This window comes from Vipera berus (assembly GCF_964194415.1).
Source record: "Vipera berus genome assembly, chromosome: 3".
Taxonomy (NCBI): Eukaryota; Metazoa; Chordata; class Lepidosauria; order Squamata; family Viperidae; genus Vipera; species Vipera berus.
Window position 1 is genome coordinate 146,163,835 of NC_138204.1, and position 72,089 is coordinate 146,235,923.

General features: G+C 40.5%; 1 protein-coding gene across 1 annotated transcript; it reads left to right on the forward strand.

Moving 5' to 3' along the window:
* The first annotated feature begins 494 nt into the window (after positions 1-494).
* On the forward strand, positions 495-27,193 carry RIOK1 (RIO kinase 1). The gene is made up of 18 exons (XM_081324399.1): positions 495-610; positions 2,754-2,902; positions 7,099-7,294; positions 8,540-8,630; positions 9,848-9,917; positions 10,422-10,464; positions 12,048-12,140; positions 13,441-13,553; positions 13,658-13,738; positions 16,117-16,203; positions 18,223-18,360; positions 20,583-20,686; positions 20,997-21,103; positions 22,911-22,976; positions 23,768-23,887; positions 24,657-24,710; positions 26,474-26,629; positions 26,798-27,193. The coding sequence occupies exons 2-18, from the start codon at positions 2,832-2,834 to the stop codon at positions 26,906-26,908; spliced, it is 1,701 nt and encodes a 566-aa protein (XP_081180525.1). The 5' UTR covers positions 495-610; positions 2,754-2,831; the 3' UTR covers positions 26,909-27,193.
* Positions 27,194-72,089: the final 44,896 nt, after the last annotated feature.

Here is a 72,089-nt window from a genome sequence, read left to right on the forward strand (position 1 = left end):
CTACAAGCCACCTTGCCAACCCTACAAGGTTCCATCCAAAAAAGGTGCCGGAACTCCGTTCTGAGTGTTCTATGAGAAAAAAAGCCCTGTATACACACACACACACACACACACACACACACACACACACATACACACATGATTACAAAGTGTCACTACTAATATCAATATTACTAATATCAACCTTAAGCATAATAAAATCCCTTCATAATTATTTACCACCCACACTCTTCATCTGAATTACGTCGAACTGCAAAGCCCCAGATGACCACGAGATGGCAAGAAATAACTCTTTAGTTTAGTTTAGTCCATTTTGCGCTCCTTCGGGTATTTGCAGTCCAAATTCGGGGGGAAGCTCCCGAATTTTAAGGATTCAGAATGAAGCGTCTTTCCAAGCTCTCGCCAAAAACAGGGAACTTGTCACCCGCAAATCCAACGAAATCATTGGGTATTTCTCAGCAAGCGGTTAGGGAAACGCGTTCTCAAAACGACCTCGCATGAGCCTCTGGAGGAGCCGTAGGTCGCAGCTTGTGACGCTTCGAGCCCGAAAGGCGTCTGGGTTCCGACCTCGTGGGTCGGAATCTCTCCTGGCGAGCCGGTCCCGAGGCTGGTGAGTAAAATGCGCTTTAGTGCCTGGATTAAAATGTTGGGCAAGTTGCCGCCTTGCCTCCAGTGTGAGAAGCGCAGAAAGTCCAGCAGCGAGCCTGCTTTCAGAGTAAAGCTGCACTGGCTTTGGCACTTTGTAAATTCCTCTTTATTTAAAGTATTTTGGGTCGCTATTAGGGTTTTCCATTAACTCGAAATGAATGCTACTCTGTAGTTGAATTTCCTATTTGAACTTCCTTGGAAAGCTGTTTTTTCCCCCCGTCTTGAAAAGAGGAATACACACGATACTGCAGGGGTCTTCAAACTTGGCCCTTTTGTGACTTGTGGACTTCAACTCCCAGAATTCCTCAGCCAGCATGGCTGGCTGAGGAATTCTGGGAGTTGAAGTCCACAAGTCACAAAAGGGCCAAGTTTGAAGACCCCTGCGATACTGTGTTGATCAAACCGGTCTCTTGGGGACAGTGTTATTGGCGGAAGTGATCTTCCAGAATGTTTTTTTTCTGCTTCCCAATTTAGCTTCAGCCCTGAGATTCCTTGATAGCTTTCCTTCCAAGCACGATAGATGCTGAAGTTATCCACACACCAGTGAGAGATAGGACCGTCCAGTCTTTGTTATGATGCTAAGAAGTCTGGCTAAATTATATGTCATAGCAGCAATGGCCCGTAAATCACTAGGGCAGATAACCTCAATCACCAAACATTGTATGCGGGTTAACACTGTTCCACACATATGCTGTGAAATGCATTTTATTGGAATTTAGGTACAAACAGCAGTATGAATATAGGTTTTATGATACAAGTCTCCATTGTACACTGCTGGGAAATATTAAGCATTGGCTTGAATTAGGAATGACAAGGAATGATAATAGTGCCTTTGGGACATAATGCCAATTCTCTGAAGACCCACACTGAGTATTTGGAGCAGAGGCAAAAACTGATCAGTGCAAGCTGATCGGCTTGAACTAGGAATGAAGTATGAGTAGGTTTGGAAAGGAAATAGAATATTGTAGGCCAAAGAAAAAGAAAATATTTTTTTTGAAAAGGTAGTTTTTGTTGCTTCTCCTTCTAGTTTACTTAAAAATAGTTCTTGCGCTTGCTTTAGTATGATTTCAGTATGTTCCAGCATTGAGACAGAAACACTTATTCTTCCCGAAAAAAAGACCATAATGATAAATATTTCCAAAGCTAGAATAAGGTTGGTGAAATGTAAAGGGGAAAAAAGATCATCTCTATACCTCTTGCTTGGCAGCAGATTATTATTACTACTATTATCTTACCCAAATACAATGGACATTGACAAACTGGAAGTCTTGAGCTTCTTGATTGTCATATCCTGTCCACCAATCTCTGCTATGCTTTCTTTGGGAGTGGCTTCCAGAATCAGAGGTACCTGACCAAAACAGGTTAGCAGCAAGGGAGAGGGGAATTTCATGTTGGGATTTTTTCCCCCCCTTGAAAAGTGAAACTATATCTGACAAAGTTTAAACGTAGCCATGGTAAATGATTTTATGAGCCTGCAAAAATGCCTGGGTTTTGCTTATATATTATCCTCTTTAGTGCAAATTAAAATGCATACATATCAATCTTCGTGCATAACAGACAGCTTATATAGCAAGTTACATTCTACAGGTTATCCACAGATAGTGTGTTATAGTTACACATAACTCAGAACATGCAGAATTAGGGTGTGCTATGTAAGGCATCGGGGGGGGACGCGGTGGCTCAGTGGGTTAGGACGCTGAGCTTGTTGATCAGAAGGTCAGCAGCTTGGCAGGTCGAATCCCGAGTGCCGCGTAACAGAGTGAGCGCCTGTTACTCGTCCCAGCTTCTGCCAATCTAGCAGTTTGAAAGCATGTAAAAAATGCAAGTAGAAAAATAGGGACCACTACAGTAGGAAGGTAACAGCGTTCCGTGCGCCTTTGGCATCTAGTCATGCCGGCCACATGACCATGGAGATGTCCTTGGACAAGCGCTGGCTCTTCGGCTTTGAAACGGAGATGAGCACTGGCCCCTAGAGTTGGAAACGACTAGCACGCATATGCGGGGGAACCTTTACCTTTACCTTATGTAAGGCATCACTTGCAATGCCTATGTAATGAAGTATACCATATATCCATTATAATGTACAATATACTGTCTCTTTATAGCATCTATATATAAAAACATTTTATAGAAGACTGGGAGTACAGCACAGGAGGGCATCAAGAGATCCTGTAACAACAGTAATGAATTACAGAGAAGAAATTATGAGCTTGGTAGTCCCAGGACAATTTGATGATGCTGATACTTCCGACAGGTAATAATAATAATAATAATAATAATAATAATAATAATAATAATAATAATAATAATAATAATAATAATAATAATAATAATAATAATAATAATAATAATAATAATAATAGAGTTGGAAGGGTAATGCAGAAATGAGCAGTTTAGATGCTTTTCAGGTTATACAAGGCAACTGAGCTTTGCTAGATAAACCTTGCCCACTTTCTATTCATTATTCTGGTCCTTTATTATCAGAGACTGGTCCCAGTGGTTTTGTGCACATCTAAGAAAATAATTACTTGATTTGCCATGTTTGCAAAGAGTTATTACAGTGGTTTTAGATAAAAAACAATACTATGATTGAAACATTAAAGATCTAATAATAAAAAATGTTTGCACTTGTCATCTTGGTGTTCATGCTATTTCCCTCTTTCGTTCTTTATGTGAGGAAGTTAATTATTACTCTGCTCTTTATTAAATTGATGTTCTGTTTTTCATAACCAGAGACAATGCGTATACAAATAAAATCCCCTAAATCAGTGTTTCTCAAACTTAGCCCCTGTAAGATAAGTGGACATCAAGTCCTAGATTCCCAGCCTGCAGGTTTCAGGAGTTGAAATCCACACCTCTTATAAACCAAATCAGATTTGAGCTATACATGGAATGAACTATATAAATGGAATGCTATAAAGCTATACATCAAATGGAAGATATAAAAGGAATGAACTTGAAAACAAAGGATAAAAAACTCCCTTTCCATTAGAAGGACCCAGAAACCTACATGAAGAGGATGTGTTAAATGGTCACCTGAACTGAATTTTAATGTCTGATACACCACCAAAGCTAAGGAATTATGTAAAGAGGATGTCATTAGATCTTGGAGTATCAATCAACAGTGCCTCCATCTTGTCAGAATTCAATCTTAGGTTATTGACTGTCATCCAAATACTAGTCCAGTCCATGTACCCACCTGATTCAGGTGGAATGGAAAAAAAGAGAGAAATGGATATTATAACATACAAATGATCTCTTGTTCCAAATCTTGAAATGAGTACCTGCAACAGTTTCTTATAGATGCAACAGTGCACAACGTGATCTCTAGTTCCTGAAAATCTTGGATATACCCATTAGCATTTATAAAAGTTGCCAGTAAAATATGGGTGGCTATATTAAATTAAATGAAAAAATGCTATTTGTATTATTATGTACCTTAGAATTTGTCAGATCCCAACTCCCATCAGCCCTAGCCAATATGGTTAAAGGTTGGGGAATGGGAGCTAGTGTCTAGGTAGTCTGGAGAATTCTGTTATACTGTTGGCCTCCTGATATATCCTCGCACCTTCAGACCCATCCCTTGGTGTCCTCTAGGCACCATGAGTTACCTGCCCTTTTAAATATGTTTTTAGCTAAAACAAAGTAAAAAATAGAGTAGTATACTGTAATTCAATGCATAATTCAATGAAGCTATGAGCTATGCCATGCAGGGTCACCCAAGACGGAAAGGTCATAGCAGAGAGTTCTGACAAAACGTGATCCACTGGAGAAGGAAATGGCAACCCACTCCAGTATCTCTGCCATGAAAACCCTATGGACAGTTCCAAAAGGCAAAACGATATGACGCTGGAAGATGAGCCCCTCAGGTTGGAAGGCGTCCAATATGCTACTGGGGAAGAGCAGAGGGCTAGTACTAGTAGCGCCAGAAAGAATGAAGCGACTAGGCCAAAGCTGAAAGGACGCTCAGCTGTGGATGTGTCTGGTGGAATGATTGACAGAAATCAGATTGACTATATGCTCTGCAGCCAAAGATGGAGAAGCTCTATACAGTCAGTAAAAACAAGACCAGGAGCTGACTGTGGCTCAGACCATGAGCTTCTCATTGCAAAGTTTAGACTTAAACTGAAGAAAGTAGGGAAAAGCACTAGGCCACTCAGGTATGAATTAAATCATATCCCTGTTGAATATACAGTAGAGGTGACAAATAAATTTAAGGAATTAGATCTGATAGAGTGCCTGAAGAACTATGGACAGAGGTTCGCAACATTGTAGAACAGGTAGCAACCAAAACCATCCCAAAGAAAAAGAAATGCAAGAAAGCAAAATGGCTGTCTGAGGAAGCTTTGCAAATAGCTGAGGAAAGGAGGGAAGCGAAAGGCAAGGGAGAAAAAGAAAGATACACCCAATTGAATACAGAATTCCAGAGAATAGCTAGAAGAGATAAGAATGCCTTCTTTAATGAACAGTGCAAAGAAATAGAAGAAAACAATAGAATAGGGAGGACCAGAGATCTTTTCAAGAAAATTGGAGAGATGAAGGGAACGTTTAATGCAAAAATGGGCATGATAAAGGACCAAAATGGCAGGGACCTAACAGAGGCAGAAGAGATTAAGAAGAGGTGGCAAAATTACACAGAAGAACTATACAAGAATGAGCTTAACGTCCCTGATAATTACAATGAGGTGGTCACTGACCTCGAGCCAGACATCCTAGAATGTGAAGTGAAGTGGGCCTTAGAAAAGCTGAGCTACAACAAAGCTAGTGGAGGTGACAGTATTCCAGCTGAGCTATTCAAAATCTTAAAAGACGATGCAGTAAAAGTGCTACCCTCAATTTGCCAGCAAATTTGGAAAACTCAACAGTGGCCACAGGATTGGAAAAGATCAGTTTACATTCCAATTCCAAAGAAAGGCAGTGCCAAAGAATGTTCAAACTATCGCACCATTGCACTCATTTCTCATGCTAGTAAAGTTATGCTTAAAATCCTACAAGCTAGACTCCAGCAGTATGTGGATCAAGAACTACCAGAAGTACAGGCAGGATTTCGAAGAGGCAGAGGAACTAGAGATCAAATTGCCAACATACGCTGGATCATGGAGAAAGCTAGAGAGTTCCAGAAAAACATCTATTTCTGCTTCATTGACTATGCTAAAGCCTTTGATTGTGTGGATCATAACAAACTGTGGCAAGTTCTTAAAGAGATGGGCGTACGAGACCATCTTATTTGTCTCTTGAGAAACCTATATGTGGGCCAAGAAGCAACAGTGAGAACTGGACACAGAACCACTGATTGGTTCAAAATTGGGAAAGGAGTCCGGCAAGGCTGTATACTGTCACCCTGCCTATTTAACTTATATGCAGAGCACATCATGAGAAAGGCAGGGCTAGATGAATCAAAAGTTGGAATTAAGATTGCCGGAAGAAATATTAACAACCTTAGATATGCAGATGATACCACTCTAATGGCAGAAAGTGAAGAAGAACTAAAGAGCCTCTTGTTGCGGGTGAAGAAGGAGAGTGCAAAACTTGGGTTGAAACTTAACATTAAGAAAACCAAGATCATGGCATCCGGCCCTCTCAATTCCTGGCAAATAGATGGGGAAGAAATGGAGGTAGTGACAGATTTTATTTTCCTGGGCTCCAAGATCACTGCAGATGGGGACTGTAGCCAAGAAATTAAAAGACGCTTGCTCCTTGGGAGGAAAGCCATGGCAAATCTAGACAGCACACTAAAAAGCAGAGACATCACCCTGTCAACAAAAGTGCGTATAGTCAAGGCTATGGTCTTCCCAGTTGCAATGTATGGCAGTGAAAGTTGGACCATAAGAAAGGCCGAGCGCCAAAGAATTGAGGCCTTTGAGCTGTGGTGCTGGAGAAGACTCCTGCGAGTCCCTTGGACTGCAAGGCGATCAAACCGGTCAGTCCTAGAGGAGATCAACCCTGACTTCTCTTTAGAAGGCCAGATCCTGAAGCTAAAACTCAAATAATATGGCGACCTAATGAGAAGGAAGGACTCACTGGAGAAGAGCCTAATGCTGGGAAAGATTGAGGGCAAGAGAAGAAGGGGATGACAGAGAATGAGGTGGCTGGATGGAGTCACTGAAGCAGTAGGCGTGAGCTTAAATGGACTCCAGAAGATGGTAGAGGACAGGAAGGCCTGGAGGAACTTTGTCCATAGGGTCGCGATGGGTCGGACATGACCTCGCAGCTAACAACAATACTGTAAATGCCAATATCACTCTATACATTTGCATCAGTACTTATGAGTTTAGTAAATTTCCTCCTGGGATTGTAAAAAGTATCCCAGGAGAGTTAGTGTCTTCTGGTAAATGGGTGTTTTGTGACTAGTTGTGCTTTGTGTCCATTGCATGCTGTCTCCATTGTTTTGAAACCACTATAGAATCAGCTTATTAAGAGTTTATTAAATATTCTTCTTTTAAAAAATAGTGAACCCTCACAGGTTGTTCAAGTATCTCAGGAGGAGAAAATGGTTGTTAAAATGCAACAGTCTTATCTGAATGAGGAAGCAGATGTGGATGAATCCGATGACAGCTCTGAGTACGAGGAAGAGGGATGGGATTGGGATGATGATATGGGAAAGCTGACAAAGCGAAATCCAATGGCTGGAGGAAGAAACCTACAGGTGTGTCATAAGTGGATTTTTGTATCTGTTATCTTTAGATGAATTTGCACTGATTCATATTGAATTATATGTCTGTGGGTATTGCTTGTTTTGACCTACTAGCAAATTGTAGCATAATATGACTATAAAACCAGGCCATTATCCTGGGTTACCGGAATTTGTGGATTTAGTCTTTATGTGACAATGTGTTCGGCTGTAAGCTACACTTGTGGGCATTTTAATTTGAACCTTTAAAATTATTTTATAGGAAAGTAGTCACAATGCACTGGAAAAATCAATAGTCCGAATGCTTAAGTATTCCATTTTGTCTTGAACAACAAAAAATGTCCTAGCGTCTTACAGAGACTAGCTGATAGTTTCAGGAGTTTTTGTAACTAATAATATGTAAGGCTAATTATTGTCTTAATGTGTGATGGTGAGCCACAGCTTAGTGCTATTTGTATAAATGGCAAGCATGTAAAACATGAGGCTTGAGCACTTCCTTTTCTTTCCCATTCATACAGCCCAGAGGAAGAGTAAACCAGAATTCTGTGTCATTTTAGCTAATACAGCTTGTTATGTGCAAATCAAGTTGTATTTTAAAATAAACTCCAGCCAGCTAAACAATCTAGGAATTTTGGTGGTTTAGTGTATGTGCCTAGATTTTATTTTAAACCCCAGTTCTTTGAGGTGCATGCGTTGCTAAGCCACCAACTAATTAAAATGGAATTCTGATCTATTTTTTTCTGGCCACACCAGGACTAAAAAGGGGAAAGGAGGTGCATCTGTCAAAATCTTTGGGTACCTTTTCATTGGGTGCATTCTGTTATGCTGTGGCTCAGCACTAAGTTCGGTGCAAAACTCCCACGTTCTTTAGCCTTCTAAAAGTCAAGTTACATGTCTTACTATACTTCCTGCATTTGATAAAATGTGTTTCTTAAGCTAGCTGGTATATATGCTTTTGCTCCTGTGGCGTTAATCGTGACTGATGCATTTGGAATGGGCCACAGGATTCTGCAATTCCCTCCTTCTCTAGTGAGATTCTCCCCCCCCAACCCCCCCCCCCCTTATACATGGCTAAGGTATAACAGCATTTGACTATATATGCTAGCTAGGATTTGCAGGCCTGGGGAATTTGCACATAATAGGGGATATAATCATGCAATTGCCTTTTTTATCATTTCACAAATTAAGAGTCTGTGAATGTGATCTGTACCTTTAGAATGGTTTTTAAATGGAATTTTAGTTACATATCGTTTTTTTTAGGCAAATAAACAGATTCCCAGCAGCAATGCAGCCAAAATGTCTACACCTACAGATAAAGCATTAAGAAAGTATGAGAATAAAATCAGTCTAGGTAAGTGGACCATTTAGGGTTCCAGAGGTTCTGAATTAGGTGATAGTTTTTAAAAGATGAAATTCAATGGATTAATGTGTTAATCTGTCCTAGAAATCTATTAAAATGTCTCTGGAAGATGTACAAAAAGTCTGGGTTTTTTGTGTTTCTTTGATAGAATAAAAATAGACTTATAGTCTACTGTTTCACACTTCAAATCATATTTTTACTAACGATATAGCAGGATTATAAGATTATGAAATGGCGATGGTCATCCTGCATAAGTGCCTTTCAGGGTAGGCCCATCTACATGTGTGTCAGCTTCTCTTTTTTCTGTTAACCATATCTTTCCCTAAAGAGGAAGAAGGGATTGGAAAACACTGTGGTTTGCAAGTTGTACATGAAAAACAAACCACACCTGGATTTCTTGGATTCCACCACCATTACCAAGCTGTCCTCACTGTCATCTAGATCTGTTCTCAAAAAACATTCCACCACCAACTCATTAAGCAGATCCCTCTTTCAGGTTCTGCCTGCTCTTGCTGGGTCTTCAACTACAGATTTCTCTTCCTTGGTAGATCCAGTATCACCACCCCATACAAAAACAATTCCAGAATATGCAACAAACCTACTCCTCCATTACACAATGCTTCTTTTATAGGTTTACAGCTAGAAAACAGAGGTTTTATTAAGCCATCAAGTTTCTTGAAGTCTATATGACATTAATTTTGATTTGGGCCCACAAAAAAAAACCTTTGGTACCACTGCATAATCCCAAATTCACTGGGACAATTCAACCTTCCACAATTCCGCCCCCCCCCCCAGATTTCAAGCAGCTCCAACTCTCTTAAATAAGTCTTGAAGACCTGACTTTCCCTTAACTTTGGGCCAAGGTAGGATGAGGACTTCCTTTGAGATGGTGTTATATCTGTTCCATCAGGATGACTCTCTGCCCATCTGTCTGTCTGTCTCTCTCTTGTATGTTCTTTTATATTTTGTGGTTTTTAATTGTGCACATTTCCTAGAGACATTGAGAAGTTGAGTGGCTTCAGAAATGTAAGGAAAAAACAGTTGACAGACATATATATATAAATTGAAAACAGTGCTTACTTTAAACGTTGTAAATGTATGGCTTGTTTTCTAGAGGTATGTTTGCAATGAAATTATGCACATTATTTTTTGACAGTGGTGATGAAGCTCTTTTTAAAGAGTGGGATGTGTGTATGTGTGTTTTCCAGACAAGCTGCATTTTGCTGATTCTGTTATAAATAAAGTTACAGAGAAGTCTAGGCAAAGAGAAGCAGATATGTAAGTAATATGGATGTGCAGAAATAAATGTTGTAGAGAATATAGCTGTTACTTGATTAGCATGGGTTTGTAGTACAATTAATATATTAATACATTATGTTTTGAGATATAATATTACAGAAAGAGATCTGCAAAATTAACATCACAGTCCTGCAGATGGCTACTTAGAATCTTTTGCCTGATCATTTAGAACTAGGCATGCATTCCTAAAAAATGAGGTTAAGATTGGTTTGGTAAATTAAGTTATTTCCAACTTTGTTTTGGCATGTTCATATTTAATGGTGATACTATTTCATGTTCCTGAAAACCACCCTAATATTGCTTGACTGAAGCCTGTGTGAGTTGCATGATGAAGACCCTGATTTTAAGTCATGGGGAATGTTTAGTTTTTCTGTCCTGTTTTTCTGCCTGGAATATTTTCATGTTGCTGACATATTGCTTAAGTGTTGAGATAATTATATTTTGTTCTGGTACAATGGATTATACAATGTTTGTTTCTGCTAGGTACCGGGTAAAAGATAAATCAGACAGGGCAACAGTAGAACAAGTAAGTGATGTGAATTATCAATTGTAAAAAATGTATTGTCAGATTTCAAAGTATTTATCCTTTAAAAGGAAACTATTCAGCCAGCTATGTTCTTTATTAGCAGTGCATAATATTGCAATATCAGTGTGAAGTCCCCCTTTTACATTATACAGTTATGCTGTATCTAGATTTTTCTCCGTTTTTATCAGGCGATTCCAAAATCCTATCTAAGAATGCTTAAAATTTTTTACTGCACTACTGGTTTGATGTTGGGAGGGCAAAATATAGGTGGAGAGACATTTGCTTCCAACATTGATTAATGCTTTTGGACTATATTCTGTCCAAATTATTATTATTTGAGTAGAATAATAAAATAATAATAATAATAATAATAATAATAATAATAATAATAATAATAATAATAATAATAATGATAATAATAGTAATAATAATAATAGAAGCTTTCTCAGAAAGGATGTTTCATTCTCCAGTTTCATGATTTATCTCTACCTTCAGAGAAAAAAATTCAGTAAGACTTCAAATGCTCTATTAAAGGTCAGAGATTTGTAGACTTCCAGTAATATAAACCATGATTAATTGGCTTCTTTAAAGAATTGCTTCAGCTGAAATAATGTAGTCTTTAAGGCCAACACATTTATATGTGTATTTGTACAAGTGGCCTTCATTCACTTGGGACTGGAATTATAGTCACTAAGTGATGTGGTCTTAAAGCACAGTATCACATGACTGTGTTGCTTCATGATGGCAGTTATGGCACTTCCTCTTGTCATATGATGTCATAAGCAAATCACCACATGTTGTTAAGCAAAGACATGATATGGTTGCCATTTGTAGCTTCCTGCCAGCTTCTCCATTGACTTTGCTTGTTGTGAAGGTTGCAGATTGTGACCATGTTACTGCAAGGTCACTGCAGTAACCACAACTAGGAGAACAGTTCATAAGTAGTACCCTTTCAGTGTCGTTGTAAGCTTGAATGGTCGCTGAATGAGTGGTCATTGAGGACTACCTGTATTTATCTGTAATCTCTTAATCGAACAATAATGGATAGAAACACATATTCATTCATAAAGTTGATATTATTTCTCAGCATGCTTCATGAATCCAGCAGTGTTGGCCCCATTCCATAAAGGGTTACGATGTGGTCAAAGTGTATAAGGTTTTGCTCATACATTTTAGTGAATTGTTATTTAAACTTTAAAGCATTTACAGGCTAAAATTTTGCAAAAGAAAACAAGTTGGAAAAAGAATTGGTATAAACTTTGTAGGGTGGGAAAAATCTTGGCTATAGACAAATAGGACTTTCTTAGACTTCTGAACTTGAAAATTATTTATCCACATCTTTGTGAGTAATGGATTTGATGGTGTTTTGTCTTAGACTTCTAAACTTGAAAATTATTTATCCACATCTTTGTGAGTAATGGATTTGATGGTGTTTTGTTTTAGACTTCTAAACTTGAAAATTATTTATCCACATCTTTGTGAGTAATGGATTTGATGGTGTTTTGTCTTACACTTCTAAACTTGAAAATTATTTATCCACATCTTTGTGAGTAATGGATTTGATGGTGCTTTGTCTTTCTAAGGTCCTGGACCCGAGAACACGAATGATTCTATTCAAGATGCTTAGTAGAGGTGTGATATCAGAGATCAACGGTTGTGTCAGCACGGGAAAAGAGGTTTGGCTGAACCTATAGCTTGCTAAAAGTCATCTTGCAATGCATCTTAAAAAGTCTGTGATTTGTATTATAAACATTCTATAATTCCTCTGAAATGTCGTTTTGGAACAAAGAGGCTCGGTTCTTCTGCATCAGGATTGGCAAGGATTTATAGATACCTAAGGTTTAGCTTTGAAAAGCTCAGATGCAATAAGGCTTGGACTTGAACGCACTGAGTTTTAGTTTTAGTTGTCAGGTGTAATGGCATGTAGGAATGTCCTTGGGTGGTAGGGCAAAGAGACACAGCCAAGAGAACAGTCAGGTAAAAGGCAGCTTACCCTAGAGCAGAAGTATGGTTGAGTCAAAAGGCTCAGAAGAGACCTTCCTTAGTTTCTTAGGGCGTAAAGGGGATAGGGTGGGGTGGGGTGGGGGAGATACACTTTCACACTTGAAAGAGTCTGTTAATATAAAGAAATATAATAAAATAGTATAATAAAGTGTAATTAGCCCATCTGACCGTTTCCTGTCTGCTTTCCTTTTACAAGACTGACATGTAGAGCAAAGTTTCCACCTCCATACTTTAATTCTAAATTAATTCTAAACTTCTAAATTTCTGTTACCGGTAGTAGTGGCTACGGAGGAGCAGGCAGCAAGCACGTTTTGCTATAATTCTTTTTTCTTAACGCTGAACTATATTTTCGCGAGCTGAGTCTTAGTTTGAGTCCTCATAACCCAGAGCTTAATGTAATCGGGTTGTGCATCCTAGGCCTTTTAAAATCAGAAATACTGCTTTTGATGTCCGATTAGACTTGAGGGCTATCTAGGCAGGCTATCCCTTTCAAAAATAGGTATTGAAATAATGCTTTAGAACACGGGTGTCAAACTCGCCACGTCACGTGACGTGTCACAACGATTTAAAATATTGACAAAGTGTGGTTTGTACCTCTGGGATCTATAGATTTAGCCTGGACGGTTATTGATTGATGGGTCATGTATTTTAGCCCTTGGCAGTCCTCCTGTTTTTGCACCAGAGTACCTTTGACTTGAACTCTTTATGATACACAGTAGATCTTAAAATTAATACTAAACCTAATAACAATTCATGTTTAATAAACTATAGTGGCTAGGTTCATTAAATTCAGATCTACCACAATATGAACACAGCCAGTGATCCAGAATAATTCTGTATTATATTAATCTCTGTGCCATGTAGTAATTAATTAAAACAAAATAACTTTAAAACTGTTGTTTGACTTCTCAAATAATATATTTTAATCTATGTATTGATACATTTTTGTTGTATTTCTTTGCATTTTTCCAGGCTAATGTGTACCACGCCAGCACTGCAAAAGGCGAAAATAGAGCAATAAAGATTTATAAAACTTCTATTTTGATGTTTAAAGATCGGGATAAATATGTGAGTGGAGAATTCAGGTGAGTCTGTATTGCGTACTTGCTTCTAAATTTCACTTTTCTTCTTCTTCTTCTTCTTTTTTTTACAAAAAATAAATATTCAATTTCCCTCTTGCCATTCCAAGGTTTCGTCATGGATACTGTAAAGGAAACCCAAGAAAGATGGTCAGGACATGGGCAGAAAAAGAAATGAGGAATTTAACCAGGTGAGAATTGACATTCTTCCATTTTCATCTTGAATTTCATTTTTGTACAGGATTGGGAAATGATTTTAATACTCTGGAAGTTAAAATAATAGCATTGCAAGTTTTTAAGAAGCAAAATGTTCAGGAGATGCAGTTCTTGCAATCACTCGTTCATGACCAACATTGTTCGAGGATTCCTGCTTAACTCCAGAACAAATTTGTTCTTTTAAAAGCAAAAAGAATTTAAATATTTGTGTTTCTGTGTTTAGAACGTTTTTTTAAAAAGAAAACTGATTTTTTTTGTAGCTTGTACAAATGATCCACATTCAGAAAGTATAGCAATGAAAACAGGAAAATATACATACCGAATGTGATCACTTCAATATCATGTTTCTCCCAAAATAAGACCCAACTGGAAAATAAGCCCTAGCATGATTTTTCAGGATGCTCATAATATAAGCCTCACCCCAAAAATGAGCAGTTAAGTTCATCAGCCAGATGGACATGTTTAGTTCCGTATTCCCCCCCCAAAATAAGACCTAACCAGAAAATAAGCCCTAATGCGTCTTTTGGAGCAAAAATTAATATAAGACCTAGTCCAGGGGTAGGCAACCTTGGCTCTTTTACGACTCGTGGACTTCAACTCCCAGAATTCCTGAGTGCTGACTCAGGAATTCTGGGAGTTGAAGTCCACGAGTCATAAAAGAGCCAAGGTTGCCTACCCCTGGACTAGTCTTATTTTAGGTATTGAGTGATCAGGAACTGCTGACTCCAGGCAAATGAATTTTTCACTCATCTCTCTCTTTCCCAGAGTAAGGAGACCTTTTGATCTTTGTCTCAACAGTCTCAAAGAGTAGAGGAAGGGAAGAAGAATATTCCCTCCTTTTTCAAAATCTAAGCTAAAAGGGGCACACAAACAAAACATGAGCAATATATTCATTGGCTGGGGAACCACATTGATGCTTTTTCTCATGATATGGCAAATGATGGATATTTGGCCATGGAATCCAAAAACTCAAATCTAGCTCTAGAGTAGGCCCTTCTTAGGAACTGAGTAAAACTTAATGATGGGCATTTTTTGCTTTATTTCTTAGCCAGTCAGTTTAAAGATCTTTTTTTGTGTGCCAATAACTGCTTGGGCACTGACAATTAAGATCCTATGTTTAAAAGTTTCTTTTGCCTGGGAGGCAGTTGAGAACAAATATTGAACAGACATGCTATGAAATAATTTTGGTAAGTCGGTTTACCCAGGAAGTAGATTGAGCCATATGTATTTGTTCAGTTAAACATAGCCTATCAGACTATTTATCGAATGGATCCTCTGCCATTAGGTCAGTGGATTTATATGGAGTGGATACTTTTCTGTTCTCACAGGGGAGGTTGACACATTCTTATCCATTCCCAATATGTTTCTTAAAAAATAGGGGTGAACAAGTGAAGTAGCTTTTGTAAGGCCCCAGAGTTCTCTGCCATAGGTCGGACTATTTTTGCTCTAAATACTTTCAATATGGGGCGGGGATCAAGGTACCTGTTAATTATAATTAAATAATTTACATAGTTTTTTGGTACTTGCCTCAACCCTTACCTCAGCTTCTTTTAAAATGATTTACCCACGATCCTGCGTTGGCAAAGGCCACTCCTAAACAGATGAAATAATTTAGTTGTTCAATAGTTTCTTCATCCAACTGCCAGTTATATGCCACACTTTTTTTTTGCCAAATACCACTTTAGATTTGGTTTTATTGATATTTAGAGAATTGACAATGCAGAGAATGTTGTGTATTCTTCTTTCACAACCGTCTTCTTAGGCCTATTTGGGGTATGCACCATTATAACCGTATTGTCAACATATAAAAGAATATCAATAAATATATCGTAGATCTTTGTGTAGGAATGTCTGAAGCAGACAGGAATCCTGGAATTTCATTGACATAGAGGTTAAAAAGCATTGGGGCTAGAATACAACCCTGTCTAACACCCTTATGTGTTGGTATAAGGGCATTAGAGAATCATTTACATCTGTACACATTTTCAAGTGGATGTCTGAGTAAAGGGCCTTAATTTGGAGTAAGTATCTGAGTTCCAAATTTAAATTGGCCAGTTTTCTTTCACAGAATATTTCTGCTCAATCAATTCATGTCAATATGAAAATGAAAGGTGTTAGCAAGATTGGGAGAGCTTGTGAGGCTTTCTTTATATAGTTTCTTGCTTTATGTAGAATATTTTCTGACTAAATAATTATGAAGCTACAATCAATATTATTGGACTAAATGATCTTCTGAATTTCTGAAGCTCTTTTCTGCACATAGGTCTTTTTTAATACGGTACTATCAGATATATTAAATATATATAGATATATATCAAATAACAGCACTTTTGTCTTTTTGGTTTCTTGGTAGGTTACATACCGCACAAATACCATGTCCAGAACCCATTATGCTAAGAAGCCATGTTCTTGTGATGGGCTTTATTGGCAAAAATGATATGTAAGTATATTCAAGTGCTGTGTGGCTGGGTTCAAATTTTGTGTTAAGCCAGGATTTATTTTAATTAGGATTTACTATGCAAACCATAGTGGCCAGAGTCACATAGAATAGTAAGCTAAACATTCATGATTTACAGATTCACACACTTAGTAAACACATTCTTATACACTTCTATACGAGTTATTTAAGAAGTATAGCATGGGAAAGGGCTATGCAGGAATTAAAGTACTAATTTATTAGTGTCTTCCATTGCATTGGTCAACTTTTTTCAACCTCAACAGCTTTAAATGTGCGGATTTCAACTCCCAACATGCTGACTAGAGGAATTTGGAGAGTTGAAGTCCACACATTTTAAAATTACTGCAGTTCAGAAACACTGGCACAGATTTGTAGAATCAAAGCTTCAGAAGAATTATTCGCTCCCAACCTTTTCTATACCCCGCACCCCTAGCACACTTCTGATTTATTCTTGCACCCCTTACAAAAGTTTGAAATAAAGGCATTGAATTACGCACATACCCTATAATTTTGAAAACCCAAGTTTTTGCACCCCCTGGAATATCATCTTGCACTCCCACGGGGTGAGAGCTCCCCTGGTTGGGAACCTCTGCTTTAGTACATTTCTCAATTCTAGCAAAACTAGTTAGATGGCTGATCAATACAGTACAGTCTGTGCGGCTAATTGGTAGACAGTGCAGAACTTTCCAAAGGATGTGTAATAAATTATGTGGAATCAGATTGAATTGAGTAACCTAGTTGCAGTATTCAGCACAAGCTGCAGTCTCCAAACTGCTCTGAAATTGGGGGAGGGGATCCAATTAGAGTATATTAAAGTAGTCCCATTTTGAAAGTATCACTGTGAAAGCAGTAGCAGTGTGCAAAATGTTTTGAGACTGAATTGTCTCAAATTGAAAAGTTCCTGCTTCAGATTTAAGAGTGTTATTTTCAAAAGTGGATTTAGGCAGATTCAGTCAGCCTGAAGCACTTCTGAAATTATTAAATTTCCAGTGGGAAAGAGCTGCTTTTTACTTGCATTTTTTTCCCCAAACTTGAAACCAGATGTTTTGAGTTTGAAACATTTTGCACTTAACTGGAGGATTATTATTGTAATGCTATCCATGTCATGGAAAGCTTGAAGCTGATTATTGTTATCTGGGCAACAGAATATACTTGAACCTCCAGTGACGAAGCTGGAATTAATTTGAGCACCCCCAAATTAAGCATTTTTCTCTGCAGGAAGATCACAACCCTTTCCACAACAGGTTAATTATTCCATTCCTGAAGCCTAAGAAAACAAATTAAGGATACTGAGTTGCTAAAGTGCATTTTTGTCCTAGAAACTTGATTGACCTCAACAGCTGAGCATCTTTAATTTGTCTTTTAGGCTACCTAACACTCAATTAAATAGTGCTGATGCTTACTTTTGAATTAAAATACTAGTTGAAATATCAGTTTAACAGGTCCTTGGGAGGAGGGGGGAATTCATCCTTGATGTCCCTTTAATAAATTGCTTTCTTCATTTTGTTGTACTTTGTGTAATATCTTCACACACATGAAATAAATTGTGGCATACAAGCAGGTTTTTTTAAAGTGCATGTCTGGATTACTTTGATCTAAGATAATTAACTGGGTGTCCATGTTATCTGTTGCCTCTGAAGTCCACTAAAAGTGTAACTGTTAAATTGAGACTTCACTGTGCATAAGATCACTAAGGTATTGTAAGGCTCTAATTGTGACCTTTGTGAAGTTTGATCAGAAGGCAGACACCTTGTACAATTTGCAGAGCAGGTAAACTGATGCACCAGGCTTAGATGTAGGGACATAAAAATTGGGAAAAATAAGCGAGTTTTTCACTTTTCCTCCTAAATTTTTCATTTTTCCTTTGAGATTCATATTTCTGCTTATGTGGGAATTTGTTTCGGCTGTATATAGTTCTCCCTACTGAAAGACAGTGATTGCAGTATTTAAGGAGAAGGACTGTTGGAAAGATATATAAACACTGTATTTTTTTCCTCCAAGGCCTGCTCCTTTGTTGAAAAATGCCCAATTATCAGAGTCAAAAGCCCGGGAGTTATACCTGCAAGTCATACACTTTATGAGAAGAATGTACCAGGATGCCAAGCTTGTTCATGCAGATCTCAGTGAATTTAATATGCTGTATGTTTTATTTTTATTTTTGTTTTTCAACTTTTAACTTTGGAACTTACTTGCATAATGACTATGGGGTGGGGTTTAGAATCCTCTCCTCAAGGTAAGGTAAGTCTTGTTTAGCAGAAAGTATATTGTCCAGTGAGTATCTCTCTGGGGGCCAGTTATGGCTACTCTCTAGGACTCTTGCTGGATTCCCAATGTAATATAAGCCATCTGCTGCTGTGTTGTGGATTCCCTGGATGCATTCTGACTGAGGGATGGCATATTTTCCTCTGCCCAGACAGAACTACACAAAATTAGTTCTTGCGTTGCACAGGTGAAGAACAGTTGATAACTGAACTGTTGCATGAATGAAGAAGCTTTTGTTAGTTATCTAGCCCAAGCCCACCATCAAATTAGCCAGAATTGCACACCATCTCACTTTACAAAGATTCCAATTTAAAGAGTTGTAACTTTCAGGAAATTTTGGAAGTCACTCCAAATCTAGCTAGCCTTAGGTTTCAAAAATCATATACCGGATATTATTCCTTCATTATCTACCTTCCAGCATTTCTTTTACATACAGAATGCAGTGGCACAACAGAGTGACAGGGAAATAAGAGGTGAAACTATGCAAGTTGGTCAAACATATTTGCCTGTCTGTCCACCTCTGCTTTTGAACTGACTTGCCAGTTTGGCATTATTTGGTCGCGCTGGCGAATGATCTCTGGCGGGCTCGGGACAGAGGTTGCTCCTCTGTCCTAGTCCTTTTAGACCTCTCAGCGGCTTTTGATACCATCGACCATGGTATCCTGCTGCGACGTCTCAGAGGGTTAGGAGTGGGAGGCACAGTTCTCCAGTGGTTCTCCTCTTACCTTCTGGGACGTTCGCAGTCGGTGTTGGCAGGGGGGCAGAGATCGACCTTGAGACCTCTCATTTGTGGAGTTCCTCAGGGATCGGTTCTCTCGCCTCTCCTGTTCAACATCTATATGAAGCCGCTGGGTGAGATCATTCGTGGTTTTGGAGTTGGGTATCACCAATATGCTGATGATACCCAACTTTTTATTTCTACCCCAAACCACCCCAGCGATGCCCTCGACGTGATGTCCCGTTGCCTGGAGGCGGTCCGGGTCTGGTTGGGGAGGAACAGGCTTCGACTCAACCCTGACAAGACTGAGTGGCTGTTCGTGCCGGCATCCCGGGAAATTCCGATTATCCCATCATTGGCCATGGGGGGTGAGCTATTACCCCCCGTAGATAGGGCCCACAACTTGGGGGTCCTTCTAGATTCACAGCTCTCTTTGGAAGAGCATATTGGAGCTGTGACTAGGGGGGCCTTTGCCCAGGTTCGCCTGGTGCGCCAGTTGCGGCCCTATCTAGACCGGGATGCCTTGCGCACAGTCACTCATGCGCTCGTGACCTCTCGTCTAGACTACTGTAATGCTCTCTACATGGGGGCTGCCCTTGAGGTCCACCCGGAGACTTCAGCTGGTGCAGAATGCAGCCGCGCGAGTTGTCTTGGGAGTTTCCCGATACTCCCATGTTACACCTTTGCTCCGCAAGCTGCATTGGCTACCGGTTGCTCTCCGGGTGAGGTTCAAGGTGTTAGTGATGACTTACAAAGCCCTTCATGGCATGGGTCCGGATTACCTACGGCAACACCTGCGGTCGGCGTCAACTTCCCTCCGTCCAGTGCGCTCCCACAGAGAGGGCCTCCTCAGGGTGCCGCCGATCAAAGAATGCCGATTGGTGACCCCCAGGGGGAGAGCGTTCTCTGTGGGCGCGCCAGACCTTTGGAACAGCTTACCGGTTGAGCTCCGGACGGCCCCCGACCTTCGCTCCTTCCGGCGCGATCTCAAAACTTTCTTTTTCGAACAAGCTGGTCTGGTCTGACGGGATGGGGTTGGGTTTTTATAAATAGTTTTAATTGTAATATGTATTAATTTTAAGGGCATAATGTTTAATGGCTTTTTAATTTTTGTATAATATTTTTATTGTGTATTGCCCTGTTCACCGCCCTGAGTCCTTCGGGAGAAGGGCGGTATAGAAATCAAATTATTAAATTAAATTAAATTATTAAATTTGATTAGAATGACAACTTCATTACTTCATTAGAGCAATTAAAATTCTATGGCATTCATTCTTCCAGATGCCTTCCAAATATTCTGATGCTTTCTGGAAATGCCATAATAAATACCAGATATTTGGAAATAAATGTATTGTTGTTCTGATATTTTCCCTTTTTCCAGGTATCACAGTGGTCAAGTATATATTATAGATGTGTCCCAGTCTGTGGAGCACGATCATCCACATGCTTTAGAATTCTTGAGGAAAGACTGTGCCAATATCAATGGTGAGGAGATAATATTCTTCATGTGATTTAGCTATTAAATAGAGCTGATCATATTTAAACTGCGTAATTGGATAGTTCAATCTTAAAAATAATCCTGATGATTACAACTAAAATTGTAATTCTGATGTGCTTGGAGAAGGGGTGGTTAAAGCTGGATTGTCCAGGAAAGATTTTTGTAGCACCAGCCAAAGCTCCTGCTACATAAATGAACTTTTAAATCTTGTAGGACAAAGTTTGGAAGCTGAATTGGAGCCATAAAAGTTTTTGTAAGTAATAGTAACTTTAATATCATCTTTGTCCTTTCTGGCAGATTTCTTTCATAAGTACAACGTTGCGGTGATGACAGTGAGAGAGCTCTTTGAGTTTGTCACGGATCCATCTATTACGAATGAGAATATGGATGCCTATCTTGAAAAGGTAATGGTTGAAGATTTATCTTCTGTGAAAATATTCATATTGAAGGTTCATACAGGTAGCCCTCAAATAGCGACCCCAGTTGGGACCAACAACTTAGTCGTTAAGTGAAGGATCACTAAGTGAAACTGCTTATGATCTTACCTCAGTGTTCCTTTGGTTTACAGGCCTGTAAGTCGTAATTAAAAGGATTGGATATAAAGTTACTTTTTCATCACTGTCATAACTGAATCATTACTAACAGTTACTAAACAAGGACTATATGTTTGCTACCTTGAGTTATTTGTAAAAATAATACAGGAAGGATGCAAATAGATAAAACTATCTGTATTGATGTTGCCCCTAAAACAGTATTTGTGAGGGAAAAGTATTTGTTTATTGCAGATAAGAGGAACTGGCTCCTTTGAGACTTTCTATAGCATACTATAAAAATCTAGCTGATTTTTCCATCTTGTTTATCAGATCTGAAGGAAGTGGATCTTTTAAAAATGTCCTTTTTCACTTGCAAGCAAAGCCGCTGTGTGCGGAACAGTAGTGAAACATGACACTAGCTGCTTTTACTACTATGGTCATGTCAGGAGCACTGAAGCGCTTTGGAGCTCAAAGGTTTGAATGGTGACACTGCCACTGCCCAGATGGGGGCTCCTTTCATGTCCCACCAAAGTCGTACCAATCTGTCTACTCTATCTGTAGCTGGTGACTTTTTCAAAAGCTTGTGGGGTTATCTGGAATCCAGGGACGTTCTTGGAGATAAAGATGATTTTGGAGGCTGAGGATCTACAGCCTGCCAGCTTCTAGTTCTGCTTAAAATTAAGTGAAATTAAGTTAACAACAGTAGCTCAGGCAGTCTGGCAGACTTAAGGAAGCTGTGCAGTGGTTCATTGATGCCCAGCAGTTTTAAAAATTAAAAGTGGCATTATATATTAAACAAAAGCCACTTGGGCAAGATCCAGTGAATCTGGTATAGAATTTAAATTGTGCGTCCTGATCGGCAGCTTTCAGAAAAAAGATTTAACTTTCACATTTTAGGCTAGTTGAAATTCAGACTGCTTTTACTGGAACTGCAGCATTTTAGTCTAGAAACGACAAGCATGGTTGGCTGATGTCCTTTCTATCTCCTTCAGAAAAGACACAGTTGGCAGGTCAGCTCAAATTAATACAATACAGTTCCAGTCATGTAAGAATACTAGACTCTCCAGTAATGGCAAGCCAGCTCCTCCCCCAATCTGTCCTTTCTGCACACATAAGATCCATGTACCTTTGCTTCAGACTGAGCAATTGATTTCCATTTGCCAGTTTTGGCTTTTGTATCCTGAGCATTCTGATACGGCACAACCCCATAAATGAGGCAGCAAATTCCTTCAAATACCCTTCAAAGGTCCTGTTTCTCTAGGTCGGTTATGGAGCCAATGATGACCTAGCAGCAGTGAGCTATACAACATCAGAGCTTTATTAAAAGAGGCATTAACACTTGGATGGAAGATTACGCGTCATTCTGTAAGAATTGGTTCCCAGGCCAGTTGCAAATTTCATTATTATTGGAAAAAAATGGTTTCCTTGCAGAAGGCAGTTAGAGAAGCAGAGTATCTCCATCCCAGTGGGCATGGAGACATATTGCTTCCAAATTAAACACAATTAGTTGTCAGGAGTTCTTCTAATCCATCCATCTCAATAAATCTTCCTAAAAAGAACTTGGTAAAAATTGTGCTCAGAAAAGAATCGCTTTGGTAAAGGCAACTGTCAAAGAACCTAACTAGCTCTTTTGAATGAGTTTTCTGATGTTAGGAATTTATTTCTCAATATTTTATAGGTAATGAAAATTACATCTGAGAGAACAGTGGAAGAAAGATCCAATCAGAATAATGTAGATGAAGAGGTAAGCCAGTGGAGTAAATAAATACATCGTGTCTCTTCTGAAAGAACCTAAAACTATTCTTCAGTATTTTGATAATACTCAGGAATATGTTTATTTTCAAATAATTCATCAAATGTTTTAGCAGAGTCTGTATTTTTATAGTCTTCAAATAATTTTTATAGTCTTCAAATAAGGACCCAGATTGTTGGGGGCAATTAAGCTGACTTTGTAATAATGCCGCTTGGGGTGTGTGTGAAAGCCCTAATAAGCAGGCATATACATAGAATGAAGGCTACTGCTAAGCTTGTAAGCCGCCCTGAGTCTTCGGAGAAGGGCGGGATATAAATGGAATTTAAAAAAAAATAAAATAAAAAATTGCAAATAATTATTCCACCATTATAAATTTTATGTTTAAACAATTAATAAAGTGCAATAAAGACTCCATCATGGAAGTATATTTTACTTAAATCTCTCCCTGAATGCCTTAATTTTTGTGCTCCTGTTTGGCTGTGAGAAACTATCTTTAATTTGTAATAGAGTTAATATTCTTAAATGAACGAGTATAATACAATTTATACATAATGTGTATCAGAATGGTTCCAACTACACTTAGAAAATGATTTCAGAAAAATGCCACTTAAATGTCTTTCTCCTTTTTCACAAATGAATCTGATTTACACTTTAGTCCATTCTCACAAGCATGTAAGTGAAAGACCTATGATCACCTCTTCTCTTAGCTGATCAGTAATAACCAGAGACAATATAACAAGTGATTTATAGTTTATCAGATTATGCCTAATTCGCCTTGCTAGGTGTTCAGGAAAGCCTATATCCCTAGGACTCTGACAGAAGTTAAGAACTATGAGAGAGATGTGGACATAATGATAAAGCTGAAGGAAGAAGATTCAGCCCTCAGTGTGCAACAAGATAATGTAAGCAATACTGGATTGACTGGACATCTAAAGAAATATGCTTATTCATGTATGTGGAATTGATTAGTGTATCACATTGCATATTGGGTTGGATTCAGACTGGCCTGAACATAAGGACTATGTCCAGAGTTGTTGGGAGTCAAGCAGCATATAAATTATTATGCTATTATGGTTGGCCATAGAGTCAGCCAGATGTTTAGACTGGATTTGGCAGAATTTAAGTGTATATCCCCTTTCTCCCAGTATTCCCTCTATTTGTTTTTCTTGCTGCCCCCAGTGTTGTAAAGATTTTCAGATTTTAATGAGGCATACAAAGCTGTGGGATGAGGAGGAGTGTTGTAACAATTATCTTTCCTTCTTCTTTCACCAACATGGGTAGAGATCCTCTGAAAACCCCACTGGAGTCACTTTAATACTGACAATGAAAACGGCAAACTTGCGATGAAGAGTTTTAAATTAATCTCTTTTCATTTCTCATTTTTAAGGAATCGTTTGCTCTATAAAAATATTAGAGTAATAATTTGAGGTTGTTTTGGGACAGAAGCTCAGATTGCAATGTCTGTAACCCCAGAAGCATGTTGAATGGTAATAGCAACAAATAATTTTTGGTGAAGTAATTGGTGCTTTCTGTCTCACTAGAATGCTATATAGTATAATGTTGTATATAAGTCAGATCTTCATTATGGTAATAGACCAGCATAAATTTTGTATAAAGATTTGAGAAATCCATATTCAGATTGTTTTTGCTGCTGTTCTTTGTTTTACACAGATTCTCTACCACACAGTGACAGGATTAAAGAAGGATTTATCTGGTGTTCAAAAGGTAAGATGGTGACATTTCAGGACTGTGTTCTTCAGCGATATAGGTAGTCCTTGGCTTACGATCACAATGGAGCCCAAAATTTCTGTTGCAAAGTGAAACGTTTGTTAAGTAGGTTTTGACCCATTTTACAACCTTTCTTGCCACAGTTGTTAAGCGAATCATTGCAGTGGTTAAGTTAGTAACAGGATTATTATGTGAATCTGGCTTCCCTATTGACTTTGTCAGAAGGTCGCAAAAGGAGATCACATGACCCCAGGGCAGTGCAACCGTCATAAATATGAGTCAGTTGCCAAGAACCTGAATGTTGATCACGTGACCATGGGGATGCTTGCATCAGTTGTAAGTGTGAAAAAATGATCCTAAGTCATTTGTTTCAGTGTCATTGTAATGAACTAAACGAACTGTTGTAAATCAAGGACTACCTGTAATCTCTACATGGGGTAGAGATTACACGCTCTCTACATGGGGCTGCCCTTGAGGACCACTCGGAGGCTTCAGCTGGTGCAGAATGCAGCCGCGCGAGTTGTGATGGGGGTTTCCCGACACTCCCATGTAACACCTCTACTCTGCGAGCTGCATTGGCTTCCGGTTGCCCTCCGGGTGAGATTCAAGGTGCTGGTGATGACCTATAAAGCCCTTAATGGCTTGGGTCCGGGATATCTGAGGGAACACCTGCTGCCGGCATCAAGTTCCCTTCGTCCAGTGCGCTCCCACAGGGAGGGCCTTCTCAGGGTGCCGCCGGTTAAAGATTGCCGGCGGGTAACACCCAGGGGGAGGGCCTTCTCTGTGGGTGCGCCTGCCCTCTGGAACCAGCTGCCGGCGGAGCTTAGGACCGCCCCCGACCTTTGTTCATTTCGCCGGGACCTGAAGACCTGGCTCTTCGAGCTTTCCGGCCCAGGCTGAGAGTTTTTAATTGGAATTTTTATATTTTTTCAGGGATTAAATTTAATTCTTTTAATTGTTTTTAAATTTTGTATCAATGTTTTAAGTACCCTGTAAACCGCCCTGAGTCCTTCGGGAAAGGGCGGTATATAAATTCAATAAAATAAATAAATAAATAAATAATCAGATTACAATTAAACCTCTCCTGACTAGAGTTTAGATTCAGGATCATGCTAACCCCAACCTTAGTGTGAGTTAAAATGATGTGCAAATGTAATCAGCGTTTGTAAATCTAGACATATGCCTAGCTATTTTTAATTCTTTTAACTATGATTTTCAGAGCTGGAATAAGCTTGCTGGTCACCTGCCTACAGGTGTAACAAAAACTTTAATTGACAGCTGCCCGCTGGATCTTCTTCCTGGTTTCCTACTTTCTTGATTAAGGCTCTATTGCTCCATGTCTCTGCAGTTAGAAATTGTTCAAGAGCTTAAAGGTGTTTTGCTGCCAAAATATCTCTACTCTGTATATCAATAATATTGATAAAATATTGGGCAATTTGAGTTTATAAAAGAATTTTGTTAGATATGTTAATGGTTCAAACATCAGTTTATATTCTTCTTAGATAGTCCTTGTATTCTTAAAATCCAACTCAGAGCAACCTTCTGGAATTCTTTGTATCTCTTGGGCATCAACTTCCAGTAATATTCAGCTATCGGAGAAGATTGTGAAGGCTGAACTGCACATATCCAAAGAACCTTCAGGAATCCAAAGATTCTTTGGATATGTGAAATTCACAGTGTTCTTCGATAGCCGAATATTGCTGGAAGCTGATGGAGGGCAGGACTGAAGAAAAAAAAATGAATCTTTCGGTTTGTTGTAGGTGCCTGCTCTCCTTGAAAATAGTAATAACGATGAGGCAGATTCTAACGGCGAGGATGAGGATGATAGCTCTGACCATTCAGACTCATGTTGTAAGGAACAGGAAGACTCGGGGCATTTTAAAGACCAATCTGCTGAAACAGGTGTTGATAAAAAGGTTAGTGGGGCAGCTTTCTTCACTTGGAGATAAATATTTTTGCATGAAGGGGAGGCGGCTCTTAAGTGCCATGTTCATCGCTGTAGAAATGTCCCTGCTGTTCTTTTGTTCTTTAAAAGCGAAAAAAGCTGGGTCAGTTGAGTTTCTTACTTGGGTCTACTTTTCCAGGAAAGGAAGAAAATAATTAAAGAGGCTCAAAGGGAGAAGAGAAAACACAAGATTCCAAAGCATGTCAAGAAGCGAAAAGAGAAGATAGCAAAAATGAAAAAGGGAAAATAAATTCTGGCAATCGTTTTTCAAGCTTTTCTTGTTCTAGTGAGTCATATTTTGGAGCCGAGCCCATTTCGAGGCATATCAACAGAGCACCGTGACGGGCTAAATGGTTACCTGATTGACTTGCTCCTGTGGGCTCCTGCAGAGTCAGAAGCTCCCACTAAGAACATATTCCTGTGGAGAAATGAAAACAATTTCACAAATCTGTTTTTAAAAAGATATCCAGAGAAACGGATGCAACATACAATTGTATATTTTGTACTTGCGTAATGACACCCACATGTAAACTAATTCCTTTCTTGTTCCATGATCAATTATTTGGGTAGATATTTAGGCAAATAATGTGTGGGAGGAGGAGACATAATCTCGTTCAATTTAAGCCAGGGATGGGACAGTGGATGGCCCTGTGGACATTGGACTGCACCTCTTAACATTTCTCTTTCCATGCTGATGAAGGCAGATGGGAATTGGAGTTCAGCAACACTTAGAAGGCCAAACGGTAGCCTGTTTGTGATTAAAACTGTTCATTCAGTTTCAGTGAATTGTCTGCACGAAAGATCAGCTTGTACAAAGAGGAAGAGTTAATGAGGTGCTTGCTAGCAAATATATTCCTTCTCATCCTGTCCATCTGCAGTATTGATTCTACATTTGGGAAGGGGGGGGGTTGTCAGAGGAAAACCACACTTAGAAGTAACATGGTTTTCATCAGTCTCATGTCTATCTGGATTTGTGACACAATGCTCCACCTGTTACCTCTTGGATTCTGTTTGTCAGTTTGCCTGTTTGGCTACGTGGTAGGGAAACTCAGTAGAGTCCTGTTGCCTAGGTCTGGGCTTTTCAACCAGTGGTACGGGTACCACCTGTGGTACATTGGCACCTGGCAGGTGGAATGCGACCATCCTAGAAAAGTGGTAGCAGGGGAGGGGAATGAGCTGAACCGGTGGCAGCACCGCACAAGCCTGACCGAGAGACGGCTGAAGCTGCAGGGCTGTCAGGGCTCAGCGGAAGCGCCAGGATCAGCGCTTCTTCGGGGCTGTCAGGGCTCAGTGGAAGTGCCAGGATCAGCACCAGGCTCCAGCTGGAGCTTGGCACTGATCCTGGCGCTTCTGCTGATCCCAGTAGAAGTGCCAATCAGTTGGAATGTTGCAGCATCTCCAGGGTCTTGTGATTTACATTCAGATGCTTGGCAACTGATTCATGTTTATGATGGTCACAGTGTCCCAGGGTCATGTGAAGTGATCAAAACCTGCTGCAACCACCCAGCAGATGGGGGGCTGCCAATCCTCAACAGAAATGAAAACCTCAGACAGGAGGAAGAGTGCCGGCAGGCAGGCAGGTGTCTTGCTTGGCTGTGGCTTGGGGGGCACTTTTTTCAGTGCCATTGTAACTTCGAGCAGTCACTAAGCGAACTGTTGTAAGTCGAGGACTACCTGTACTTCATCACTTTTTTCTTTTTTGGGGTCATCAAGTTTTTGACACCTTGCTAGGTGACTGGTGGTACTCGGATGTTGCCATATCCTAAAAGTGGTACAATGGGTGAAAAGGTTGAAAAACCCTGGCCTAGGTAGCAGACTAACAGATTTCTCCTTCTCTTATGGGGAAATGTGGTTCTTTCTTTCTTTCTTTCTTTCTTTCTTTCTTTCTTTCTTTCTTTCTTTCTTTCTTTCTTTCTTTCTTTCTTTCTTTCTTTCTTTCTTTCTTTCTTTCTTTCTTTCTTTCTTTCTTTCTTTCTTTCTTTCTTTCTTTCTTTCTTTCTTTCTTCCTTCCTTCCTTCCTTCCTTCCTTCCTTCCTTCCTTCCTTCCTTCCTTCCTTCTCTTTCGCAAGTTTATGAGTAGAATGACTTTTCTGTGATCAAGAGAATATTTCTGTAACTGTTCCTGATTTGAGTTCAATTTGCTTCACTATAGATGAAGCACTGTAAGGAAACTTACAAACTGAGTTGACACGAGAGACCCAACAATTCACATTCATTACTCAATTGTTTTTAAAAGTTGAAATCAAGTTCAGTGACTGGCCACTACCACCGTCTTTAAAACATGATTAGTTAATGTTCTGAACTGTTAATGGAATCACTGAACTTTATCAAATTGGTTTTACTCTGATTAAAAACTATAAACTGCCATTCTTGGCTCAGCCGTTTAAGGAGCAGCAATATTTTAGCAGCTGTCGGTGATACAAATCCATTGCCACTGGTGTCATTTTCGTTGAAAGTAAAACTCAAACACAATCTGCATTGTTTATTTCTTGATTTTTTTTTAAAAAAATCACTCTCTGCCCAGTTTTATAAGAATAATAACAAAGACGTTTCACGTAGATATACATTCGACAGCGTTGTTTTCATTTTTTAAAAGTTTGAATCCCCTAGTTTGAGAATAAATATGGGGACTGTGGCATTTTGGATGTTGAACAAATACCAGAAACCCAGCAGCCAGCATAGCCAATTAAGTGGAATGCTGAAAATTAGTTCACCACTATCAGGTTTCCCACTCATTTTTTAAAATTAGCATAATATTGTGATGCCAAACAAATACCAATAGTGAAACTTGTGACAAAGGAGAATATTACTTTAAAACATTGAATTATGGTGCCTTATTATAGATTATTGTTAAGCCTATTAAATATAGTTATTTAGAGGTTCTTGGTTTAAAACTATTGCAGCATATTTTATGTGACTGTTCTCAGCTTAATGCTACACCCATTCTTCTATTTCAAGGGTGCCTGGTGTGGCTTTTGAATAAGTCTAATTTGCAGAACAATAGGAGTAATTTATCCAGGCTGCAAAATTCCAGAGAACCAGTAGGTGGCAGCAAAGAGATAGAAATATCTTAAGCTTCCTACTATCTAATGATGCTCTGGATGTTTGCAGCCCAGTTATTATTGTGTGCATATAATAAAAGATGTCCACTGGAGCCATCTTTCCAATTTAGTGTTTTAACCAAATTTCATATTCAGTTCATTTTACTGCCCATGTGACAGAGCCAAAACTGAGAATGATGTGATATTTCTTCCAGACTGAGTTCTTTATTTTTTTTCACACTTTAGACAAAATCTTGCCAGGCCGTGGATTTTACTAATTGCATCTACAAAATATTCTTTGAAATATTAGGGAGAGGCTGTCTTCACCCTTGTTCTCTCACACAAAAATATCTGGGCTAGATTGCCTCTTACTCCTGGAATGCGCTCCGTCTCTCCTGGGGAGTCACCTCCTCACTACATTCCATTATTCCATGTTCTCCCACAAAGTAGCGCATATGCTTTTATGATGATCAGCAATCAATGTATAATTCATGTGTGTATTAATGCCATTGAATGCCAAATAAGAGTATCTCCCCTTAACAAATTCAAACCTTTTGCTTCTCAGCCTCTGCTGGCAGTAATTCTGCTAAATCTCTCAATGGAATGCGATTGGATCATACAGCGGGGTCCTCGTCATTCCTCCTGTCAGAAGATTGCTTGTCACCTCTGTTAATTGTTCTGCTTTCTCTCTCACACTTTAAAAGACAAGCTGAGAATAGTTATTCTGAGCCTGGCTTCAGATAGTGTGTTATATACCATGGCGGAGGGAAGGGTTAAACATGTTTTGCCAAAATGAAACTCGACTGATTCACATAGAACACTAAAGTGATGTTATAGGCCTTAATTGTAGGGCTATCAATGAAACAAAACATTTTGTTCCATATTCAGAATATTACTGCTGGACTCAAACTGTTAGGTCTGGTATGCTTTGTGCACCCCTGCACAATTCCACTTATACCAGGGGTCCCCAACACACGAGCCACAAGCCATTCGGAATTGGCCGGACAAGGGGTGGGCAAAAGTGCACATGCAGCCCCACTTGCGTGAGCGGCAAACACACGTGCTCATGCATGAAGCCCCATTTGCATGAGTGGCAGGTGCGTGAGCTCACCACTTGCGCAAATGGATCTGCACACGCTCGTGCGCGCCTGCCACTCACACCAAACCATCCCCTCTCCTCCACCCCTGCTGGTCCGCCAAGCTGGAAAGGTTGGTGATTGCTGATGTATACCATTGCTTTGTACCTGTTTGGATCCATTATTTTTTCCATGAATCCATGCATCTATGGTGAACGTCTCCTTTTTTCCCATGCCTACTCTCCTGTTTCATTTATGAAAAGGACTGGATTAAGACAAAGTGAACTTTGCAGTATAGAGCAGGGTTCCCCAACCCCTGGTCCATGGACTGGTACTGGGCCGCGGCATGCCAGCAACTGGGCCGCACAGACCCTCTGGTCTGTGGAAAAATCTCTCCATGGAACCGGTCCCTGGTGCCCAAAAGGTTGGGGACCTCTGGTATAGAGAACATTAATTAACTAACCCAACAATGATGATTTTTATCTTTCCTGAGGCGCAGGTAGTCCCTCTGTTTCAAGGCTACCTGAATGAATGTGCTTGTATTATTTACTAGCCAGACACACACATACATTTTTTTAACCTGATCTAATACTCTTATTAGTAAGCTGGTGATCTTCAGAAACACAGCAGTTGTAGCCTTTGTCAGGTTTTTATTAGGCTGCTACTTGATTGAACTCTCAAAGAGTTGAGACTGAACTAACAGTGTCTGATGTCTACTTTAACTGGAGAACATTTTCTTAGGCTATTAGTGGTTCTGCAATCTGCCTTCCTTTCCCCATCCACAGACAACGTGCCAAGGACAGGATTAGTGGAGGCAATGAACAAGGAACGTTATGGACACTTAACTGGAGGTAACACTGAAACAGGCCTTTTGGAAGCTATGTACAAGGTTGGGCTGATGATATATTTTAACAAGCAATCAAATATTTTCTCGTATTACTTTCCAGAAAACGCCCTGGGAAAATCTGTGAATGATTTTTTTTTCATGTCAGAAACTGAAGAATCATATTTTTTTTGCGTTCAGGTGAGAAAGGAAATTGGAGCAGAATCAGAAGATTTAGAATCAAGAGATTGAGATTGCTTCACAATCTTGTCTGAACTAGCAAAATTACCTTTGGAGATAGTTAGCTTATTTATTATTACTTTATTTGTTTTACATGGAGCTAGCTCTGAAGAAAGGCAATCTAGCTGAGCGCAGGAAGAAAAAAAAAGTCTTGTGGAGAGAGAGTGATTTTTTAAACATATATTTTATTTATATCCGGCCTTTATTATTTTTACAAATAACTCAAGGCAGTGAGAACAAATCCAACACACCTTCCTCCTATTTTCCCCTCACAACAACAACCCTATGAAGTCAGTTGGGCTGAGAGAGAGAATGACTGGCCCAAAGTCCCTCAGCTGGCCTTCATGGGTAAGGCAGGACTTGAACTCACATCTCCCACTTTCTAGCCTGATGCCTTAACCACCAGGCCAAACTGGCTCACAACAGATCAAATCTGTTATGCACCTTATAAACTTTTGTTCATGCAAGGAATAATGTCTAGGGCTCAGGGGTAGGCAACCTTGGCTCTTTTATGACTTGTGGACTTCAAATCCCAGAATTCCTGAGCCAGCCATGTTGAGAGGAAAGGGAGAGGTTGCCATGCTGAGCCATGCTGGCTCAGGAATTCTGGGATTTGAAGTCCACGAGTCATAAAAGAGCCAAGGTTGCCTCCCCCTGGTCTAGGCTTTCTCTTTGCTGGGTGTCCAGCTTCATTCTTCATTCTAAACTCCTGTTTAGAAAAGGAGGTTATTGGAGTAATTTACTCTGTTTAATTAGCAAAGTGTATCCAGACATTTAGTTGCCTATGGTGTTCTTTCTGCTTCCACATTCCACATAAGGTATTACTTGCACTATTAATGGGTCCTACTGACATTTTCAATTGGGCATAATCCCTCAACACATCTAGAGCAGTGGTGGGATTCAGCCAGTTCGCACCAGTTCAGCAGAACCAGTAGCTAATTTTTTGTTGCCCAGACCCAGGATGGACCTACGGAAGCAGCATCCACACGGACAACCAGTTGTTCACATATTTGAATCCCACCACTGATCTAGAGCCATTGGCTTAGATGGCACATTCGTATGGCACCAGACAGTTCTGACCTTCCTGCTTCTTTCTGTCAGTTCAAAATATCTGGAAGAAACGGATTGCTTATTTAATTAAAACAATATAGAAAATATAACATTAATTTAGTTAAAGCACAATTAATCGGAGCTGGTTATTGTAATCCTTCCTAAGCAAGTATTTTTCTCATAGCCCATAAACATATTTGCATCGAAAAAAAGCCATTTTTCACCATTGGAATTGGCATATGGTCTTTGCTATGGTTTAAGGATTCTTGATTAGATCCAGGGCCTTGCAAATTCAGGAGCTGGGTGGGCCTATAGTGATGTGTCATGGTTAGCTGAATCAGTCAGAGATGCTGGCTCATATGTAGTGAGAAGCCATGTTTTACAGATCAATATGGCCAGATCTGCACTTTATGCCAGAACCAAACAAATCACATTAAGTCCAATCTGCAATACAAATAACTGGTTTCCAGATAGTCAAAATTTCAGCAAGTTGAAGGTTTCTTTGTGCAGGCACAGATGAGGGAGGAAAGAAGGTACATTAATATACAGAACTGAGCCTATTTAGAACACATAAATGATATGACAGAAATAAAGTAGGATTGGAGGAAGCATTTTAGGGGTGAGAGAGGGTGGCAGAGAGCAGTCTTACTAGTTGGGTTTCTAGTAATGGATTCTTTGTAATTGATAACACCCAATTTGGCAACCATTTTGTGAACAGAACAGACATTATAAATACAGATACCGGTATTTAAATATTTTATGACAGTGCCCATAATTTGCTCTCAAAATGCAAATGTTTCTATCAACAATCCAAAGGATTGTCTACACATACTTTGAGTATGTATTTAGCTTTCGATAATGTTGTGTAGTGAGTTCTTCACGCAGGAAAGAAGACGAGGCAAGTGAGTTTAACAAAGCTCATGGTTTATTGCTTGCAGGATCTGAACAGAGAATTGGGCTGCAGCTTGCAGCAATTTATAGCTTGGCCCTAGGCGGCAGCCAATAGGTTTAAAGCAACCCATTGTCGCTTACAGACAGCCAATAGCAGCACTGGAGATCCGGAGTCTGGTTTGCTGGAGAGCCGTTAGCTGCTCCAGCTAACCATGTGGTGTTACACTTGAGCCCAATACATAACACCCCTCCCCTCTTAGATCAGACAACATCATAGCAATAATTAGTAAACAAACAAGTTACAAGACTTAACATCATAGCAACTATTTGTGAAACAATACAAGTTAACATTATAGCATCAGATAGCCAGAATGAGTAGACTTCCATTATAGTACACAAGACAGTTAATATCATATTCCTACTACTGTTTAAGTACAGTGACAGGTTACAGTACAGACAACATTATAGTTCCTTTATATAACAACATAGTCAGCTAGATAAGAAGGAGGCTTGCATACCCTTGTGGAATGTCTCGGGTTTCCAGTCACTTTGTGGTCTACCAACTTACCCATTGGGCTACAGTAGGTCAGGGGTAGGCAACCTCGGCTCTTTTATGACTCATGGACTTCAACTCCCAGAATTCCTGAGTCACCTATGCTGACTCAGGAATTCTGGAAGTTGAACTCCATGAGTCATAAAAGAGCCGAGGTTGCCTACCCCTGGGCTAGGTAAACCATTGTCCTTTGAAGCACTTGAGTCAAATGAATTGGAAGCTCTCTGGCTGGCCTTTCCAGGTTGGCCCACCTCAGAGTCAGACTGATTAGCAGAGTTGGCACAGCGGTTGTTAAATTCTGGTTGGCTTGCTCCGTCAGGGGATCCCTGTTGCATTACTGGACTCCCCTCCTCTACGCCCAGTTCCTCATTACTAATGAATGAATAGTCTTGAGAGTCCATGTGTGGGCTAGCTTGGCTGTAAGTTTGGGGACTTTGGGAGGGACTTACAATGCAGTCCTTGCTTAGTGGCTGTTCTGGAAACCATTTCCTGAGTTGATTAATGTGGTGTCTGACAACTCGCCCTCCCTCCAGCCCCACTTCATAAGAAAGGGGACCAGATGATTTGATAACTTTACCAGGGACCCACAAATTTCCATGTCCATAGTTCCTTGCCCAAACCCAATCGCCCACTTGTAGCCCCCTCGGGGGTTTTGGTCGAGAGGCCTCTGCTGCCACACTATCAGGATGCAAACTGTCCAGTTTAGTGATCAGTTGCCTCCCCCAACGAAGTTCTGCAGGACTTTTGCCTGTAGCAGTGCAGGGTGTAGAATGCTGACAGAGTAAAAAGTCTGCTAGTCTGTGATGCCAGTCACCTGTTACAATGCATTTAAGCGATTCCTTCGTGGTCCTCACCATACGTTCAGCTTGACCATTAGAAGATGGGTGAAAATGGGCAGACATTGCATGTCTGATAAGATTTGCTCTTAGGAAGGCCTGAAATTCAGCAGCAGTGAATTGAGCCCCATTGTCTGAAACTAAGGCATCTGGCAACCCATGTGTTGCAAAGAGTTTTCTCAGCACCTGGATGGTCCTAACAGTAGTCATGTTTGCAACTGGAATTACTTCCAGCCATTTGGAGTGACTGTCCACCACTATGAGGAAGAGCTGTCCCTGAAAGGCCCCAGCATAGTCTATGTGAATTCTAGACCAGGGAGTGTGCGTTTCCTCCCACCTGTGAACTGGGGCATGTGGCATCTCAGGCCTAGATTGCTGGCATGTATAACAACCATGTACCTGTGCTTCAATGTCCTTATCAAGGCCAGGCCACCATAGGTAGCTTTTTGCTAAGGCTTTCATTCTGACAATGCCTGGATGGCCCTCATGTAATGACTGTAAGACCCTCTCTCTTAGTGACGAGGGGATTATGACTCTGTTTCCCCAAAGGATGCACCCCTTGTGGGCTGATAGCTCGTGTCTTCTGACAAAGTAACTCTGAAACTCAGAGCCTGGGCTTTTATCCAACCACCCCATGTGTACCCATGAGAGCACTCTACTCAGTGTTCTATCTGTAGCTGTTTCTGCAGCTATGTCCCCAGCATGGAGGGGAAATTCTGGCAGGTCCTGAATGGACAGAATTCTGGCCAGAGGGGCTGGGTCTGGTTCTGTTAGTGGCAGTGGGAGTCTGCTGAGGCCATCAGCATGGCCCATTTCTTTACCAGGTTTGTGAATCAATTTAAATGTGTACGCAGATAAGAAAATAGACCATCTCAACATTCTTGGTGAAAGTATGTGGGGGGTTTGTTTGTCTGTTGTGAAAAGTCCCAACAGTGGTTTGTGGTCTGTAAAGACCATGAAGTCTCTGCCATATAAATAGTCATAGCATTTTTTTTATTCCAGCGACAATGGCTAGGGCCTCTTTGTCAATTTGAGCATGGTTACGCTCAGCAGAGGACAGTGTCCTTGAATAAAATGCAATGGGGACTCGTGTTCCATTCTTTTCTAAATGACTCAAGACTGCCCCCACCCCATAAGAAGATGCATCACATGCTACGTTTAGACTTCTTAAAATGAGTTATAGTGGATTTGGCTGACAACAGTGCTTTTAAGTCCTGGAAACTTTTCTCATGAGTACCTGTCCATTCCCATGGAGCTTTTTTATCTAAGAGCCTGTGAAGAGGCTCTGCCAATGCAGCTTTGTTAGGCAGGAAAGCATGGTAGAAATTGAGGAGGCCCAAGAATGCCTGTAGCTCTCCTTTGGATTTAGGGCTAGGAGCCAATTGAATGGCCTTCACTTTGGAATCAGCAGGGTGAATACCATTAGCATCAATTTGAAATCCTAGAAATTCTGTTGAAGGGACCCCAATACTACATTTACTCTTCTTTAATTTGAGACCTGCTTCTCGAAGCCTCTGTAAAACAGCCCTGAGCCTGCTGGCTAATACTTCTCTGGATTCCCCAGCAATACATACATCATCAAAATAAGGGCAAATACCCTGAATGCCTTTAAGTGTGTGTTCCATGGTTCCCTGAAAAATGCCTGGGGCAACGCTAACTCCAAATTGTAAACGCTTTACCTTGAAAGCCCCCCTGTGAGTCATGATCGTCTGAGCCACAGCTGTGGTCTCATCAACCGGCAGTTGCTGATAGGCCTGTGCTAAATCTAATTTAGCAAAAATGGTTCCTCCTTGCAAAGAGGCTAAAATAAGGTTCACCACTGGGACAGGGTAAGCGTGTTGCTTAAGGGCTTTATTCAGTGTACATTTATAGTCTGCACATATCCTAATTTCTCTGTTGGCCTTAAGTGGCATGACTATAGGAGTTTCCCACTCCCCACCATAAACTGGTTGTAAAATGCCCTGTTTTACAAGCTTGTCTAATTCTAAATCAATTTTATGCTTTAGGGCAAAAGGGACCCTTCTAGGCTTAACCTTAATGAGGACTACGTTGGGATCTAGCTTGAATGAGATAGGCAGGCCTGTGTATGTTTCCTAGGGCTGAATCAAAAACGTCTATAAAGTCTTCGCAGACTGATGAAAGGTTTGCAGCATGTGTCCGGTTGATACCAGTTATTTGAATGCCTAAAGCATCAAACCAATTGAGTCCTATGAGACTCGTTCTCTGCCCCCCTACTACTATGATATCCAGGTGTCCATAAAACCCCTTAAATTTTACGGCCAAGGTGGCTTCTCCCTTAACTTTGACTTCAGTATTTTGAAAGTCAGTTAAAATTATGTCGGAGGGCCTTAGCTTGGCCCATTTCCTACTGCGACTGCACACGAAATTGAAGGTGTCCTGGGAGATAATGGAGACAGCAGAGCCAGAGTCCAACTCCATTTTACAAGGGACTCCTCGTAGCTCTACCTGCAGTTTGAGTTTAGGTTTGAGGGGGCGTCGGGCCCCGGTGCGGCATACACTTCTACGGCTTCTACAAAATCCCACACTAAATGGACCCTGGGCCCCAGTACCTCTCCTGGTCGGATCTTCCGACTGGTGTTTGGGTGGCCGGTCCCTCTGGCGAGCTCTGCAAACCGTTGTGATGTGGCCTGTTTTGCCGCAGGCCCTACATGTGGCTGACTGAAATCTGCAATCAGCACATTGATGGTTGCCACCGCAGCCGTTCCATCTAGGTAAGAGAACTGCCTTGTAAGTGTTCTCTTGCTGTTTGCTGCTGCGGTGCTGTGCGTCGGGTTGCTTGTGAAGCTTGTTGACTTCGGGATCTTCTTCCTCCAAAGATTCCTCTGAGCATTTGGCATCCTTGTAGTGGACTGTTTCTTCGCGCTTCATTGTTTTGGTGGGCTGGACTGTTTGGACTGCACCCCCAGCGGCTTCATCTGCCATTACTTCGTCTTGGGCTTCGATGAATGTTAAATTCGGTCTGGCAAAAAGTCTTTGTTGGAGCGTTCGATTCTGTAGGCCGCAGACGAGCCAATCTCACAGTCGCTCCTCCACGTCGCAAAAATTTACAGAGGCATGCGGCCTGCCTCAAGGCCACAATGTATTCAGATGCTGTTTTGCCAGGCTGCTGCAATTGCTGTTCAAACTTGAAACGCCAAGCAATTACTGACATTTTTGGCTGGAAATGCTCTCCCAGCTTCTTCTTGAGGTCAGCGTAGGAAACTGACTCTATTGGCATCGGTGTGAAGAGATTTTCGGCCAGGTCGAATGTGGCCGGGCCGCACATGCAGAGCAGCGTGGTGGCCTTTAGCCCGTCTTCTGCGACTTGGTTTGCCTGGAGGTAGCTCTCTACCTGGGACAAGTAGGAAGGCCATCCCTCTGGATGCTTGACATTGAATTCGTGAAGTCTTCCGACCTTCGGATGCTATCTTCGGCTGGTTCCTGCGGTTTCCAATCCTGCTTCTCCGAGGTCCAGGGACTGAATCCGCTGAGCCTGAGGTCACTAGCATGGCTTGCTAGCCGACCGAAGGGGTGGTGGAAATGCCTTTTCCCTCCAGGCGTGAGCTGCCTCTCCCCTAGTGAACTTCAGCTCTTCTGGAGAAGCAGGATCCCACCTTCGTCGCCAGTGTTGTGTAGTGAGTTCTTCACACAGGAAAGAAGACGAGGCAAGTGAGTTTAACAAAGCTCATGGTTTATTGCTTGCAGGATCTGAACAGAGAATTGGGCTGCAGCTTGCAGCAATTTATAGCCTGGCCCCTAGGTGGCAGCCAATAGATTTAAAGTAACCCATTGCCGCCAAGGGCAGCCAATAGCTGCACTGGAGATCTGGAGTCTGGGTTGCTGGAGAGCCGTTAGCTGCTCCAGCTAACCATGTGGTGTTACACTTGAGCCCAATACATAACAGATAACATGCATTGTTTGTTGTTCTTCATCTGCCCCAGTGCTTAAGTTAGGTACTTTCTGGATTAGGCTAGGAATGTTTTACACAATGGACAGTCATTTGATGTTCTATGGGCCAGACCGCTCTCCCAAATCAATGATTTTTGGCACTGGTGGCCCTACCAAATTTTGAGGCATGGCAGAATATTTTGCACAGTTCTTCTTGAAAGGAAACATAGCAGTGAGTCTTGTCATACATAATATTTGCCTGTATTAGCAAAGTTGAAAGAAATCTTGTTTATGTACAGTACTGACATCAAAACTGGGAACATCGTAGTAAGAAGGAATGGATATCCATGACAGAAACCTTGCAAAAAGCAAGTATTTCCCAAATCCCCAAACTAATAGAATCAAGAATTACATGTGCACACATATACATGGGTACAATAATTTTCTTGCCTCTGTAGCACAGGTGTGTGTGTGTGTGTGTGTGTGTTTGTGTGTAAAAAGAGAGTGTTAAAGAAACTGGTTTTAAAGAATACACAGGCCTTGACCCTGTTACCTTTTTGTAGAGTTAGAAAGACCTGGATTTTCTCCCATTTAATGGGCCACAGTGGTAACTTAGCCAATTTTGCTGGGAGAATGAGTGACTGTATGTTATGCCTTACCTCAGCTATGTGTATAATTCTCTTTTGTTATGTTGCTTTATATTATGCTTTGTTTGATTTTGATTGGCTTATAGTTTTATTGGTGCATGCTATCCAGATTCATAAATTAGAATCCTGACAGCATTATGAATTTAATGAAAAAAGAAGGAAGAAATACTGGGTTTTATGCAGTCCAGAAGACAAGGTAATAAGAAATAGGTGCTGAGCCTTTTCTCGTCCTTCATTAAGTGGTTACAAATATTCACCATTGCATAGTTATTAAAGGTGTCATATTTACCCAAGAATTATTGGACTTTCTACTTTTCCATGCACCTGAGATGAGTTTTATTATGAAGCATAAGAATTCAAATTATTTAAACCCAATCACATGCACTGTGCTGGAGGAAGAAACATGCCAGACACTGTGTCCAGTTGGAAGTGGAACAAAGTACTGCATGGAAGACCAATCCCTTTCAAGGCCTTAAATGGCTCTGGAAGGAGAACAGGGCTTTTGAATTGCATTTACAATTGCTTCCAGGTGGAAAGGTTCAGCTGGTGACATCATCATCACCCGAGGGATGCCCGGTTGGGGGCTCCTCTCACATCCCCAGCAGGAACTGGAGCGAAGGATGATTGCTCATCCTGCACCTGGCAGCACTTGGGTCTCAAACGCAGGCTTGCTGATCTCCAAACTAGCGTCCCAACCACACGAGCCACTGTGCTCCTAATACTTTTGAATTGGAGCTTCAAAATGCAACCATTTGTAGTTGGCTACGATGGGGAAGAGTCCATGGCCGCCCTCAAGAAAAGATGGGTAGCCTATACTGGTAATGGAGCAAACAGAAAGATCAGACATGTTTCCGAGTTCTGTGCAATACCATAGGACAGGGGTAGGCAACCTCGGCTCGTTTATGACTCATGGACTTCAACTCCCAGCATAGCTGGCTCAGGAATTCTGGGAGTTGAAGTCCATGAGTCATAAAAGAGCCGAGGTTGCCTACCCCTGCCATAGGATATGTCAGAATAGTGATTAATCATAAAAAAGGCAAAATAACAAAATAAAAGATAGTTTGAAAGAAGTGGCAAAGAGCCCTGAGTATTAACTAGAAAGGTATCTTATTTTGATGCCTAAACATGATTAGATTAGAAAACCTGGCTGTTTAGAAGTATTATTGGCTAAGGACGATATCAAGTATTTACACTTCTTGGGTCTTACAGATAAGTGGATGGTTAAAGATTGGAAACAATTTTAAAGCGAAGGGCCGATTTGCAGATGAATGAGTGAACAACTGAATGAAGGTGATAGCTGCCACTTATTAATTTTAAAGTATTCAAAAACAAGACAAAATTGCTAGCACTCTCCTACAGACCTACACACCCATTTTCAAAATTTATTGTGTACATTTGTCTGGAAAAAAACAACAGGAAGTTGATAGAAAAGGGTGTTCTGAACCAGCCAACTACCGGCCTTGTAATAAGGCAAACCCCTGTTCAAGCAGTAGAGACTGGAGAGCGTCTGAGGCTGCAAAGCGTCTGCCAAGTTTAATTCACAAGCAAAACAACAGAACAAGAAACCAAAAGCACAGGAACTTGAATCCTCAAGCGGAAGGGTTGCTTTCAGCAACCAGCCCCTCCCCAAACACTCCTTTTATTTAGAGTTCAGGGCGTGGTCTCCCTGTGCCTCCTCCCGAGGAGACCCGCAGCCTTTTTCTGCTTAGTCCTGCTCGACTGCCTCCTGCGTCGGGCGTCCTTGAACAGGGCCAGCTGTGGGTCATCATCCTCCGCACTATCGGGCTCACGCAGCTGAGAAGAGGGCCCCGGCTGGGAGCTCTGCCAAGCCTCCAAGCCATCATCAGCCAGTTCGTCTCCCTCCTCCCCCTCATCTGAGTCATCCGATACATCTGAGCCGGCTGCCGGACCCACCGGCTGGCCCTGAGTCACAACAAAGGGTTGCTTGCCATGCCATCATTCCTCTGTTGCATTTAATGACCTATTGCAAGAAATGACGAAGGGATTGCATGCTGGCCATTTTGCAATGAGTTGCGGCTTTCAGGAGATATAACAGTATGGTTGCATGTTAGGGTTGCTGAAGTAGAGAAAAAAGGAGAGAGTGAGCTTTGGAAACATCCAGATACACACACCAGGACTGGGATACTGAAGGTGACTCATGGGGCAGGGAAGAGAAACATCCTGCACAGCACAAATCTCTGCACAAAAGGGAGAAAATAAATTGTTGCTAATACATCTCTCCAACCCACAGTCATTTTTTTAAAAAAACACCAAACAAACCCTCCCAACAATAGCCTAGTTCAGCTATGCTGACTCAGGAATTCTGGGAGTTGAAGTCCATGAGTCATAAAAGAGCCGAGGTTGCCTACCCCTGGCCTAGTTCTTTACAGTGGGCAGGTTCCCTATGATGAGAAAGAGAAAACTCTCTGAATTCTTGCCAGCTCCCATCATATGGACTACTGTGGGTGCAGGCATAACTGCAGGCACTTGCTACCAAACAGCTCAGATCCTCTGTAATTGCATTGCAAAGTAGACTCAGCAACGTGCTGATTATCTGCACAATAGTTTAAACCACTTTAAAGACCTGAGGACCTAAGAAGTGAAGCGAGAAGTAAGAAATCATCCCAATAGGAAAACAGAACTTCACAAGCTCTGCTGAACTTCATAACTGCAAATGGCAAGTTAGCTTTCTTGCATCTTGGGTTAGATTACAGCCGAAAGATTAAATCAAGCTGGCTGCTGAATGCAGAAAACACGAAAAACTGGAGGTGATTCTGTAGTGACAGAGTCAGAGAACCCTTCTATAGCCCCACTGCTCATTTTCTTTTAATCTCCTTGCTTGCACAAGCAGCTATGCTGAGGACTGCGTGCAATTTTTTTATTAATAGGTCTTCCCATCTGCAATGTTTCATTTACAGTTTCATCAGAACACCAGGTGTAGGTGTGCCCCAAGCTATGTTAATTGCTTGAATTAAAATTGCTGCCTAAGTAGTTTTGGGCAACACCAGATGAGCTGGTACAGCAGCTCTGGACAAGGTGTGCCCTGTGTCATGCTTATCCTATGGCCTGTGAAGATTCTGATTCATGAAAACCATTCTACTGCGTCAGTGGGACATGCACATACATTATCATTATCATTATCATTATCATTATCATTATCATTATCATTATCATTATCATTATCATTATCATTATCATTATCATTATAGAGCCTTGGTGGAGCAGTGGGCTAATGCCTCCTTAAGTAACACCAGCTGCCTGCAATTAGTGCAGGTTCGCATCCCACCAGGCTCAAGGTTGACTCAGCCTTCCATCCTTCCGAGGTAGGTAAAATGAGGACCCAGATTGTTAAGCTGACTTTGTAATAATGCCGCTTGGGGGTGTGTGAAAGCCCTAATAAGCAGGCATATACATAGAATGAAGGCTACTGCTAAGCTTGTAAGCCGCCCTGAGTCTTCGGAGAAGGGCGGGATATAAATGGAATTAAAATAAAATAAAATAAATAAATCATTATCATTATCATTATTGCTATATCCTCATCTCATCCCTAGTTTAACAGTGAGGCACCTTAAAGATGACATTAGAAATTGCAGTGCCCTTTTCTCCCCACACAATATTTACTCTGGATATTAATCCGGTATGCTGACAGAGATTAGGATCTGCTAAGATCCTGTGGGTACTATTCACACAACCTTCCCTGCTGAGAAGGAGTGGGGGAGAAGTGGCCACGGCCTTCCATGCCCATTTTAGCGTGGACTGCAGGAGGAATGGGACCTTTGACGTCCACAGAGCCATCTGTCTGCAGTACACCTGACCTGCACTTTCCAAAGCATTTGCTAGGTCAGGGGTAGGCAACCTTGGCTCTTTTATGATTCGTGGACTTCAACTCCCAGAATTCCTGAGCCGACTGGCTCAAGAATTCTGGGAGTTGAAGTCCACGAGTCATAAAAGAGCCAAGGTTGCCTACCCCTGTGCTAGGTCTACCCAAGCTTCTTATAAATAGAGATTAGCATTCTTTGGAAAGAGCACTAGATCTGGGTGTTTTTTTAAGCACAGTTTTAGCACTCTTCTGGAAGAGCACTAGACATGTCTTTAAAAATCAGGAAAGCGTGCTAATCCTAGGCTGCCTAGAAGATTGGTTCTCACCAGAAAAGACGACTGGATTGTGCCAGCTGCATGTTGAGATTCTGTCACCATTGGATACATTACAACTTTCCATGCTTTCTGCTGACAAGGAATTTTACGCAGATTTTTTTTTTTAGAAACTTTTTCTCATTACTTCTATTACCTCTGAAGACTCACCCATGAGCGCTAACAACTGCTACCCTGACCGGTTAACAAACCCATCAACCATGAATCATACTTACTTACTTAGGTATGTTGCCCCTGGTAAGAGGGAATCATGCCATTTTGCCTAGTCTGTTCCAGATGTAGTGGTACCAGGGTCATGATTTGGTTTTATTTCTCTACTGCAGGGGTCTTCAAACCTTGTGGACTTCAACTCCCAGAATTCCTCAGGCAGCGTGCCTGGCTGAGGAATTCTGTGGGTTGAAGTCCACAAGTCATAAAAGGGCCAAGTTTGAAGACCTTTGCCCTGCTGCAATAAATAAACAAATGTGCCCAATGTTCAAATATGCTTGTGGTCACATAGCAGGTAAAGGGTACTCAGAAGAAAGCTTTGAAAATTAGGCTTTCTCCAGACATCTTTCGTTCATTCTCCACCATTTAGTCTTGTCCAACTCTTGGCTTTATAGGCAAGGGCTAGCCATGCTACCCTGTGAAACACAGCTTCTTTCAGTTGTTGGATGTTCATATTTGTACCAGCTTTGATGTTATCAAGCCACCATGTTCTTTGCTTGCCCCCTTCTTCTTGACCCACTAACCATTCCTGGCATCACTGATTTCTCCAATGAATTTGCATGCCTGATACTGCCAAAGAAATCAGACGTACTCTTCTGATTTTGACTTCTAGTGATGTTTCTGGTTTTATACAGAAACCTCTCTGTTGGTTGTTCTGTCTGTCTATGGCAGGAGTGTCAAACTGCCGGCCCGCAGGCTAGATGCGTCATGGTGAAACCATGCCTACCCCATTGTCGTGACATGTCATGTGACGTTGCGAGTTTGACACCCCTGATCTATGGTATATGCAATAATTTACGCCATCACCACAGTTCAAAGGCATCAATTTTTCTTCAATCTTCCTCTATAGGGAAGATTGTTCTTCTACTAAATAGCCTGCTTTTTGTATTTATATTAATATCTTTGATTTTCCAGATCTTATTCATGTTAACCATAGCAGTGTGGCCTAAGGTTATCCTGCCTTTGATTTCTGGAGTAGAGCTACCATCATGAAGAATTTTGGATCCAAGGAAGATAAATTCTTAAATGAATTCAATTTCCTCCCTGTTGATTTTTAACATCTTGTGTCCATCTGCAGCTGTCATTATCTTTGCTTTTCTTTCAAGCCTACTTTTTTTTACTTTCACCACTGATTTTCAAGATCATTTTTTCCAGGTCTTCCTTATTTTCAGCCAATAGGGTTTTGTCATCTACAAACCTCAAATTATTTATGATTCTTCCTCTAATCTTCACTCCCAACTCAGGCAGTTCCAGGTCTAATTTCCACATGCAGATTGAACAAAAATTGTGATAAAATACATCTCTGCCTAGGTCTCTTACTGATTCTAAACCAATCTGTGTCTCCATGAAGCGTTCTCACTATTGCCTCCTGATCAGTCTGAACATGTGGATTGGGATGCCAAGGTCACACAAAGCCACCCACAGCTTATTGGGTTCTACACAGTAAAAAAAAATCTGTAGTCAATAAAACGCACATATAGACATTTTAATATTCATGTGCCTTTTCCGTAATCCATCTAATATTGGCAATGTGATCTCGAGTGCCACGCCCCTTTCTAAAGACAGCTTACAGTATACATCAGGTAACTTTTGATTGATGATTTCTGTAGTCTCTGTTGAGTGATCTTTAACAGAATATTGCTTGCATGAGAAATCAATGCAATCCTGCGATAGTTGGACCAGTCTCTGGCATCGCCTTTCTTTACTAATGGGATAAAAACAGATCTTTTCCAGTCCTGAGGCCATTGACACGTAGACCATATCCCTTGACACAGGGCAGGGATGATGTTAACTGATACTAGTCTTAGTAATTCTGCACGTATTCCATCAATACCTGGGGCTTTCCATTTTGGCAATTTCTCCATGGCTTATTCTACTTCTTCTTTCAAGATGTTTGGTTCTTTATTATTTGGGCTGTCATCTTTGTCATCTTGAAGGTAAGTCAAGCTGTTATAGAGTCCTTCTGAATATTATTTCCACCTGTTCTTGATCTTCTGCTGGTCACTTAGTACTTTCCTGTGACAGTCTTTAACAGTCCCTTGCCATGCTGAACAGCTGGATTGCATCATTTTCACTACAGCAAACATGACCTTAGTATGTCCCTTCCTGTTAGCTTCTTCCAGATGTTGACATTGCTTCTGATTATTTTTATTTTTCCTGGCTTCACTTCTGAAAATTGCATTCAGCCTTTTAACTTCATCCTAATTACCTTTGGCTTTGGCCACCCTATGCTGATCAGCTATGCTGATGGTGTCATCAGATAGCCAATTGTTTCTTCTCTTTGGTTTTTGGCGTAACAAATACTTTCCAGCAATTTCCATGATACTATCTTGGATCTCCCGCCACTGTTCATTTGGATCTTTCCCTCCTAGATTCAGTGGTTCAAACCTATTCTTTATGGCATACATAGATGAGATGTTGTTCACATTGAATTTGGAGGTGTGTGTGGGGGGAATATTACCTTTTTCACTTTGGATAGTGTGAGCTTCAGTTTAGTGCTAATAGCTAAAATTCAATTTCATCATCAACTGAGTCAACTGAGTGTAGATTTGTAGTTTGGTGATGTTGAGTGGCTTGTCTTGAATTTGGATAGATGTTATATGATCACTGTATACTCTGTGATTCTCAACACATTTAGCTACTTGTCTGTTTACGCAGAATGCAACTCCTTTTCATCGGATATAATTTCCAGAAAAATAAAACATAAACTCGCCTGATTTGAATTCACCACTGCCTGTCCAGTGCAACTCACTGATGCAAGGTTGTCTATGTTCACTCTAATAATTTCTCTTTTTACAATTTCTAGTTTCCCAAGGGACATGCCTCTAACTTTTCATGTTCCAATTTGATATAACTTTGTACAACATAGGCAACCTCTTTTTGTCATGGGCACCATCAGTTGTTGGACTTCCTGAAGGCTTTCCTCCAATGTCATAAAAACCTTGACTACTAAAAGTTAGCCCTTGCTCTTCTCCAGTAGGGGTCTACTGTTGGGATTTATATGAGTCATGTTGAGTTATTGCCATAAATTGTTCTGGTGAGACATCTTTAGCTCTTCCCTATTATTACCTTACTGCTTTGTTTAGAAAGGAAGCTTATAATTCACTGAGACAAGGCTGGCCCTGGGCATTTGGCTGCCTGAAGGGAAGAAGCAAAATTCATCTACTCCAAAAGTAGATTAATACTTACGACCGATCAAAGTGTTTTGGGACCTAAAGCAGGAAACTCTCGTAGGCAATCTTTTCCTTCTTAGTATTAAAAACAGAATAATAATATTGACTCTTGATTCATAAGATGGAAAATCAGTTGTTAAGAGCCTCAATTTGCCTATTGACTCCTCCAAAAGAAACAGTAACCTATTACATAATGGTTTAATGTAAATTTTATCTCAAATATTTGTGGTTAATAGAAGGCTGCCGTGTGACCTACTAATACACCACTGTTTCTTGAGACTGCAGCCTTGGCTACTGTAGATTTTGTACGTTGTTTGTATAGGGCCTGAGGCTGACACAATAAGGCCTTAATCTGTATTGAGAAAACATTGTTATTATGGTAAATATTGACAGGTGGATGCTAACTCCATCAACACCAATAAATCCAGCAAATTATTTTCAAGAGATTGCCAAGATCTTTTTCAGAGCGAACTGTTGCATTAAGAACGTGTACTGAAAAGAAAATATTATTTTTAGAACTATTTCTGGGACCAGTTTAAAGTAATGGTTCAAAGTCCTAAGTAGCTTGGGACCAGATTCCCTCACAAACTACCTTATTCCATATATCTATATCTATATCTATATCTATATCTATATCTATATCTATATCTATATCTATATCTATATCTATATCTATATCTATATCTATCTATCTATCTATCTATCTATCTATCTATCTATCTATCTATCTATCCATCAGATACAAGTTATTTTGCAAAGAGCTGAGGAAAAACAAGCATTAAAAAAGCTTAGCCAATAGGTACTCAAAACTGTGACAAACCTTTAAGAAGAAACTAAGGAATTTAAAAGAAAATAATGTTTTTATTTAATTTAAAATAAAATTTAAAAAAAAAACAGTATCTGTAGAAAAAATGCATTTAGTATGTTAAAGGTTAAAGGATTTATGCCATAGATTCTATGGAAAGAACTCAAATCCAGACAAGTTTCTGCTGTGACAATTTTGTTCATCACAAAGGTATCAAACAACAACTGTTTTTATCAGAATTTTTTGGCTATGTTCACACTGTGGGAAGAATCCAGAGAAAGAAATATTTTGGGGATTATTAAAAAGGCAGAATATATTCATCCAAAGGAATAATGGAGAAAATCTTAAAGGCAGAAAAGCAAGCTCAGTTTTCCCAATTGCCCCAAGCCGAAACTAGGCAGAGGCCAGCTTTTAGAAGTGCAAATTCAATAATCCATTCAGGAAGGGTCGGGCCAGGAAGCTAGAAACTATGAGATTAGGAAGACAAAGACCTCTAAAATCTACATACCCCACCCAAACTCTAAAAGACATGACCTTTGGGGACATAATAGGATTAACCCACCAATACTAAAAGGGCACACTCAGACTCAGGTCAAAGTACATGACACAGGAAATACAAAGCCTCAGATAGGAACAGGAAACAACCTAAAGAGCCCCAGAAGGTATAAAAACCCACCACTCCCAGCAACATGTTGTCAGCTTTCCCAGAGCCATCATTCTGTCTGACTCTGCTCTTTAATAAACCACAACCTTCTTTCTAGAGCAGTCTCCATTTTGTTTATTCCCAGCTTGGACTTGTTAGCAATACATAAGTTTAAAAATAAAACAATTCTTTAAACCCATTCCTATCCTATGTCTCTTGGAGAGGAGGGGGCGAATGTACCTGCGAGGTTATGGCTTCCTCTACTTACTATTGTTTATTGCCCTTTGCTCTGTATAATCTTTTATTACCTCTGTATCCACTGAGAGTTAGAGACTGATGTTATTTCCCTTCACTTAACAAAACAGAAAAGAGTAGCCAGGGGGAGTTTTGAAACAAATGTAAATTAGGGGGAGGAGTGATGTATTCTGGTTAGGTGCCTCGGACAAGATTGTGACCTCTGAGGTCCTTTCAAATGGGACCAAAGGGGAGGGGAGGGGAAGGCATCACAATAGGAGTGTATATAGTGCTATGAATTTGAACATTTGGGTGTGGTCTCTGTTATGTACTGGGCTTTTGGTACCACACCACGTGCGTTGCTGGAGAGCTACAGGACATCTCCGGTCCTGCAATTGGTCAACCTTGGGCGGCAAGCACGGGTTCAATCGGATTGGTTGCTACCATAGGGTTTGGCTATATATTGTGGCGGGGTGTGCCCAAGTCCTAGTACAGTTCCAGCTTGAATAAAAGAATGAGTTTCTCTGTACTCAGCTGTGTGTCTTCATTTCTGCTAACCAGAGCCCATGACTTAACAGTGGTGATGAGGGTGGGATCCTGCTTCACCGCCTAAAGGGCTGAAGTTCACGAGGGGTCGGCATTACACGCTGGAGGGAAGAGGCATCTTCCCCCCCCCCCGACCAGCTAGTAAAGCTACACTAGCGGCCGCGTGCTCAGTGGATGCATTCCCTGAGCCGAAGAAGCAGGATCCAAGAATGCAGGAATCGAGGAATGATGCCGAAGGTCGGCAAACTCAGAGAGTTTGATATAAAGCATCCAGAAGAATGGCTGTCTTACCTCTCGCAAGTGGAGAACTATCTATGAGCAAACCAGATTGCAGAGGAAGGCCTAAAAGCTGCCACGTTGCTGTGCATGTGTGGGCCAGTGACTTTTGACCTAGCGGAAAATCTTTTCGCGCCAACACCCATTGAAGTGGTATCGTTTGCAGACCTTAAGAAGAAGCTTGTGGGGTTCTTCAGAAGCCGGAGAAGTGTGGAGTTGGACTCCAGCTCGGTGGTATTGATCATCTCGCATGACATGTTCAACTTTGTGTGCAGATGCAGTAACCATTGAGCTAAACTAAGGCCCTCAGATATTATTTTAACAGATTTTCAGAATGCTCAAGTTAAAGTTAAGGTTGAAGCCACCTTATTGGTAAAATTTAAAGGGATTTTGGGGCACCTGAATGTCATAGTAGCAGAGGGCCAAAGAACAAGTCTTATTGGACTTGATTGGTTTGAGGCTTTGGGCATTCAAATTACAGGCATTAACCGGACACAGACAGCAGACCTTATGACTGTTTGCGAGGAATACACGGATGTTTTTGAGTCAAAACTGGGAACTTATACTGGCCCGCCAATTTCTTTTAAATTAAATCCTAACGTTGTACCGATTAGGGTTAAGCCTCGCAGAGTCCCCTTTGCTCTAAAACACAAAATTGATTCTGATTGATAGAACAGGGCGTATTACAGCCTGTTGGTGGGGGGGAGTGGGAAACTCCTATTGTCACCCCACTAAAGTCCAACGGGAAAGTCGCATTTGCGCAGACTATAAATGCACATTAAATAAGGCCCTCAATCAACATGCATACTTGGTCCCTGTAGTCAACCATATTCTAGCCTCCTTGCAAGGGGGAACCATTTTTGCTAAACTTGATTTAGCGCAGGCGTATCAGCAATTGCCTGTTGACGAGGCCACAGCCGTGGCTCAAACAATAGTAACTCACAGAGGGGCATTGAAAGTCAAATGCTTGCAGTTTTGAGTCAGTGTTGCACATTCCTACCTCATAAGGCTGTAAATGGGTGATTGGATTTGGGCTAGAAACTATGGGCCTGGAAATTTGTGGGTTCCTGGTCAGGTGACCAAAGCATCCGGACCCCTATCTTATGAAGTGGGGTTGGAGGGAGGGCGACTGGTCAGAAGACACATCGACCAACTTAGGAAGAGGTTTCCAGAATGGTCACTAAGTGAGGACTATGGCATAGGTCCCTCCCGAAGTCCTCAAACTGGCACCCAAGCCAGCCCACACCAGAACCACCAGGGTTTTCTCTTCTCAGCTGAAGTTGTTTCCGAGGAAGAACAAGGAAGCTCAGAAGTGCAACATGGGACCCCTGACCAGGCAAACCAGCCGAATCTCAGCAACTGCTGTGCCTACTCTGCAGAACAGACTGGCTCTGGGGTGGGCCAACCTGGTGAGGCCAGCCAGAGCGTTTCAACTCCCCTGGATGATGGAGCACAAGGGGACATGGGTCTACCCAGCCCACCGGGTAAGCTGGTAGACCACAAAGTGAATGGAACTCCAAGGCATTCCTTCAGGCCACACAAACCCCCGGCATATCTTACAGACTATATTGTAAAATAAAGTGATGTATAATGTTGTGACAATTGTACCACTACCTACAGAAATTGGGGCAATTTGTAACTGCTGGCAAGCATGTTCATTGAGACGTTGTTTCATCTTTTTGTAGTCCTTACTGCATTGACTAGCCATTTAGCTGTTGTTAAATCTTATTGTAGCCCATACTACAAGGCACGTCTGTAAAGGTCGCGTAATGTTATTCTAACCACCTTGAATTAACAAGCATTATTTTTTATTATTTTGTTATTATGTATTTTGGTTGTTGGAGTGATTCATAAGTCTTGACTATTGTCAAGTTTATTAAGGGGATTATAGCCTGATCTTAGGAGGGAGGGGTGTTATGTACTGGGCTTTTGGTACCAACCCAGACAGGACATCTCCGGTCCTGCAATTGGTCAACCTCAGGCGGCAAGCACGGGTTCAATCTGATTGGTTGCTACCATAGGGTATGGCTATATATTGTGGCGGGGTGCGCCCAAGTCCTAGTACAGTTCCAGCTTGAATAAAAGAATCAGTTTCTCTGTACTCAGCTGTGTGTCTTCATTCCTGCTCACCAGAGCCCACGACTTAACAGTCTCTAATTGAGATACTTCGTGTTGAAGTATCTGTTAGAGATCCACCGCACTTTGCAAACTGCTTTTTCTATTTTCTGCAGAATAAACTCTTTTCTTACCAATCCAATTTTGTTAGTGTTTTAATCACATTTCTAACAGACTGGACCCTGATGAAGATTTTTCTTTCAACAACACATTGTATCTAAACCATAATTTACATAACCATAATTTCTTAAAGAAATACACTTTTACTCAATGCATTGGTGTAAACAATTGTTTACAATACACAACAGCTAGATTCATACAAACCAAATTATGGCCTAATATTCGAAACAAATCATTTGAATTATTTTTTTTCAAAGCGAGGCAAACCATTTCCTTTCAAATGACAGTAAACTATTTTTTAGAAATATATGAAGGTCACTAGATGGCACAGGATAAAATTGTAAGTGACAACTATAAGAATTTTCCTGTTGGCATTTTCTCTTGTATGTCTTGCTGGTAACCTGTGATCAAAATTAACATTTTGACATATTTAATTAGAACTAGAACTAATTTTAAAGTAAAGCTCAGAAGCTCAGGCATATTTGCATTCATGTATTTTGAACAGGCCACTTAGCTTACAGTGTGCAGTGTCTGCTCTTCTTTGTTTATGTAGTAAAGGTCAAAAAGAGTGGGCTAAAGAGATAAAGCAGGCTGATTTATGAGTGAATCTCAGGATACTCCTACACACTTTTTTTGGCAATCTGACAGATTATTCATTTGGGCTAAAAAAGTTCATGTTTCTTTGACAATGCAGCTGTACTGCCCTTCAGTAAAAAAAAAACCAAAACAGGCTGGCACACCCAGGGCAATATAATTAAGTACGCTACTGAATCTAGCATTTAACACTTAGAAGTGAACATCGCATAGTCAAGAAATAAAAAATCAGCAGATTCATTCTCTAAAAATAGTGTGTGTAACTTATTGGTAAGAGGTCCATGGAGATACTCAATCATCTAGGTCATGGTTGTCCCAAAAGTGCTTTTCCCGAAAGACAACGGGACTTTCTTTTTTAAAATTTTCTTTTGAAAAATGTTTCACTTCTCATCACAGAAGAAACTTCTTGGATGAAAAGCGAAATGTTTTTCCAAGAAAAACAAGAAAGTCCAGTTGCCTTTTGGAAAAACGCACCTTTGAGACATATCGGTAAGATGGTATGCCTGGCATTGAAAAGACAAGAGATTCCACATGTGGGATCAGTAATAAAGGCTTGTTTTTGTTCCTGTTCACTTCATTTCAGGGAATGTAAAGACTCTGAAGTGCAGCTTGGATGCTGATTGCCCAGCATAGACAACTCACGGGAGAGAAAGCAGATACTGGGGACCAGACAGGCTGTTGAAGGCATGTATGGATGGGCAAGGCCACCTGGTTTTGTTCATCAATACAGTCTTCCAGTGAGGATATTCATCGGCCCTCAGCCTCTGTTCAGATGAAAGCATTTAAGAGAACTTTATTAGTTTGTGGCTCAGTCCATGTATTATGTTAAGCCCTGGTTGGTTTTCATAATGATTTGAACAAGCCACCATGTCTAGGTTTACACCTTGCATTAAACAAACGAGCCAACCAACCAGGCGAAAAACTCAAATACTTTGGCCACCTAATGAGAAGGAAGGACTCACTGGAGAAGAGCCTAATGCTGGGAAAGATTGAGGGCAAGAGAAGAAGGGGACGACAGAGAATGAGGTGGCTGGATGGAGTCACTGAAGCAGTAGGCGTGAGCTTAGATGGACTCCAGAAGATGGTAGAGGACAGGAAGGCCTGGAGGAACATTGTCCATAGGGTCACGATGGGTCGGACACGACTTCGCAACTAACAACAACAACAATGATGATAAAGTGCAATGAGATTATTTAAATCAAATCTAGCAAACAACAACAACAACAACCCTCAACTGATGTGAAGAAATGTGAATTTTTGTTACGGCAATGAGTTAGATAGCCATGTGCAGGCGGAACCGCCTGTGTGCTCTCTTTCACTAATTATCACTAGCTGCCTTAAAACAGCTAGTGGAACTTGAGAAAAGGCAGACCTCAACAAGAAGCAAATTGCAACTTGGGGGGGGGGAAATGTCCACATTTTGTGTTGCTGCTGAAAGGAAGAGCCCAGAAGTTTTCTGTGCTCTCTTTAGGTCTGTGTAGCTCGGCTGTGGGAACGGCAGAGATAAGAGGTTGCTAAAAGCCACGCAGCAAAGAGAAGGGCTGGGAGCTGCTTTTTCATTGGAATGAGGGTGTGGTCCTGGAAGGAGTCCAGTGCCAGGGGCAGGGATTGCAAGGCACTGAGATCACCAGCCCAGGAAGACGTCTACCTGTGCTCTTCCTGGCTCTTATTATGAATGATCCTGACCATTTGCTCCGCACCAAGCATGAAATGAACTGATTATCAGATTTCCTGTTCGCTCTTGGGGTGGGACTGGAAGACCTCCAAGGTCCCTTCCAACTCCGTTAGCCATGGTGTTGCAGTGGTTAGAATGCAGTGTTGCAAGCTAACTCTGCTGACTGCCAGGAGTTCGATCCTCACTGGCTCAAGGTTGACTCTGCCTTCCATCCTTCTGAGGTTGGTAAAATGAGGAGCCAGATTGTCGGGGGCAATATATGCCGATTCTGTAAACCGCTTAGAGAGGGCTGTAAAGCACTATTCTGTTATTCTCTCTCTGATGATCCTTCCAAGCCTGTGGAATGAATCAAGTGCACTGAAGCAGTTCAGTTTGGAAGCTGATACCTTCTTCTTCAGTTTGGGGCTTCCAGACATATTGGACGGAATGACTATAAGACAGGGGTCCCCAACTCCCAGTCCATGGACCAGTACCGGGCCGCAGCATGCCAGCAATAGATCTGCACAAACAAGCAAAGCCCCATCAGCGGGATGCCGGCAGCATTCAAAACCAGGGCCCCTCCGGTCTGCGGAAAAACCTCTCTCCATGGAACCGATCCCTGGTGCCCAAAAGGTTGGAGACCTCTGCTATAAGACACCATTGACTTGGAACTATTGGAGCTACAATCCAAGATATCCGGAGGGTGCTGCATTGAGTTAATACCCATAGCAAAACACTGAAACTTCCTGATGCTGTCTTTATGCACAATGAGTTCACACGTCATAGTAAAGTATTATTTGTTTAGATTTGGTCTATTGTAATGTGGCAATCCATATATTTCAATTATGACTTAGTTTTGTTTATTTAATAAACCATGGTTAAACAACTGGTGCCATCTGGATTGTTGTAGTCTGGATCAGGTAAGCCTAGCTGCGCCATTGCTTAATGGTTTACTGAATCAACAGAATAAAGCCATAATCTCTCATTTATAAATATGCGGATTAGCATAATATATAACTTGTTTCACAATGGCCGATAGTTAGAGATAAGCAATGTCACAAAATAGTCTGCATTGGTTTGCAATGATTTTCAACTGCCTTATGGGTGGTCCTTGACTTACGACTGTAATGAGACCAGAATTTCCATTGCTAAACAAGACAGCTGTTAAGTGACTCACACCTAATTTTATGACCTCTTTTTTGGCCATGGCTGTTAAGTGAATCCCTGCAGGTAAGTGAATTATATAGTCGTGAAGTTAATCTGACTTCCCCCATTGACTTGCTTTGTGATAAGCCAGCTGGGAAGGTTGCAAACAGCAATCAAATGATTCTGGAAAGCTGCAGCCTTTGTAAAATACCCACCAGTTTCCAAATGCCTGAATTTTGATCACCTGACCGTGGAGATGCTGCAACAGTTGTTAAGGGCGAGTTGTGAGTTGCAAGTCATTTTTTTCAATGGAGTTGTAACACTGAGCGTTATTTTTGCTCAAGCGTTATTTTTGCACAGCAAAAGGTGACGTGGCAGCTGCTAACATTTCTTCCTGAAACTATTAAAATATATGGTAGATACACCCCACAATCAGAAAGTTGGCCATTCTCATATGCCATCTGGTGTAATATCGGTTGGCGTGACCTGTAGATAAATCATTAACATATATTTTAAAATTGTGCAATAAAATACACCCACGTTGCAGCTACAATCTTTTTCTTAAAACCACAACCTGTAGATATCCATGAAGTGACATCTTTTAATATGCCAGGTTTGAATTTAGAACATTATTCAAAGGTACAGTAGTTTTTTTATTATTTTTTAAACAAATTTTATTGGTTTTCCAGTTTTACATTTAAATATTTAGAAAGCAGCATGGTGATTGGGTAATCAATAGTTCAATAACATAATCTTTTGTACATATCTCAGGTTGCGTCATCAAAAATTCATTCTCTATTTCCCTTAACATTTACTATATCATATTTGAGCTAGCACATTTCTAGTTATAACACATTCAATTAAAACATTTATCAATATATTTTTACTTATAGATATCCATGTCCTGTTTTTAGATTTTACCTAATTTTCAATTACAGTATTCCAATTTAACCTTTAATATCCATAGTATTTAGATTTTGGGTAACCCAAATTCCCTTTATTTCACTACATAACAATTGTCATATCTAAAATATACATATTACTTACTTAAATACATTCTTATTTTATTTCATAAACATGTTCTATTTCTCATCCTAGTACAAGGGTCAGCAACCTGAAACAGTGAAAGAGCCACTCGGAACCGGTTCCCTCACAAAAGAAAAAACTGGGAGCCGCAAAGAAGGATGCACATGCGCCTGCATGTGCAAAACAACAGGCTTGACAGAACAGTGGAGCCTAAGGCGTTGCTACTCCTGCCGCCAAAGACGCTCCAGCGTCTTGGCGAGTGCACTAGGCTGCCCCAACAGCAGCCGCCGCCAGCGGAGCAATTGCCCGCTCCTTGGGGCTCGCTGCTGCCATGGGGGCCGGCATGGGGATTTGTTTCTGCGGGGGAGGCGGAGGCTGACGGAGATGTGGCAGACGTCCAGCGTCTCTCTCGCTGCCGCCTCCACCACTACTGTCGTTGACTTCCGCTATGGCTGAACACGGGCAACCTCCTCCACCCCCAGCAGTGGCATCTGGGGATTCTCAGGTTAAATCGGAACCAAGCAGCAAGTGAAAAAGTTAGCAGTAGCAGCAGTAGCGGGAGTGGTTTTAATTGCCAAGCATCCCCATGGAAGTCAATGAGAGCAAAAGAAGCTTTTGCGAGGAATGTGTGAGTGAATGAGAGAGCGAGATAAAAGCTTTCTTTTTATCCCTTTCTTCCAACACCACCTTCCCCCCGGTCATTTCTCCCAAGTCACCAACCTTCACAGCTCCCTGCTGCTAGCAAGAACTTTTTTAGTCCCACTTTTTTTTTGGACTGCACATGGCAGAGGAGCCGCGGGTTGCCGACCTGTTCTAGTACCTCAACACTTACTAATAAAATATCCTTTATTGTCTCAGTCCATCTTCTATATTATAATTCGAAACTATGTTCTAATAGTTAATTTTCATTTCCCTTATAAGTCTAAATCTGAAATATTAAGCCAATTAGTACCTTTTAAGATCTCCCTTTAGCCCATTAAGAGAGACTTTAGGCTGTTCTATCATAAATCGAAAAATCCCATTTTTTAAATCTAACTCTGGCTTTCTTTTTGTGCCAAGCAAGCTTCCATACCAGTGCCTTTAAATCCTCAGATGGATCTCCTTTCATTCCTGTACATGTTACCTGAATCAAAGGAGACCATCTAGTTACCAATTTTCCAAAGGAACTGGCCCATTTATAATCATTAAATTGTTGCCCTAGTACAGGGGTAGGCAACCTTGGCTCTTTTATGACTCATGGACTTCAACTCTCAGAATTCCTGAGTCCATGAGTTATAAAAGAGCCGAGGTTGCCTACCCCTGCCCTAGTATTTCAAATCTCCATGTTTGGTTTGGTATATTTGTCTTCAAATCAGTCTGGTCTTCTTCTTCCTCAGGTTTCATCTGGTTTAAGTAAAAAGTCATGTCCAATGTTGTAATTGTTGTTTGGTTGTTTAGGTTTTCAATATGCTGTACTTGTTGATCTTTAGCACCCTCTGTCTTAATATTGCTTTCTTCCGCTTCTGTTGCATTTAGGGTTGTAAGTTCTTTAGTTGGAGCCAGGGTTTGGCTATCAAGGTTCTCAGTGGATTGTACTTGTTGTTCTTTAAAGTCCTATGTCTTGATATTAATTTCTTCCTCTTCTGTTCCTTTTTGGATTGTAAGTTCTTCAGTTGGAGTCAACATTTCATTTTGTAGATTTAAGCTGGCACCTTTGTCTTTCAGTCTTGATTTCATTACCTCAGTAGCTTCAAGAATTTTTTCAAGTATAAGCTTATAATTAGCTGAAATTTGTTGGTAATATTCCTCCATTTCCAGGATGGTTACAGATAGTCCTTTAGTGGAGACTATTTTTTAATAAGAATCAGTGGATGTTCACCTCCACTATTCCTAAAAGTTAGTTTCACCGCTCAGCTGTTTCAGCTTCTTATCTCTCTCAAGTCTAGGCTGTAAGCAGGTCTCTGAGTCAAAGATATTCACTTGCTGTATCAGGCTTTGCCACAAGATGTCCCCAATAGCATTTAGAGTCTTTTTCCAAATTCAAGTTAGGCTTTTATCCAGTTTAAATTCTTTTTCAACTTTTAACAAGTAGATAAGGTAATAGGTCCCCATAGAAATAGGAACTTTTTGGGATCCCAAATATCAAGAAAGTGCAAGATTTTTTTAGTTGTCTTTTTAGTTGTTCTTTTCAAGGCTTTATTTCCCCAAGGTGGTTCAATGCCGCCATTTTAAAGGGGGAGGGGAAGGAATTTCAAGAAGCTTTTACAGGAAAGTACTTGGGATACGAAGAAGGTAAGGTAAGGTCTCACCCAATTCTTCCACGGTGCTTTCGTTATGCTTGGTAGTGATTTTGGCCTCAGCTGGTAGCGGCTTAGTGATCGACCATATTAATGGCCGATCTTTTCCCTGTCGGTCCGAAGAGCTGCCCTGGATCAAACAGAAGGGCTGCCGCCCTTCTGCAATCAATCGGGGGTCCTCTTCACACTCGTCACCCCTCCAAGGCAACGTTTGACCTTTTTAGGGTCCCCCAGCGGGAGAAAAACCGGACGGCGGAGAGAGCGATCTCCTGATACATCCGCCGGCACCGTGATCATGAACCGGAAGCCAAAGGTACAGTAGTTCTAACCCTCTTATCCACAAAGTTAATACGATTATTCAGAAACCCTTTAATACAGGGGTAGGCAACCTTGGCTCTTTTATGACTCGTGGACTTCAACTCCCAGAATTCCTGAGCCAGCCATTCTGGGAGTTGAAGTCCATGAATCATAAAAGAGCCAAGGTTGCCTACCCCTGCTTTAGTAATAGGAAGAAGACAACAGGTGCTGATTTTAGAACTGATAAATATATACTATTTAATTCTGCATTTACCCCCTTCATCTTTTATTGAGGGATTCCCTTCACTCCAAATTACAGGGCAGAATGAAGACAAAAGGGAGCTCATCTCAGTTAGGTTCTTTAATAAACGCTTCATTTCACATCCTGTTTTGCAAGTGTCATTCCAGAATGCATGGACTGAAGTCAGCTTAATGCCACTGACTTGAACACATGGCCTGGCATACTTTCATTTCTAGCAGAGCATCCTATGTCGGCTTTCAATTCAGGTGTGATGCTCCATGTTTCAGCAAAAACATGTTCATGTGTTTCCATGAAGATGTTTTCCATGTTCCTTGGTTTTTCATTGATTAAATCTTGGTTCATTTTAATATTTAATGTTTTAATGTAAGCTGTCCAGAGTCACTTGACAGAGATGGGTGACATAGAAATTTAATAAACAGAAAAAGGTAAAGGAGTATCTGTGGATTTTACTCTCCTAGTGGTTGCCGACAGTAGTGGGTGGTGCTCATCTCTGTTTCAAGGCATTGAGCAGTGCTGTCCGAAGACATTTCTGCAGTCATGTGGACAGCATAATATCACGGAGTGCAGTTACCTTCCCATCAAAGTGGAACTGATTTATCTACTTGTATTTGCATGCTTTCGAGTTGCTAAGTTGGCAGGACCTGGGCTGCCAGCTTTCCAGCCAACAAGCCTGGCATCTTAACCACTGAGCTACCCTGCCAACCAAATTTAATAATCAACAACAACAACAACAACAACAACAACAATAATAATAATAATAATAATAATAATAATAGTAATAATAATAATAATAATAATAATAATAATAATAATAATAATAATAATAATAATAATAAAAAAATGAATTTTTGTCATGTCATGGCCTAAAAGGGTATGATTAAAAAAAAATCAAGATGTTGCCTGCGATGGTATGATTGAAGCTTCTCCTGTTTTTATATGCATCTGCAGAGTTTTAATCAGAGTTTTATGGCTGCCATCTTAGTTTTTTTTACCATGTCCTGCAGGCATCCCTGAACTGGACATCCTTTACTATGGCAGACTTGGATTTAGATTATTGTTCAAAGATGCAGTAGCTCTTGCAGAGGGACCAGGAATAAGATAGGACACTGATGCTTTCTTTTCCCTTGGCAAGTAGAATAAATTAAGCAATAATGTGCCACTTGCTGCAGTTCATATTCTTTGCTAGAAAGAAGTAGAGGTGTTTCATGTTATGAAGCATCTTTTATATATATATGTGTGTGTGTGTGTGTGTGTGTGTGTGTGTGTGTGTGTGTGTGTGTGAAACTTTTGTGTGATATATGTCTCTAATATAATAGACCATGAATGAAAATGCTTGGCCTGTTACTTTGCTTGTTTTTGTTTGTTTAATTTACATGGCTGCCCAAGGTGCGCAAATAGAGACTTTGGACAGCTGACCTTGGATTTAAAAGACAAAACAAAGGGGCCAATAAACATAAAAAAACACAATATAAACCAACCAAGGCCAATCATATAAACATGTCTATAACAATTTCAAGAGGGGCTTATCCAAGAATTTGAGGGAAACCAGGTTTTCAATGGCTGGGGTCATCTGAGTCTTGGCTCTCTACTGTCTATTAATAATAATGTGCTGAACATGTAAACAAAATGTATAAAAAGGATTGATGTAGAAATCAGATTATGAAGAGACTTCATGTCACGTGCCGTTTACTAAAATATTGCTTTGGAAAGACCTTTGACCCCTCTCTGATATGATTACATTATGTAGGGGTTTATGGTGGTGTGCCCATAACCACCCAAGCAAATGCATTCTTCATCAATTGTAGCTTCTAAGTGTCTTCAAGAGCAGCTCTGCGTAGAGTGTATTGCGATAATTCAAGCAAGAAAACGCGTGAGTATGAAGGGATTCCTGAGTTAGTAATAGGGATTTATACAAGATGGATTTGTGCAAAGGCTGCCCATAATCACTTTAACGTGTGATTGGCTGCTGTTCAAATATGATAGATAAATAAATAAAAGGCACTCTTGGCCAAGGCTGCCAACTACTCTTCAAATAGGAACCAATGAGTCCAATAGGAGCCCTAAGGTGCACACCAATCCTATCTGATGAAGTAAGTTCCCGTCCAGAACTAAACATGGAAAGTCCCCTGATCTGTGTGTTTGTGTGTGGAGGAGAGGCCAAAATTCACAAACTTGCCACCTGTTTTTCCCCATCCAGATAAAAGATTTCAGGTAACTCATTTCCTCCAGGGTGTTCTGCAACTATAAAGCAGTTTCTAAACAGCTTCCTTAGAAAGAAAAGGTTGGAGACTGGAGGAAAATTGTCCAATATCCAGATAAAGTTTCTTCAGGAGGAGCTAGACAATCTCCTGTTTAAAGCCAACATAACTACTCTTTTCCTCACAGATGCATTCACCATTTTAAGCTGGAGGGCATGGAAAAAATAATTGTAGGACTCAATTGCAATTGCCAACCTTCACATGATATGGGAAAATCACAATTCACGCTTGAATTTTGCTACTGCTGTTACTTTAAAGCAACTGTAATGGGATTCAGCAATGGTCTTCAGAGAACATGTGTTTAAACCCTTTTTTCCAGGTTGTCTTCCTGATTTTTGAGTTTCCAAAATTGTGTTGGGCTGTGAAGCAGAAGCCAACACAAAATTAATATAGGCAGGTATTTTATTGTGCTCATATATTAACAGCTTTTGAAGAGGAGAGAAGTTTTGTGTGGAAGGGGAAAATAAATGCTCCCTTCTCCAGCTGTTCTGGGCAAGACCTCCCACAGCTACTGTAAATCTTAAAAAAAATCTTAATTTTTTTTTCCTAAAGCCACAGAAGAGGCTAGAGGGCAGTGGACACAATTTTTATCAGTAGCAGCTGCAATGTAGCAGCAGCCAAGTGGGAAGGGTTCCTTCTTTTTTCCCCAAAATGAAAGAGGCAGGCATAATTGTGTGGGCTTTCTTTCCAGAACCAATGTCCTCTCTTGCAGTAGCTATTTACATCCATGTAAACGGGCTCATTGCACTGGATGTAGCAGGGTGAGGAAGCAGGCTGCATTTGCTCAAAAATATTGAACCTCTGAAATTATTACAGGGATATTCCAGAGCTTTGCTGAGTCATTCAAAATAGGTGTGGGAAACATCAGAGGAGCTCCATTCATGGGGTAAAACCAAATGGTTTTAACTTTGATTCCCCCCCCCCACACACACATGCTTTCTGCTTTAAGAGAGGAAGACTTTTATCAGAGAACAAAATAACTGATTTATCTCAGATACACCACCAAAATAGGGACTTTCACCCAGGAAGCAGCCAGGGCTAACATAACCTTGGCTTCAATCCAGCATTAGATAGGCTTAATTCCTCCATTGGCTGTTGCCTGCCTCAGGAAGAAAACCTGCTCATGACCCTGTTTTTTGTTTTGGTTTACTGGAGAGTAATAACAGACTCAGAAACTTTGAGAAAGTCTAATTAAACAAATATCTTTGTCACCGTATTTAATTTTCTCTGTGCTGGCATTAGAGACCAAATATTTGTCCTTGAGTTGGATAAGCTACTCATTCTATGGACATCAAAGAACCAGTGCAAATATAGGGATTTTTTTTTTACATTTGGGGGTAAAACCTTTGTATCAACTGAGCCAGCACTCCCCCCCCTTCTGAACTGAACTTGAATGCAAAGTCTCAACAATTTGCTTCTTATGTGAATGTGGCTGAATAATTTTTTTTAAAAAAACAGCAATGGTAGGGGTTTTATACCTTTAAAATTGTGTGAAATACTTTTTAGCCAACTAGTAAAACTGCAAGAGCCCTCTCCACTTCTACATTTGCAGGAGTGAATGCAAAGAGGTGGTTAAAAAAGAAGATGAAGGCCAGGATTGCTCCTTGTTAATGTGTATTGCATAGTTGTGGTTGCTATCTTGATTTTTTCCTACCTCCTATTCAGCGACATGTCAAAGGTGACATGCCAAACATTTTGGATGACACCCAAATGTTCACCAACTCCTGACAACAACTTTTCTCCCTGTCTGAGTTACCAAAGAAACTGAATGAACAAAAATACATGTGCGATCCTGCAACATCCAAAGCTTAAAATGGATTCTTGCCATCTGTATCAACATATGATTTTGTCATCTTCAGAACTGTGATTTGTGGGGATGTGAAAGACAGAGCAACTTGCAAAATGTGCTAGGATTGTGGCAGCCGCACCATGCAATTGCCTTCCAACCACTGCACTGAGTGGTTTTACAGCATCAAACCTCATTTTCAAGGTGCAGAACATACCTGTGATCGCATTTGCCAAAATGAGTGCATTATCAGCGATTATGTGAAAGCAGCTTTTGCATTTGTGTGAACAAGAAGTGCATTGAATTACAAAGGAATATGTACACCATTGTTTCTCTTTTGTCCAGGGAGGAGGGGGTGGTGAGGCACCAGCAGAGTTAAATTAGGTATTTTCCAAATTTTTTGACTTGCCAAGCCAAATATGTTTGCTATCACTGCCCTACTTGCAGACTTCCCTTTACACCTTGCTGCTTATTGAATTTCCTGGCCTTAATTCACATTGTGGATTAAATAATCCCTACATTGTTCAAGTGGGGAAAAATGAATTCATTTTGTAGTGCAACTTTCATATCACTCATTTACTCAGATGTACCCATTATGTTTAATAGGAACTGTAAATGTATGCAGCAACTAGGTGTCCTTTAAATGTTTAAATTTAGACACTGATCAGCTCCAGCCAGAGTGATCCAATGAGAAAGGAATGAGGAGTTATTACTAAAATGTCTGGAGGGACAAGGTTATTTTTTTCCCCCAGAGACAAAATCGCAGCCTCAGCCCACAATCTGGACGTGTGTTTTTTCCTTTGCAATCATCTGACAGGATTGCTTTTCATACTCAGAGACATATAAAACAGCTGAAAATGACCAAATTATACCTTTAAGGTCAACTGTATTAAAAACACAGTTTATCACATAAGCAACTATTTTGTGTCTTCATATATTAAACTATAAAATTATTTGAAACCACACTGACTGGGCTTACATTAAATTCACACATATTTCTCTTATTAGATTTCCATTCTACCTTTATTTTGTACAACTACAGGTTGTATATATAATGGTCCCTCCTTCTATTTTCCCAACAGACCGGTCAGGTTGCATGGCCCAGCTGGCTTTGATGTCATGAGGAAAAGCAAAACTTACAGTTTTCTGTGATACAAAGCACCTTTGAGACAAATTTGACCTGGATGACTAGGACTCTCCACAGACATTTACAGTCTTCAACTTTCCTCCCAGTATGTATTACTAAAGAGGCTGACTAATACACTAAGTCACAAATGGGTAAATCATGTTTTGGCATAGTATAATATATGAATCTAGCAAATAGTACCTTAAATAGGTGAAGCAGTACTCTAGTTATAAACTTGGTTTACATGTGTTGAACTACAAGTTATTTAACCATGGCTAAGCCCAATCAGGTAAGCTCAATGGCTGGGTTCATACATCACACTTGGTGAAATTAAAGAAATCCCCTTATGGAGTGTGCTATATCTGAATGCAACCACAGAGTCCCTACTTGTTTAAAATTAGCCTGGAGCTTGGTCCCATATAGACCAGTTTAGAGAAGAGGTGGCATATTTTCATACTATTTTTATATGCAATTTTATAAGACAGACAAATGTAGTAACCATTACTTCAGAAGACCACAGAATAGGTGACCAGTGAGCTGGTGGTATCTGCTACCCAGATATTGCTAATTACTGACTGACAACTCCAAGGCCCCAATTTTCTAACACTCTTTCAAAAACTTGGGCTACATAAACCTTCAAATAGCAGGCACCTTTATACAGAGGACCCATAGTCCACTTGACCCATCATGTCAAATACAAACCAGACAAAGAGCAGACATTGGATGAAAAGGTCAGTGCAGGAAGATTTTAAAATCTTCCACGATCTTGTTCCCATTTTAATTCCTGGTATCTGTAGCTCGTTAACTTCAGAATTAATGTGGATCCAGTCTAAAGAGGAGACTCACAATGGAGTTTGTTTTTTGGGGGAAAATGCTTTTGAATTCTATGTATGTATGTATGTATGTATGTATGTATGTATGTATCAGAATTGAATGGTGAATTGATTATCTTTTCCCCACCTTACATTTTCAAATACTATACACTGAAATGTATGTTTTTAGATCATCCCTCCACTCAATTAATGTTTAGTCAGAGGCAAAAACCTTGATGCCCTCCAGATGTTTTCTGGCTATTAGCAAGTCGAATGGAGTAATTGGATAAACGTTTGGACATCTGGCATTCTTCAAAATGCCTACTCTTGACTTAAAGTGCTGGTCAAATAAAAACAAAAGGAATGTGCTTGCTGGTTTATTATTATTTTTTTTTAAAAAACATGCCTTGCTTTTTTATCTAATTTAATGAACATAATGCAAGGAAGAAGGCAAATAATCCACCCATTTTTAAAAAAAGAAATAAAAAAACTGCTCCTGGGACATTCCATTAGATATGGAACTGGTTTTTCTCATGCTCAAAGTTTGGTGAAAGATTTCATCGCTAGGTACACTATGCAGTAGCTATATAGTTTTTTTTATGATACAGTCATACAGCTATTCCTTCCTAAAAATATTTATGCAGGCTCCTTGGTTTCTATTTTGACAACTTTCTATCTTTTGTTGTTGTTGTTGTTGTTAGTTGTGAAGTCGTGTCCGACTTTCTGTCTTAGAATTCTATTTTTAAATCTCTGCGATTTCCTCCAAATTTATCTCACTCCTCCAATTGCCTCCATGTTTTGTCCTAAAATGGGCGCCACTCATCTTAAAACTATCTCTCTGTTGTTCTGGAAGGCTGATATTTTTCTTTAAACTGCAGAGGGTTAACCTCAAGGGTTCTGTTGCTGTCCATGCTTTTGATGTTGCTCCACCCTGCTTAATTTCTTGACACTCCTCACTTACTTTTCATTCCTTTGCCTTTCCCAAGACTGGTGTTCAGAGGAGGGAGGAGGCATATCTTACAGGGAGGGCTGATTATTCTTGTAAAATGAAAGTTTTAATTTTATACCTTTTAAAACTTGGTGGCTTTTATTTTCATCCCAATTATTCTGCTGTTTCTTCACATGGCTCTGCAGGTCATTCATATTTTTTTCAGTTTAAAATATTTCAACAACAGCCTACGCAAAGTATTAAGGTGTTTTGTTGCCGTCTCTTTTATCAATTGCTTGAACTCGTGGGGGTCTGTATGGCTGATATCACATTTTCCATCTGCCTTTTCCAGATTCTTTCTTTGTTCACATTCTTTTGTGCCTTCATAAAAACTTCACTGCAGACAACATCGTATTTAGCTGCAACTTCTTGGGGTGGAAGAAAACTTCGGCTCTGAACTTGCAGATTGGAGGCATACAAAAATTCCATTTCTAAGCTAGCTGCTTCCAACTTTGAATTCCATGATGTTTATCGATTTAAAAAGACACACCTGACATCTAATTAACACTGGGAAGTTGCCCAGAATCAACTGGCAAGCTGATGTTACTCAAGACTGGGAGTTATCTACCCCATGTTACAAACGAGTTCAAAGGACAGCTTTGATCTTAAATCTTTGAGCCACAGCAACAATATCGACAAAATATGAATGCACTACAGCAGAAGCTGCTGGCACGCTTTGATTAGGATATGTTTAAGTGGTAAAGTTATGGATGAAACTGTTTTAGCAAAAAAAAAGAAGCAATTAAGACTTATATGCAGTGAGGAGAAAAACAAAAGAAAACAGAAGCACTGGCACTCCTTAGGGCAGGACCCATAGCTTAACTATCCAAGTACTGTAGGTGTGACTCATTAATACTTGTTTTTAAAAAGCTACACCTCTTGGAAACAAGCTCTGAATGCCAAACAGAAAATTGCCTGTGTGAAGAAATGGTAATTCATGTTACAACTAGCAGCTCTGTGGATTCCTGACAGTAAAGCATATACACCATTTACAGAATGATTACCATGAATGCGTTTCACACTATGTTTTGTTCTGAGAAAGACACCTGATAAGGAAGCAGAATCTTGGATCAAATAGCTTTTTCATGCACGGCTCTTTCCTGAATGGGCTATTCACCTGCATGGGAGGAGCAGACTTTCCTGAATGGGCAGTTTTCCTACAGGAGTGGAATAGGGGAGGAGGTGTATAGTTGGAACAAATCACAGTTTTTGCCTTGAGAATGAGAAAGTACAGAAGGGACCAGAACTGGGAGTTAGCTGAAGAAAGAGCCCTTGGGCTACAACATCTAATACCTCTCTACTACATGCCTCCTGATTCTAGCAGTATCATTTGAGTAGAGCTCTACTGATGTCCATCTCAGCAAGATGAGCAGAGTACTGTAGGTGTACTCGGTACAAATACAAGAACTGTAACAGGTATGGCTTGGTCACATTTTGTCAAGCTGACTACAACTTGAACCTCTAAGTCAAGGGTGTCAAATTTGTTGCATCATGTGACATGTCACGACGTATCACAACTTTTTTCCCTTTGCCGGAGCTGGGGTTGGTGCGACTTCTGTGTGACGCATCCAGCCTGTAGGCTGGCAGTTTGACACCCCTGCTCTAAGTTGAAATGATCCTTGGCTCCTCCATTTATTAAGAAAGGTATTGTCAAAGCAAAAATATCCAGTGTTTGCAGCATTGACAGGTATTGTTTTATTACAGATCAAATGTATTGTAGCATTGTATAGCCAGAACTGAGAATTGTGCATCAAAATCTCTAAGTTCTAGTCCCCACCTTAACTGTCCCTCATTGCTCACCCCAATGTAACCAATCAAGTCCATGCAAGATGTTTTCATAACAGTCGAAGCTCAGTTTGGTATGCAGCTCCCTCCTTCTTCCAGCTGGGTGACCTTGAGGCAGTGTCTGGATGAGGTACAACTACTTTCAATTTCCCAAGCATTCCCCCCTTCATTCCCCCTCCCCACAGTTCATGGCAGTCTCTCACCACCTAGCAGCACAGCACAGCAAGCATAAAGTGGCAGCTGACACATTTAAGCAAGTGAACAAAATACACATTGCTAACTACAGGATTCCTATCCATATAAGAATTAACATTTATTTTACTAAAATAATTTTACCAAATTATTTTGGTAAATAAAATATTGTCAATATGCCAAAAGTCTTCAAAATATTCTCTGGGCTTCCTAGGCCATACAGTAAATAACTGCAAATGAAGGAGAGTTGAAACTGGAAAGAAAATGCAAATAACACTGAGAGATTAATGTAATTACATTGTCACAGATTGCTGAGATATACACCACAACTTTTATAGAATTAAACTTTCTTCTTTTATGTGCAACTATATTGGAAATATTTGCTTAGACCCTTGGTGGCGAACCTATGGCACGTGTGCCACAGGTGCCACGCTGAGCCCTCTTTGGGATCACGCGCACCGTCACCCCAGTCCTAGGCCTTCAGCTGGGTTTTATAAAACCTTTTCGCTTTAGGCCTCTGCCGTCATGTGCAAAAAAAAGAAAGGTTCAATCAATCAATGTCAACTTCTTACGGGGAAAAAAAAAGATCTTGCAAAGTTGGAATTGATTGATTGAACTTTTTAGTCCCACCCAGTCTGCCGTTACCACCGCAGCCATGCCCACCCAGTGGGCCGCACCCACCCAATGGGCTGCACCCACCCAATGGGCCATGCCCACCCGGCACCCGATGATACATAAGTGGGTTTTAGGTTGCAGTTTGGGTACTCGGTCTCTAAAAGGTTCGCCATCTAGCCTGTGTTGTATGCAGTAGGATTTTACTGATCCTTAGTTCAATATTTTCCATTTTTAAAAAATTTTTTTAATATTGTTCTTATAATGTCAGGGTACTTTAACAATGTATTGTCAGATTTAACATAAAGAGTTGTTGGATAAGTTCTATCAGAATCAGTCATTTCTGGGAGAGGATTTCTTAATGGTGAATGTACAAACAGAAGAAGAAAATATCTATGCAAATAATTCTGCACCTACACTGAGTTATTTTTCTAACATTCTTGTGAGCCAATTTGCCAGTGAATATGCCAATGTTTAAAAGGCAGATGATCTACAAACCTGTCCTTGATTTTTATGACTGCCAGAATGTCCACAAACGTCTTGAGTATATGATCCTAAACACATGCTGCTTTAATTAAGACCGTGCAAGGAAATGAATATAGAAACATATGTTTGCTGTTTTTGAAATTGAGGTTATATGCCTGGCAATCTTTTTTTCATAAACACTACTTACAGGGCCACCAAATTACTCTTCCAGCTCAGACTCTATTATTGAAGGAGCATTTTATCCCCCACAATACATCCAGGTATATTCTTTGAAACTACTCTCTTGAAGCTTTCTGTTGATCAAGAACATCTGATACCTCTTCTCAGCTCCTGCCAACAATGTTAATGACATAAGCTTATGGGAGAGACTGTTCAAAATTGTTTTCCTACCTTGACTTTCTATTTTGCCTTTCCCCTATTTCTTTACATATTTTATAATTTCTAACTAAGCCATGAAGTGTTCCCTCTAAGCAATACCTCCAGTTTATATCCTTCTTTTCTAAACATCAATTCTGATTCACTTTGCTCTTTGCTCCTCACCTTATAGTATTATAAACTCTGCAACATTTGCTTTCTTGCTAATCCTCTAGTCGTGGGAAATAATTAACTCTTGAGATAGAAAAGTCTTTGGGTCCAAATAGTTGTCTAATAAGTTATACAGTTTTTTCCCCAAGCTGCCCTAGTATTTATTTTCTCACCTTCAGTAAGAAAGAGCACATGGGTAATACAGTTAAATCGATCTAAAAGCCAAACTACATTCTGCCTCTCAAAACAGCAACATCTGGCTTACTTGTACACCTTGAAAATGCCATGAACCATTATTGGCAGAAAAGGGAAAACAATACTGATACATTTAAAAATAATTTAAGGTTGGGGAGCAAATGAAGGCAATGTCATGAAAACAGAAAAACAAAAAGGATTGCCAGGACAAAAAAGGTTTGCTTTGGGGGGGGGGGGGTTAATACATTGCTTGCATGTTGGAATTGTTCCTAAATCTATCATCAATAGCAGAGAAGAGTTCAAGAAAACACCAAGAAAAGCAAGGGATTCAACTGCAAATAATTGTTTCCCGCCTCACTGCTGAAAAGCCCTATTGTGAGGTAAGTAAAATACAACTTTGAGAAAAAGTGCCTGCTGCGTTGTTGTACTCCACCTGAAGCAAAATTGCTAAGCATTTCAAGTTTTTCAGCTGAGCTGTCAATCAGGTCTGGCAGGCTTTAAGCATGATTTGCCACACCCTCTGTGAGAAACATTTTGGGATGTTTCGTTGAAGCATGCTGAGACTTAATCCCTACAAGATGGAGTGGTTGTTGGTGGGAAACTGACAACGCTGGATGATTTGTGGCCGATCTTAGATAAGATTGTATGGTTCCTGAGGAACCAATACAAAACATCCATTAAAAGTGCAGTGGACATGACACCCAATTTGTTTGGGATATCTGTGACTTAGTAATAAAGCTTATGTTTCTGAGAAAAATGCCTCAGGTACAGATCTGGAGAACCTCTATTCAAATCCTGTGCTGCTGTAAGCCAGTGTGTGGGCTAGTTCAAGTTCATGGGTTACTTATGTTGTCTCAGCTGAGCCTACCTCCCAGGATTGTTGTGGAGAAAAATGGGAGGAGAGACTATGTGCACCACCCTGATCTCCTGAAGCAGAATATAACTCTAAGAAACACACCAAAAATGTAGTTATATTACTGTGTTAGAATTAAACAGTGGTTTGGCTGTAAATAAGATAGCTTCCATTGTTTGGTGCCCAGTTCAAACTTTAAAACCCTAGCTAGTTTTGGATCCTTAGGGGACTTTTTTTCAAATCAACTGGTTTGCCCATGCTTTGAGATATGCCCTGGGGGTTTAAGGCACAGTAATACAACTCTTTCTCTATACACCTCTTGAGTTCCATGATGCCTCATAACTGAAACGACTTGTATCACTTCTAAATGTATAGTTGCATAATTGTTTAGAGGGTTTTTTGAATAGCTTTGTATAAAAGATAAAGGTAAAGGTTGCCCCGCACATGTGTGCTAGTCGTTTCCGACTCTACAGGCCGGTGCTCATCTCCGTTTCAAAGCCGAAGAGCCAGCGTTTGTCCGAGGACATCTCTGTGGTCATGTGGCCGGCATGACTAGACACCAAAGGCACACGGAATGCTGTTACCTTCCCACCGTAGTGGTCCCTATTTTTCTACTTGCATTTTTACGTGCTTTTGAACTGCTAGGTTGGCAGAAGCTGGGACGAGTAACAGGCGCTCACTCTGGTACGCGGCACTCGGGATTCGACCCGCCAAACTGCCGACCTTCTGATTGACATGCTCAGCCACCGCGTCCCTTTAGCTGTGTATATCACAAGATTATAATTTATAATTTTATCATTTGAGTTTATAGCTTGTAATGAGCTGTGAATTGTAAAAAATGCTTTGTACTATTATTATTTTTAAATATAATTGCAGTTTCGAGATTCATCATGCTAAAAATGAGCTTCTTTTATATTGTGAACTTTTATGGATGAAATAGATTTAAATCCTCTTTTTCATCTTTTAATAAATGCTAAAATAATCATATCAATTTAAATCCTATTTTCTGCAAAAAGGAGAGCTAAACATATGAAGGAACCTTCCCTCAGAAAATTTTTGAATAGCAATAGCACTTAAGACTTATATACCGCTCCATAGTGCTTTACAGCCAAGTGGTTTATAAAGTTAGCATATTGCCTCCAACAATCTGGGTCCTCATTTTACCAACCTCAGAAGGATGGAAGGCTGAGTCAACCTTGATCCCATCAGGATGGAACGCCTGAAAGTGAGCAGTGAGTTAGC

Coding starts and splice junctions, on each gene's coding strand:
- RIOK1 (XM_081324399.1), top strand. CDS start 2,832: ATGAATTACAGAGAAGAAATTATGAGCTTGGTAGTCCCAGGACAATTT. Junction 23,888..24,656: donor TCAGTGTGCAACAAGATAAT/GTAAGCAATACT, acceptor TGTTTTACACAG/ATTCTCTACCACACAGTGAC. Junction 26,630..26,797: donor AAACAGGTGTTGATAAAAAG/GTTAGTGGGGCA, acceptor CTACTTTTCCAG/GAAAGGAAGAAAATAATTAA.